The sequence below is a fragment of the Chenopodium album genome, chromosome 26 (genome assembly GCF_948465745.1).
Source record: "Chenopodium album chromosome 26, dcCheAlbu1.1, whole genome shotgun sequence".
NCBI lineage: Eukaryota > Viridiplantae > Streptophyta > Magnoliopsida > Caryophyllales > Amaranthaceae > Chenopodium > Chenopodium album.
Window position 1 is genome coordinate 16,034,322 of NC_137859.1, and position 72,089 is coordinate 16,106,410.

Sequence of the window (72,089 nt, forward strand, 5' to 3'; positions counted from 1 at the left end):
GAGATTCAGTATCATGAAGGGAAAGCGAATGTTGTAGCTGATGCATTAAGTAGGAAGTCAAGTCATGCAGTTAATGCGATGATTTTACCAGATCAATTGTGTGTGGATTTCCAAAAGATGAATTTGGAGGTATTAGAACAAGGAGAAGTTAAGAAGATTTTGAGTGCCTTGTTGAGCAGACCGTCAATCTATGATGAGATTCGGGAAAGTCAACCTGGAGATGAAAAGTTGAGCATGATTAAAGAAAAGATCGAAGAAGGGCAAGTATTGGACTTTTCAGTAGCCGATGATGGAAGCATGAGATTTAAAGGGAGATGGTGTGTTCCTCAGAATCGAAGTGATCTTAAGCAAAAGTTGATGGAGGAAGCTCATAGTTCTCCTTATTCAATGCATCCCGGAGGGGATAAGTTGTATAAGGACATGAAAAAGACATTCTGGTGGCCGAATATGAAAAGGGAAGTGGCAGAATTTGTGGCTAGATGTTTAACTTGTCAAAAGGTCAAAATCGAGCATAAGAGACCCCAAGGAACAGTTCAATCCTTGGAGGTGCCTAGTTGGAAGTGGGATTCGATCTCTATGGATTTCGTGGGAGCCTTACCCAAGACTCGAGCAGGGAATGATACAATTTGGGTCATAGTGGATCGATTAACGAGGTGTGCAACGTTCATACCCATGAGGAGTACATGGTCAATGGATCAATTGGGAAGAGCGTATGTGAAGTTTGTGGTGAAATACCATGGTTTGCCGAAGGACATAATCTCGGATAGAGACTCAAGGTTCTTATCCAACTTCTGGCAGAGTTTACAAAAGGCTATGGGGACTAAGTTGTTGATGAGCACTGCATTCCACCCCGCAACCGATGGTCAAACAGAGAGAACAATACAGACATTAGAGGATATGTTGAGATCATGTGTTATGGAGTACCAGGGTTCGTGGGAAAATCATTTGGACTTGATAGAATTTTCCTACAACAACAGTTATCATGCAAGTATTGGGATGGCGCCATTCGAGGCTTTGTATGGGCGGAAGTGTAGAAGCCCAATATGTTGGAACGACATAAGTGAGACAGTTACACTCGGGCCAGAGATGATCGAGGAGACAGTGAAACAAGTAAAGATGATTCAAGAGAAAATTAAAGCCGCACAAGATCGTCAAAAGAGCTATGCAGATTTGAAAAGGAGGGATGAGGAATACGAAGTAGGTGAGAAAGTTTTATTAAAAATATCCCCAATGAAGGGAGTGATGAGGTTCGGGAAAAGAGGAAAGTTAAGCCCAAAATACATTGGACCCTACGAGATCATCCAAAAGGTGGGAAAGGTAGCATACAAGTTGGATTTGCCTAACGAGCTAGAAAAAGTTCACAATGTGTTCCATGTGAGCCAAATTCGGAAGTACATACCAGATGTTTCCCATGTTTTACAGCCTGAAACCATCGAGATGGACGAAAACTTGACTTATGAGGAAAGACCTGTGAAGATTCTGGATAGTAAAGTGAGAAGCACTAGGAACAAGGATGTTAAGATAGTCAAGGTTCTATGGTCAAACCATAAAACCGAGGAAGCTACTTGGGAAGCCGAAGCAGATATGAGGAAAAGGTATCCAGAGTTGTTTTCTGAGGTTAGTAGTCGAGTTACGGGGGCGTAACTCCTTTTTAAGGGGGGTAGAATGCGATAGAGTTTCGCGCTTTTGCCCTTTTTGGTTAGTTTCGAGTCATTCTGAGTCGCTATGTGTTGCGTCTGAGTCGTAGTTTAAGTCATCTCGAGTCATTATAAGTTGTGCATGAGTCAATTTATATTAACTTGGATTATTTAACCAACTTTTTACTCAAGTTTCGAGGTCGAAACTTCTTTTAAGGGGGGTAGACTGTAATACCCCGTATTTTAAGTCAATTAACAATTTTTAAATATGGATTTTCCAATATATTTTATCATACAAAATATTTATATAATAATTTTTTTTTACCTATATTTTATGATAATTTTAATTATACGAGCCAAGTCAAAAATTTGTCGTACCCAAATCAAATTTTTAACCGTTAATAAATTGTACCCGATTCAGACGACAAAGTACAAAATTCGCTATTTATATACGAGTTCAATTTATATGTGTAGTACACTAATACTACACAAAAATATCTACTTCAATATATATATATATAATAATAATAAAATAAAAAAAAATGAAACTATGTCGGCAAGGGGGAACTACCACCCACTTGCCTCCTTCATTAATGGTGAAATGTGGAATAGTGCCAAGAATTATCTATAAATAGCCATGCATATCAAGCTAGTTACTCCACTCCACTCCCTTCTTCAAGTTCTTCTTCATACCTTTCCTCACTAGCCTCAAATCTTTCCTCCAAAACCACTACCACCATCGCTGCCCTCATCTGTGCCTCGGCTGCCGACCACCGCAGCCCCTCCTTTCCCTTCTCTTTCCGCGGCCTAGCCACAGTCGGAGCCGTCGCAGCGTACGGTTGCTGCTGTTGCTTTTCCTTCCTTGTTTGCGTTGTTCAGAGTAAAATTCTTTCCTCCCTATTTTTGTTTGTTATTTTGTACTACATTAAACTTATGCTTGGATATATATGAGAACTCACGTTTTTAGCATTTTCGTCATCATTTTCGTTATCTTATTACTACTATGTTGATGAGTGTCATTTATGGCACTCATTAGGTAGTCTTTTAGGTTATTTCTTTCCCTTTTTGTTGCTTTCTTCTTTTAGTTTTGGCCCTTTTTCCTTTAGTTTCTCCTTTTTCCTCTTTCTTCATGTTTCTCGTGTTTTTATCGTGTTTTTCCTTTATTTTGCTCTTTTTTCCCTTTTATTTCCTTCCTTTGTTTACTTGTGTAGGTATTGTGAGATCTACCTTGGCAAAGGATGCAATTCGGGACCTCAATGATCAAGCAAGGAAGGAGCATTTGGCTAGAGAGGGCTTAGAGAGACCTTGGAGAGACCTCGGAGAGGTCTCCATGGTTTTCCTCCAGGCCGCGGGCGCGGGACTTCAAGCCGCGGGCGCGGGCTCTTTTGTTCAAAAATGCCAAAAAGTTGGCAGGAACTAGCCGCGGTTGCCTCGCGGTCTCTCCGCGGGCGCGGGCAATTTGGAGAGGTCTCTCCACTCAGAGAGACCGCGGCTCCCCTGATCAGCCTTTGGGAGCAGGGGACTTCGCCGCGGGCGCGGGTCATCAAGCCGCGGGCGCGGGCCTTTGAGGCCGCGGGCGCGAGTGCTGCCCAGGCAGCCCGCGGAGGGTTCCGTACCCATTTTTCCGCGGGAGCTGCCGTTTTCTTCTTTGCCTATAAATAGAATTGTATTTCCTTTTGGAATCCAACTTTTTGATAATTTTCATTAGCTTAGTTTTAGAGAGAGAAGTTAGAGAGAAGTTAGAGAGAAGTTCTTGGTTTTGGATTTGTAACTCAACATTTGATCAATCAAGTTTGGATTTCTTCATTTTCAATCATCAATTTTAGTGAGATTCTCTTCTTTCTTTCATCTTTTACTTACTTGTTATTTGATTATTTTGCTTGATGTTTGTTTTTCTTGGATTTGAGTTTGATAATATTGAATACTTTGATTTCTATTAGATTTTGATATAGAATGATGATCAATGCAATTTCTAGTTATTTGTTCTTCAATTTCACCATGATTAGTGAGTGGATTAGTTGCTAGGGAAAGGGGGAAGCATGTTTGATTAATGGAAATGCTAGTTGATGCTCTTTGATTGGTTGATTTGTTGCAATTAAATTGGTTGACATAGTTTTGCATGAGATTGATTAGATTAGGATTGATCACCCTATAAGATTAATCTAGATTGCATTGCAACTCTTAATGACATGACCAATTGATTTAAAGGTTGCTCTAATTGATTGAGTTTGCTTATGATTCTTCTTGGTTTTCCTTTCATAGTGACCACTAGATTAGCCTATAGGAGATAGTATTTGAACTCTCTTGATTGCTACTATTGTTTGTCCATTGCAATACTTGAATTAATTGATTGAGCTTTAATCTAGCATTATCATTGATTTTCCATGTGGAACCCATATCCCTAGTGTTTAGACCTTTGATTATTTGTTGAATTTAATCTAGTTCATTTTAGTACCAACCAATATCTCATTTTCGACTCCGAGGTAGCTTGACTTAGACTTTAGTTTTCATCATTGCATTCCCTTGGGACCGACCCTTAACTTACCCTATATTCACATAAGGTTGGTTAGGTGTTTACAAATTTAGTTTGGCTTGGGGAAAGGGTAGAAAACGACATGCATTTTCCTCTTGTCATATGTACATTACTGTCAAATTGTAGCTACTATATTTTATTACTATTATTATTATTATTATTATTATTATTATTATTATTATTGTTGTTGTTGTTGTTGTTGTTGTTGTTGTTATTATGACTACTACTACCTACGTATAACAACTACTACTACTACTATATACTACTCATATTAAAGCCACTACAACTATTATCATTATAACCTTGATGGATTATTAAAGACTAATTTATAAAAAGTAACTATTAAATTAAAAAGGGGTTAAATTAACCAATTGTTCATGCACAACTAGTAAAGTCGATATTTTAAGTCGTGTCTATGGGTTGAAAAATATTTGATTAGGATTATTGGATCGTTATAGGAGGAATTTCGTGTTCGGAATTAGGAGCTCCGTAATTGTGTTCAAAGATCAAGGTACGTACACGTGGCTAGATCTTTTATAAAGTGGCTTTTATATGCAACGTGATTTACATGTTAAGTGATTTCGAACCATGTTTAAATAATTGTGAAATATATTTTGGTGAAGCATGTTTTAATCGTTTAATCTCAAATGTTTAAATATTTTATATGGTTGATTATAAACTTGTATTGATATTCAAGATGTTTTAAAAGGAAGTTTTATCATCCCGAGTATGGGATATTGGAAAGTTTATTTATCAGGATTTATTCCTTGGATCTTTGGATTTTTTTTAACTCCCACTACGCGGAGTAAGTTGAAGACTATGGGCTTTGTATGACCTAGTCTTTCCCCTTGATAGCACTATGTAAAGGAGTTACTAGCTTGGGGGGTGTGCACACTTAGGTGGTAAAATGATTTACGAAAATGAGGATTGATCCATCCTATTCGGAATTATCTTTGGAAAGTTGTTTATTTCGGAAATTGGTTCTTTGACAAGTTTTTATATATGAATTTCTATTCATCAATGGTTTGGATAAAGTATGATTTATTAAAGTTGAATCTCTTCGAAAGCATGTTTAATTCATTAAATTAATTTTACATGACTAGCATTTGTATGTACTTAGCATTTTGGCTAATACGTATTTGTTTTGTTTTGGCTTGGTCCTACTTATCATTTTGATGAGTAGATAGGTGATGGCGGTCGGACAACGTGAACTATGTGCTGCATTGGGAACGATGGGCGGTGATCACCTAGTTTAACTTAATAAACATAGCATTAGTAGTATGGTTACTTTGAAAGTGTATCAAACTATTATTACTACTATTATTATCATTAATGAAAGTTAAGTACTATTTCCGCTGCAAAACTCTGTTAAGCCTTACGTAATCACGTGGCGGTAATACTCCCATGTTACTCCCTAAAGTTGTATTACTATTGTTAATATTAGAGAGTAATTTGGGGGTGTTACAAACTTGGAGTACTTAGGCATTTCGGGAATTGGCTCGGTAGAGGGTGTGGAAACATGAACTTCCTTAAGAACTTCAAGGAACTTCCCAAATTGCTCATCCATTTTGAATCTCAAGAATTTTTGGGGGTATCACTAGTAGAAAAATTGAAAAATACAACGCTCATTGGCCACCGGTTTTTGAAAACCTGTGGCAAAAATTAGTGGCGGGATGAGGCAAAGAGTTATTGCCACCGGTTCAACCAAACCCGTGGCAAAAATGTGAAAGGCCACCGGTTTTGAACCGGTGGCAATAACTAAGTATATTAAAAAAAAAAAAAAACCGGCCCTTTATATACCCAAACCCTACCATTTTGTTCTCCCAGCCGTTTCCTCCATCCTCTCTCCTCTCTCCATCCTCTCTCCTCAACCAAACATCCACCTCTGATCTCCTCCTTCTCTTTCGACCTCAACTCCTCTTCTCCTTCATCCTCTCCTCCTTCTCTTTCTCTCTCATCTCTTCCCTCTCCTCCTTCTCTGTTCCCTCTCGTCCTCTCTGTTCCCTCTCGTCCTCTCTCTGTTCCCTCTCGTCCTCTCTGTTCCCTCTCGTCCTCTCTCCTCCGTTCTCCTCCTTCGCCGCCATCAATCCACGAAATCACCACCACGCCACCACCACACCAGCAACACCAACATCAACAACACCGACAGATCTACATCATCAACACCACTTTTCGCCTTGATTTGTGCATGTTTATGGATCTACAGGTAAATGCCTTGATTTTTATGGATTTGATTGTTGTAATATTGTTAAATTGATTTCGAAATTTCTGGGTTTAATTGATTTTCGAAATTTCTGGGTTTAATTGATTTTCGAAATTTCTGGGTTTAATTGATTTTCGAAAGTTTTGGGGTTAATTGATTTGCCGGGTTTGATTGATTTGCGTTTAATTGTGATTGATTTTCGACAGTTTATAGGTACATGCATTATTTTTGGGTTTTTTTTTCGCAATTTTTTTTTTAGTTTTAATAATTTATGATTTCTGTGTTTTTTAGGATATTTATCGTTTTTTTTTTTTTGGATTTTTTTCTAGGTTTTAAAAAACTGATTAGTGTTCTTTCTTTTTTTTTTTTTTTAATTCCGAGATTAGTGTTTGTTTTTTTTTTCATCAGCTTAATTTAAACTGATTAGTGTTCTGTTTTTTTTTTTTAATTCCGAGATTAGTGTTCTTTTTTTTTTATTATTATTATCCAATTTATATTTTTGTTTTAATTGATGCAGGTATATTGATTTGGATGTGAAAGTGAAGAATCAAGATTTTGATTTAGATGTTGTATGGGGTTTTTGTGATTTTGATGTTGTAATTTTTTATGATTTATATTGTAATTTTTTACTGATTTATTTGATGTAATAATTGTTGGATTATATTGGAATTTTTTTTTTAAATTAAATGTTGTAATTTTTCGATTAAATTGAATGATATTGTTCGATTTATATTTAGATGCTGTCAATTTTTTTTTTTTTTTATTTGATTGTTCAGTTATATTTCAAGTAAAAAAACAAAAAAAAAAAAAATATATATATATATATATATATATTTGTTCATTGCCACCGGTTAACCGGTGGCAATAGTTGTTAAAACAAAAAAAAAATATTGCGGGAACGACTATTGCCACCGGTTAACCGGTGGCAATACTTAATTTTGCCACCGGTTTTGAACCGGTGGCCTTTTGTCCTAGGTTTTGCCACCCCCCCCCCCCACTGGCCACCGGTTCAAAACCGGTGGCAAAAGGGGGTTTTGAACCGGTGGCCAACCCCTTTTTTCGCCTAGTGTATGGTAGATCGGGAAATCTCTCTTCCTCACACATCTTTTCAACAAAACTTTCTTCTTTTTCATCATCCTCACAATAGACTTCCTTGGACTCAACCCTCTCAACTTCATTCTCCAAAGCACCACTCTCATTTTCTCCCTCCATTGAACAAGAAACTCCCTCACTAAGGTCACTCCCACCACTAGTGGCAATAGAATACACGGGTTTCTTTGGTTCAACACCTTGGGAAGGTAAAGAAGAAGGACTAGCATAATCCTTGAGAGTGTTTGCTAGTTGGGTTATTTGAGTCTCAAGCATCTTATTGTGAGTCATCATTTCATTGAACTTCTTATCACTAACCGCCATATAGGTGTTAATGATCTTGGTTTGATTATCAATCAATTCTTCCAAATTAGTCCTAGGAGAAGAGGGTTGTGAATAGGAATTTTCACCTTGAGTCTTTGGAACAAATACGGGTGGGGGACCTCTTTGAGCATTGTTTTGAAAATTGCCCCTTCCTTGGTTGTTCCAAGTACCCCTATTTTGATCATAACCTTGATTATGGTTACCACCACCTTGATTATGGTTACCATTACCTTGTAATGGTTATGATTTCCATAACCTTGGTTTTGATTACCATAGCCTTGGTTTTGATTACCATAATTTTGGCTTTGATTTTGGCCACTATAACCTTGGTTATTATGGTTACCACGAGAACCTTGATTCCCTTGGTTCCTATAACCGCCACCATGATTATAGTTATCAAAATTGTCTTGGTTTTTGTAATTCCTATTCCATTGGCCTCTTTGATTATCAAACCTTTGAACATTGTTGTTTGACACAAAGTTCACATGCTCACACTCATTGTTATCAAACTCATCAACACATTCATTATTGCAATTGCTAGAGTCATGATCATATGATCCACATGCATCACAAAACAAACATCCCATAGGCATATTATGTGAAGTGGGAGGGGTTTGAGAGTTAGAAGAAGTACCTCTCCCCTTAAATTGGGAGGGAAGATTTGAAGCTTGAGAAGAGGAAGAAACACTCTCTAACTTGGCTTTGATTGCGGTCACCTCCTTTCCCAAGTTTGTCATTTGAGAGGAAAGATTGTTGATGGCATTGAGATGGTCCACCGAATACAACGAAGATTGCTTGCTTGAAGAATCTCTTTCCCCATCTTGCCAATATCTATATTAAGTCACCACATCCTCTATTATGTCCACAAATTCTTCTTCGGTCTTGTTCATGATAGGACCACCGGCCCCTCCATCAAGGCATGACTTGCCTTGAGGACTCAAACCACCATAGAAGATTTGGATCACTTGGTATGTTGGAATTCCGTGGTGAGGACATTCTCTTTGATACTCCTTGAATCTTTCCCATGCTTCATAGAGACTCTCATTTGGCTTTTGCTTGAACCCTTGAATTAAAGCCCTTGCCTCCGCCGTCTTCTTTTGAGAATAGAAACGGGACAAGAAAGCTTTAGTGACATCATCCCACGTTCTCAATGAATTGGGCTACACCTATTTGTCTAGCCATTCCAAAGATCTTCCTATGAGAGAAAAAAGGGAACAACTTAAGGCGGATAAACTCTTGAGACACTCCATTGACCTTGATTGTGTTGCAATATTTTTCAAACTCCTTAAGATGGTTCAATGGGCTCTCATTCTTAGCCCCACTATATTGTCTCCTCTCAGTTAGGGTGATCATTGCCGGCCGAATTTCAAAATCATTTGCCGGTGTTGTAGGTGGAGCTATGCCGCTCTCGAACCTATATGCACCAGGCACTCCCAATTCCTTCAAGGCAACTCTTGGATGTTCTCCCATGACTTTCTCTTGTTCAATCTCTTCTTCGCTTGAAGAACTATAATCCAATGTCTTGTTTGCTACTCTCCTCCTTGAGAGAGTTCTTTCAATCTCCGGATCAAAGGGAACAATTGAACAATCTCGGAACCTATGCATACAAAACTCAAAGAAAATATTAGTAGCACGGCTACAAGTGTAGCCTAAAGTGTAAAATATTTTTGTATTTTGAAAATAAAGTGGAATAGACTCAACAATAATATGCACTCAAAGCACCATTCCCTGGCAACGGCGCCATTTTGATGGGAGGAGGAACGGTAGGTCGTTGGGCTACCACCCCACCCAATCAAACAATATTTATAACTCAACAAACCCCTATGGAAGTGTAGTGGTAAGTCAAGGTTGAACCCAGAGGAATGGAAGTTGAATGTATATTGCCTAAGTCAAGCTACTCCGAAGTCAAATGCGGGGTTTATGGTAGAAACTAGAGCTAGAGCTAAACGATGCAATGAACTTGTATAAAATCAATATAAAAGACACTAGGGGAATGGATCCACATGTAATTGTAATGGAGAATGGTAATTTGGGAGGTCAAACCAACTAAGTCAAGTGATATGAAGGAAGATCAATCATGTATCCAAAAGAGCATACCAAGGTATTTCTCCTAGAGGTCTAACTAGCGCCAACTACGCTAAACACTAACTAGGAAACGTCACAAGGCACCTCAATCGAGAAGTTGCAAGTTACTAATCAATGGTCCGTATCATAGCAAGCTTACAATGCAATCTAGTGCAACAATTAAAGATGGCCAAGCTTCAATCAATTACACACATGCACATGAATTATCAACCAAGTTTAATCATATCATCAACTCCATTAATTATCCCCAAATTACTCTAATCCATCACTCAAACATGCTTCACCATTTCCCTAGCTAGAAAACTACTCACTAGCCATGGAAATTAAGATCAAAACTACACTAATCATCAATTTCATCATCAACATATTTGAAATCAAAGATCAAATCAACAATCAATCAAACTTCAATTAAACTCCAATCAAACATCAAACAAACTTCAATCAATCAACAATAATATGAAAAACAAATGAAATCAACTAAAATCAAACTTGTATTGAAATCAAAGATGAAGATCCTTACAAACTTTGATCTAAAGATCAATTACAATGAAGAATTCTTGAACAATCAACCAAAAACCATGAGTTTCTCTCTCTTCAATCCTTGAGTTTCTCTCTCTAAAATTCTAATAAAAAACTAACAAAATGAATTCTAATGTAAAAACTTTTCCAAAAATAGAAGAAAATAACTATATATACAAAGAGGAGGTCGATATTGACGCCCAAAAATAGACCCACGCCGGTGGTCGTACATAGGAGAGAGAGTGGCGCGCACGGGAAACACACCCAGAAAGGTGCGCCCGCACGCACCAGGTGTGCGGCAGCACTCGACATATGTGCGGCCGCACACTCCCCGAGTGCGCCCTCACCAAACTGGGTATAGCTCCTCTCTTCTCTTCGTCCTAGCTCATGAGGTGCACACATCCTAGATGATGGTGATGGAGGACAAGGTAGGCAGCAACTTCCTTGGAATTCTTGAAGAATAAAAGCCATGAAAAGAGCATAGACAAGGCCTTGAAGCATGCTCCTTGGATCCCCCTTTGACTTGAAACTCTTTGCACAAACATTAGGCATGAAAAGCAATGAAAAACCATGGAGAAGAAGCTTGGGAATTCTTGGACAATCAATCACAACCTACAAACAAAGGATAAAAAGCAAATAAAAGGGAAAAATAGCAAGTAAACTAGAAAATGCACAAAATAGAGAAACTAACTAAGAAAAGCATAAAATGAAGAAAATAAGAATAAAACTAAGGAAAACTAAAGAAAAGAGTAATAAAATGAAATGGAATTCATCCAAAAAGAGATCAAATGAGTGCCATAAATGTCACTCATCACATACAATGGTCCTACAAAAGATATGTTAGTGAGGAACTTGAAAGAAAAAGAATTTCCAGTAGAAGATGCTTCTAGTATGGAGGAGAATGTTGAGCAGAGAGTGTTGGTGAACTGCTCAAAACTCAGAGAGCTTTGCAAGCTATCCTGATTATAAAGGAGCAAAGGGATCAAATTTAATAGTCAAGGTGTAGGATTGGGATGTAAGAATTGCAGTTTAATTGTTGATGATGCAAGTTGAGCCAATGCAGCTTCCACTGCCTTATTTGACTATATACAGTCACCTAATCGGCTACTCAACCCCAACCATATACTATAGTCTCTGCTTTGTTTGAGTGAGATAAAAAAGCATGAAATGAAAGCAAAAAAAATGGGCATCCTGACTTAATTACTATTATAAAGGGCATAACTTCACTTTATCTCTTATTATTATGCCGCAACAACAATGATATACAAAACTATTATTCCTATTTTTCTGTTTTTCATGTACCCACTTTCCATAGAGGGGGAATTTTGTTCCACACTTTTTCTATCTACTTCTACTTCATTATACATTTGGCAAACAAAATCTACATTCTTACTCCTATTTCCTAAAAAGTTTACACCTTCCAACTATCTCTCCTACTTCTTATACCCTTTTCTTACACTCACCCACCATTTTACTACATCCACAAACTTCTCTTACAAACAAGAGTTTACAGTAAATGGATCCATGAAAAAAATTGGAGTGTAAGCAATCAGGTTTACAAAATTATTATAAGGAGTTACTAGTTTATATGCAGCACAAAACGAATCCTTACTGTTGTGATGTTGATGTTGTTGTCAACAACAAAAGCAGACAGGAAAAGATAAATTTTGCAGCCGATTTGTGCCTTAACTCTTGTGCAAATGTGCAGCAATAAATGTCATATTTTCTCTAATTATTCTTCGTACGTAATCCTAGTGGAACACTGGAAGTCTGGAACTATGGAATAAAGGATCTCAGGTCACTTGCTCACGTCTTCTTTCACAAAAAGTTTGTTTTAAAATTTTAACAGTTCAAAAATTGCATTTAGAGAAAAAGGGCAAATTTTCCTATAATCAGGTATTTACTATAAAAATTAAGCCAGTTTCTTTGCATATCCCCAGTCGAAGAGCCCTTAAATGCCCAAGAAGTCTTATCCCTCAATGATGCTAGATAAGTTTCTTTGTCCCTGACCAAATCTAGTAAATTAGGAAGAGCAAAAAAAACAGGAATTTTACTCCAACCAAATACACCACAAAACAGCCATACTGCATTGCACATTTGCACCACATCAACTTCCCATTGTCCTTACCAAACCCCACAAAACGAATTTCCACCACCATCTGCTTTTGATACAAGGAAATCAACCTCCCAAAGAGGTACAAATTGTTATATTGGATTTTCGAATTCCAAACCTAACCTATTTGCATCATTGGATAAACTTATCAGAGTTAATGTTTGATTTAACCAGTTTATCACTTCATCAGTGCCGAGTGAGATACTTCAATTTGCTTTAAATCAGTGTAATAGCTTAATAAAGTCTAATAGCAGTGGAGTAAGCATGTTAAAGGGAAGAAATTAATAATTGGATAATGCTAGCTATAGTTTAAAAGTTGTTTTACATTAAGTTGACTTTTTATTTAAGCTGGTCTCTTATTATTTTTAATGTTAATTTACTAAATATTTCCTATGTCCCAAATTGTTTGCCAGTTGCTAGCTCTAGTTTATGACTTGCAATAAAAATGAATATTTCACTAAAAAAAAAGAAGGTATAGCAAGGGTAATCAGCAGAGCAAAATAACAAACTCTTAGTATCAGAACTGTGAAAATTGACAAGTTTGTATAAACATCTCAAGTTCAAGACTATCACTTAAAAAAGTACCTAAAGCACAAAATAAACCAGCCCATTTTAAGCTTCAGCTCACAAGTTTTTATAAGCCTAATCAACTGACTTAACATTCAGTGAAAGACTGAAAGTGAGTAGCATAACAGAGATGTCTACACTTCCATATCTTTACTTAAATTGCAATGGGAATATGCATAACAGAGATGAAAGTAAGTAGCATCGTTCTGGGACTGAATGAGTAATCTCATACACATGAATCTTATAGAAAAACAATGTACCTCACCTTTCGATCCCTAGGAGTGACAAATGTATCATCTATGCCTTTGTCTCTACACAAATTAAAAAATTAATCATAGCTACAACCTAAAAACAGAAATTAACATGGAGATCGAACTAAACCAGAAGAGCTTGCTCACATGGGATCTTTAGGGGCACTATTTTCAGGAGCAGTGTAGGAAAATGAACCATCCTAAACAAAAGAAGATTTTAATAAGAAAAAAAGAAAAAAAAAAGTCAAATTTAGAAGGAAAAAAAAATCAAATGCTGAATACAATATAAACAACCAAATACCCACCTCTTAGTTAGCAAGTGTTTAAAGAGAGGACAAAATGCAATTACAAAAAATAATTTATAATAAACAACCAAGTAACCACCTCTTAGTTCACAAGCTTTAAAGAGGCCACAAGTATATTATTACACAAAGCACATTTATCACACAAACAACCAGATAACCACCTCTCAGTTGGCAAGCTTAAGAAACCACAAGTATGAAATTATGCGGAGCGTGTTAATCGTAAGCAATCAAGTATAAACCTCTCCATTGACATGTTTGTTCCAAAAATTGAAAAAAAGATGGTGAAAAAGGTTGGGCGCGAGTGAACTAGTGAAGCTCATCAGTCCTCAATAAGCAATATATTGCACAACTGCAAAGTTTCCAAATAAATCTTAACCATCCTATGCCAAGCAAAACCTACCTGAGATATTTTAGTGCAATTGCGTGTAGCTTACTTAGTTATAACATAGCATAACAATTTATCCTGTTAATTCTGAACATAGCATTGTACTCCATACACATAAATTGCTTGAATCTCCTACATTATGCTCAATGAATCAGTGAAAGCTAACTATGAAATGATTGATGTCATGAACGATGTTAAGATTTTTTTTTGAAAAATTTGCAAATTGCAGCCTAATAAGTTTGTATTTTGCAAATTATAGCCATTCAAAAACAAAATTGCAAATTGCAGCCCAAAAGTTCGTATAAATTGTAAATTGCAGCCCAATTCAACTTTTTCATCGGTTTACATGTCGAAAAATCTTTAGTTGAGGTTTTAGGGATTATTTTAGCCCTTGGGGTCCGAATTGAGCTCGGAATTAGCAAAAAAATAACGTAAATGTCTCATTTTTACAGTTTATCACAAATCGATGCATTTTTGGTATGCAAAACGAGGCACTTACGTCATTTTTTTGCTAATTCTAAGCTCAATTCGGATCCTTAAGGGCTAAAATGGACCTTAAAACCTCAACCGAAGATTTTTTGACATGTAAACCGATGAAAAAGTTGAATCGGGTTGCAATTTACAATTTATACGAACTTTTGGGCTGCAATTTGCAATTTTGTTTTAAATGGCTGCAATTTGCAAACTACAAACTTTAAATGGCTGCAATTTGCAAATTTTCCATTTTTTTTTAAAAAAAAAATATTTAAATTTCCCTAGAAAATTTTGTACCAATGTCACATGGAAAGGAACCTAATGTAGAGAAGAAGCTGATTCCCAACCACTAAACAAAGATAATGAACCACCCACTTTTGCGACTAAACCAAACCGGTCAGGATTGGTGAAGTATAGGCTCAATGAAACATATAACAATGTACTACCCACCAAATCTAACCAGGTAAGATACACATTCCACCCAAATAACAGGTGTAGACACCCATTTGTGTCTCCCCAAAACCAAACCCAGTGATGAATGCCTTTCGCGTCGAACCATAATCGATTAAGGTGAAAGTGTGGAAAAGTCAAGTGTTGCGGTTTAGTTTTATTTAAAATTATCTTCTCTCTGTTTTCGAAAATAACTCTGTTTATTTAAAAATATCCAAACCAGTTTAGTTTGGCCCATAATTAAGGTCCGATAATAGAGTAGTTGGATAGGGCTCGAAGAGACTTTTCCAACGATATATTATAAGCCCAATTCCGATGAATATTGAGGAAGTTATGGCCAAAATACTAAACTAGGCCCGGTTAATTATTTACATACGGCCCAATGATCTAGAGGAGGGCCCAATGTTAATTATTATTCCTAAAATTATTAGGATTAATTAAAACTTTCTAGAAGTTTCTAGAAGGTTCCTTTTAATTCTAATATTATTAGATTTAATAATTATTTATTTTAAGGTGGACTTTTATTTGGAATAAAATATTATATTATTATTATTATTTGTTTTAATATCATTATTATTATTATTATTATTATCTTTGAAAACACGTTTTTATCTTCTGTACGGATTTCGTAGATCAAGTTGATTAAAGATCGGATTTCGCGTGGAAAACGCGTCTAAGTCAGGCTGTCGCCAAACGACAAGGTTGTCGCCTCGCGACAGACCTTGTCGCCTCACGACAGACCTTGTCGCATCGCGACAGAGTGAATTCCTGGCGACAGCGTGTAGTTTTATTCCTTATCAAATTCCATACTTTTTCGGATTATTTCCTTATAAATAGGGTCTCAAACCTCCGTTTTTATTCATCAACTCTCATCAAGAATTACTTAATTCTTACTCTCTCTCTCTCTTTCTAAACCAACCTTTTTACAAACAATATTCCGCATTCACAAGACTTAGAATCACTTAGCCGAGTTCGAAGTTGCCTTCGCCCTAGACGTGCAAGGTTTAATATTTTCTGAGGGTTTGGTCCCAAATCCAGTCTAAACTTTATAACTCTTTCTCTCAATTATTTAATTTAGTTCTTTGATTTATTATTTTCATTGAAGTTTACTAACTTGTGTATTTTGTTATTAAAAAGAGGTACGAGGCATCAAAGTATGTAATCTTATTTCTCTCTTTCAATGTCGAAAGCATGCTTATATTATTTTAATTCCTAGTATCATGTTAGGATGTTATTTTATGTTTTCTAGTATCATGTTTAGGGTGCCTTTACTCTTTCTAATATCATGTTAGTACCATGTTAGGTTTAAAGCTTTGATCTTTATTGTTTAGTGACATGCTAGGATTTGTTATTAATCTTGTTAGTATCATGCCTAGGGTCTTGCTATTATTATCAAGCTTTATTATGCCTTCACATGATTTATTATTGCTTCGTTATTATGTTGCTTGATATTTATTATATTATTATTTCTTGATCACACCTTTTATGCATGTTAAAGGGAATTCGTACATCAAATCACGCTTAATAAGATAATTAATAATTTGGTTTAAGCTAATGTGATTTTAACTCAAGTGATCGCCAATAATAGTTTTATTTGTGCATTAATATTCAACCAACATAGATATAAAGGTTAGGTCTAATATAATGTTTGTATGTTATTCGAAAAGCGCACATGAATACGAGCAGAATAAAGTAGAGGCCTATTTCATAGGGCGGGTCCTTTCTTTTGTAGATTGGATTCGTACCCTCATCCCCGAACCCTGTTTGGTTCAAGACCTTATGGAGTTGATGGTCCTTTTGGATTGTCTTTTGGGTTTACAAGTTCCTTAAACTTGTTGGCGACTCTTTTGCTCTCTTTTCTTTCCCTTTGGAACGCCACCGTACTTAAGTGTATGATCACAGTGGGGTTCGAGCTTGGGATCATAATACTTGAAATATTCCCTACAGTTTTTGGCGACTCCACTGGGGAGGATTTTTATTTATATTCCTGAAATTTGTTTTGGCAATTATTTAGAATGAGCGGATGAGACTCGAAAAATTCTAAGTATTTCATGTGCATAATTTGATTAGCATTATTGTCATATGCATTAAAAGGTTCTCATTGGGGGAGACCAATGAGTCAAAACATAGGATTTTTACACGTAGGAAATTTGAGAAATATCTTTCACGACTAGAATCGAAATAACGCTGCGAAATATGGAAAATTCTAAGAACACAGATACTTGCCAAGGCATGTAGGAACTAGCGTCTAGAAAACAGGGCTTGTCTCCTGTAAAGAGCTTCTGTCGCCTGGCGACAATTCTGTCGCTTGGCGACAGGGGTTCTTTTGCGGCGACAGTCCCTGTAGTCTGGCGCCAAGTTCTTCCAATACCGAGCCAGGTATCTGCCTTCTTGTTTTGACCATTTCTAGTACTGTTGACTCGATTTTACTTATTGATTGAGTTCTTTTCTCACTTTTCTGAACCCATATGTGTTCTACATATGGACATAACCCTCTGGGGGTTCACGCTTCATCTGCCCAATTGAATCCACTATATGTGCAACAACGGGTACATGCAAGTTTGTGAATCCACCAAACCATGGAGTCGAGTTCGATTTCATCACGAACTCACGGGGTCCTATCCATTCGCGCCAACCCTTCACGGTTAGGCTTGTGCGCAATGCATCCGGACTCATAACCATGGACCCTTTTTGACTTAACCCATATCCTTAAACTTTAGAGAACTAGAGACATGGTTAGGTTGCAAACTCATTGCATCATTTTGTGACTATATGAACTACTTGTGCATCCTTGTTTGTGCATACTATATATGTGTTAACCGTTTGTTTGACTTGTGGTTAAGACTAAATAAATTGACTAATGACTAAAAGGACTTTGTCTAATTAATCAATTAATTAATTTTGAATTAATTAAAGACTAATAAATTAATCAACTTGACTTAGTACGACTTTAGGCATGTCCACTTAGAGTAAAATTACTGGAAACAGTCCGGATTGATGTTCCAGCAATGGCACAGAAATTTGGGCTGTGGCGCCTCTGTTTAGTGTCTGTCGCCTGGCGACAGTTCTGTCGTCTGGCGACAGGTTTTAAACAGTGGCGACAGTTCTGTCGTTTTAGCGACAGTCCAGTTTTTTGCTTGAGTCATCACGACGAGTCTAATTAAACAGTCTACTAATCAGTTTACCGATTTATTAATGGTTCAAACCACGTCCAAGTCTTTAATTGAGTCTAGGCACTTAAAGTCCAATGGTCATACACTAGAGTCAAAGCATGTCACTCACACGCATTCATAAAGCACACACATAACATGTTTGTCGCACCATGACCATGTCTAGAGAGTCTTGTATGCGTGTTTTCCGTCATTTTTTTAGGGGGGGTAAGTCGGATATTAATCCTCCAATTAAAAAAATTCATTAAACCTTCCCCTAAAATATATACCCTATTTTTGCTTTTTCTTTTTAATTTTTAAACCATAAAGTCAAGTCAATTAGAGTCGAGTATTAAAACAAATATGGTTTAACTTACAGCGCGTGGACAAGAAAGGAAGGGCGTTTAATCAAGGACAACACTTTTGTTCAAATCTTACTTTTTGACAAACCGGTTAGTAGGAAAAGGAAAGCTAAGAAGATAATGGCTAGTCAAGAAGAGCTTAATGAAGTCAAGGGAGAGGTAGCCAACTTGGCTGAGATATTGAAAAACTTAACTCTGCAAATGAATGACCCTGCGAGACAACAACAAATGAACTTAATCCAGGAAAGCTTGGGCAAGCTGTCCAACGACTTTAGATTCCAAGGGATTAGCTCACAAGGGGTCTCGGTGGATAAGGACCTTCTCCCGCAGAAGTTCAATCCCAACGACATCCCTAAATTTAAGGCTATGGATAACCCTTACTTTCATTTAAGAGCATTTGAAACTATAATGAATATTAATGGGATAGACAAGAAAGCTTTTCATTCTGTATTTTCTTTGTCTTTAGAAGCTGTATGTCAACAGTGGTACTTTTCGCTTGATAAAGAAAAGGCCTCTAGTTGGGAGTCTATTGTAAGTGTTTTCATTGAAAGATATAAATGCAATATTCAAATTGAAACCGATCATAGAGAGCTTGAAATTCTAAAGCAAAAAGAAAATGAAGGCTTCACTTCCTTCTTTAATAAATGGAGGGAAACCACTGCAAAAATGGTTGAAGTACCTAGTGAAAAAGAGTCTGTCAGGATGTTCATTAAGAACCTCCAAGAAATACTCCAAGAATCTTAGGTACCAAAGCAATCTGCACACCTTTAAGGCCGTCTATGATATTGGTATTAATATTGAAGATGACCTAGCCAAACAAAAAGCTGCTAACAATAATTCCAACAGTGGCTGTAAGGGTAAGAAGAACGACAATCCTTCTTCTTCTAAATCCACCCACTCAAATAACGTTAGCACCTTTAATTTGAATGAAGTCCTAGCTATGAACAATAATCAAGGACAGAAGAAACCATTTAGGAAGAACTATACTCCTATTGGTATGAGTTATGACACCGCGTTTGACCGTTTACACGCAAAAGGTCTTATAACTCCTATTGGACCATTTGGGGACCCACCTGTCGAAAGGAGAACGGCTAGCTGGAACCCAAATGCACACTGTAAATATCATTAAGGCAGGGGCCATCTTACGGAAAATTGTTGGAGGCTAAAGGAAGCCATTCAAGATTTGATTGATAGTAACAAACTTCCATTGCCCCCTGCAAGTAAGAAGCCAAGCATCAACACCACACCACTGTCGGATTCCTTGGCCATTTCTGACGAAGAAAATCAAGTGGACCCATCTAATCTCATAGAACCCATTGAGACCATTGAAGAAGAGATCTTCGAAGATGCCGTGGATTCTCATGACCAAGAACCTGCGACTAAGCAGGACGTTTATGCATTAACACTAGTATTGGCGGAAGTGCACAGATTATTGTTCCAAACCTATGAGATTTTAAAGGAGAAAAACGAGTTGCTCAAGAATAGACCTCCACCCAAGGAGAAGAAACCCTTTTCTCTCCAAGTAATTGACACTCCCAAGAAGAATAACAAACTTTATACTCCAATTGGGACGTCATATGCTAACATGTTCAAAATGCTCTCCGAGAATGGTAAGATCCAACCTCTCGAACCGAGATCATTTAAGTCACTAATGGAGTGTGGGACAGTGATGATGAGGATGTCTATCTCAAAGATATCGAAGAGACTCCTCTATGAACAGTATACCCAGTAAGTGACATTTGGGACGAAGAAGATTCGCCTATAGATGTCCTCACCAGGTCCGGGAGAATGCAACCTCCCATTTCAACCCAACCTATGCCCACCATCCAACAAGTTCCCATACCAATCATAGAAGACAACGATGTTGTCAAACAACTAAAAAAGACTAAGGTCGAAATGAATGTATGGAAACTCTAGGCCACATCCCGAGAGCATAGAGTTGCAGTCATGGATGCCTTGGCTAAAGTAGGCATAGATTCGGACACCACTCCTGAGGGACTAGCTAACTTTCTCACGAGTGATCTTCCAAGTCCAATCAACTTGGTTACTTTTTCGGATAAAGATTTACCACCGGAAGGTGACAAGCACAACAAGGCTCTAAATCTCACAGTAATATGTAAGAGGATGAATGTTCCTATGACCCTTGTGGATAATGGTTCGGCAATTAATGTTTGCCCACTTAGGACCGCAAGAATGTTAGGAATAAGAGATGAGGATTTGTCCCCATCAACTCAAGGAATAAGGGCTTATGATAACTCACGCCGTCAAGCATTAGGAACAATCACTATGAACATAACGGCGGGGGCAATTGAACATGCCACTACGTTCCAAGTAGTGGACATTAAAGCATCCTTCAACTTGTTATTGGGACGCCCTTGGCTTCATGATCTAAAGGCCGTCCCTTCATCTCTTCACCAACAAGTGAAAGCCATAGTTGGAGGAATACCAATTACCATCGATACTTCATCTATGAGGATCAAAACAGTGGAAAACCCACTAATCAATGTAGAACATGATGAAAATGATGAAGATTTGTGGGGCTTTAACGAGGAGGTCTCCTTAATAGAGGAAGATGAAAGGATCCCTCTTCATTACGACCTCCACTCAAACATGGTAACTAATGCTATTCTAAGAAAACAAGGACACTTTCCTGGAATGACTCTAGGAAAGAAGAAAGGAATAGCTAAGCACATGGAATTACCTGGCCTCCCTAAATTGGATACTTTCGGACTTGGTTTTGAACCAACTCACGAAGATCTTAAGCGGGCCCAGGAAAAGTCGAAAGCACGAAGGAAGGCTCGTACACAAAAGAGGGAAATACCCATGGATCAATATCCTCTCACTCTAAATGGACAGTTTATAAGAGAAGGAGAGGATTACCCCTGTCATGAGTTTCCCGAACCTTTCGTTGTAAATGGCATAAGACAACCAGGGTTCGAGATCTTTTTGGATTGTTACTTCCTAGACGAGATCTTTAGTTGTAGCACCCCCACCTTCTATTTCTACTCCTAGGATAGTTAGCAATCAAGTCCCAACGGACATTTCGTTATTCGATGTAATGATTTCTGAGTTTAATAATATGTCTTCTTCCCCTTATTCCTCTTGTTTTCTTTATCTAAAGATGACGAGCATTGCTTAACTAATGATGAAAATGACAAAGAAATAATTAAAGCAATGGAAACACTTGAACACAAAACGCCTATAATTGAGGATACAGAAACGGTTAACATCTCGAAAGATCCAACCATTAAAAGAGAAGTTAAAATCGGACTAACACTAAGTAAAGATGAAAGAACCGATTTAATTAATCTAGTCAAAGAATTTATTGATGTATTCGCTTGGTCATACGAAGATATGCCAGGCATTAATAGAGAGATAGCTCAACACACAATACCATTAATTTCAGGAATGAAACCTGTAAAACAAAAGTTACGTCGAATGAAACCTGACGTAGCTCTTAAAATAAAAGAAGAAGTACAAAAACAAATAACTGCAGGTTTTATTAGGGTATCTAAATACCCAGAATGGGTCGCCAATGTCGTCCCAGTTCCGAAAAAAGATGGTAGAGTTCGAATGTGTGTCGACTATCGAGATCTAAATAAGGCAAGTCCAAAGGACGACTTCCCTTTACCACACATCGATATTTTGGTAGATAATACAGCAAATCATGCGCTTCTCTCATTTATGGATGGATACGCAAGATACAACCAAATTCTTATAGCTGAAGAAGACATGGAAAAGACAACATTCATAACACCTTGGGGTACTTACTGTTACACGGTGATGCCATTCAGGTTGAAAAACGCGGGTGCCACTTACCAACGAGCAGCAACTACCCTACTCCATGACATGATGCATAAAGAAGTGGAGGTTTATGTAGATGATATGATTGTAAAATCTAAAGACCGTCCAGGACACCCAATAGCATTAAAAAAGTTCTTTGAAAGGCTAAGGAAATATAACATGAGGTTAAACCCTTCTAAATGTGCTTTCGGAGTAACCTTAGGAAAGCTCTTGGGATATGTCATAAGCTCTAGAGGAATAGAGATAGACCCCACCAAAATTAAGGCAATCATGTCCATGCCACCGCCCAAAACCGAAAAAAAAATTCGGGGATTTATTGGCCGGTTGCAATACATAAGTAGGTTCATATCCAAGCTAACCACAATATGTGAACCAATATTCAAGAAGCTTAAGAAGAACGTGCCAGTTATATGGGATGACGAGTGTCAAAAAGCCTTTGAAAAGATCAAAGCATATCTCTCGAATCCCCCTGTATTAGCTCCAGCACTCCCAGGAATACCCCTAAGGTTATACTTAACCGTTACAAAAGAAACAATGGGAACCATGCTCGCGCAAGAGGTAGAAAATAAAGAAAATGCCATTTACTACCTAAGTAAGAAAATGCTCGAGTACGAGACACGCTATACACCACTAGAAAAGTTGTGCCTCGCATTGGTGTGGGCCACAACTAAGCTGAGACATTACATGCTCGTACATACCATTTATGTAGTATCACGAATGGATCCCCTCAAATATCTATTTGAAAGATCTACACTTAACGGGCGTATCTCAAGGTGGATAGTTAACTTAGCCCAATTTGACATAAGATTCATGCCCCAAAAGGCAATCAAAGGATCAGTGGTATCGGATTTTCTAGCAGATTTCCCAATAGAAGATTCGACACCATTAGAAGAGAATGAATTTCCTGATGAAGATTTAATGATGACAGAAGATGATACATGGACTTTATACTTTGATGGAGCCTAAATCCAAAAGGGATGTGGCGTAGGAGTCTTATTAGTATCACCTAAAGAGGAACACGTTCCTATATCCATAAAGTTAGATTTCGACGTTACCAACAACGCAGCCGAATATGAAGCATGCGTGGTAGGCCTCGAAACTGCTTTAGCCTTAGGAGTAAAGAAACTCCGGATATTCGGAGATTCCTCGTTAATCATTAATCAAATTTCAAAGAGATGGAAGGTTAGGAGTGAAAGCTTAGCTCCCTACCAAACATATTTGGAAACCCTCACTGATCAGTTGGAAAAAGTGGAATACACTTATCTATCTAGAGAGGAAAATCAATTCGCCGATGCCTTGGCAAGACTGGCCTCAATGGTTAGGATTCCTAAGGAAATTGAGCAAATGCCTTTGACCATAGAAAAAAGGCATAAACCAGCATACATTCAAGCCATAGAAGACGATGAAGTGAGTCAAGAGGAAGAACAAGAAGAAGAACCATGGTTTACAGACATACTAAATTATGTCACCAAAGGAGAATATCCTCCTCATGCTGACAAAAGGGCAAAAAGAGCACTAAGGCTTTTGGCTTCCCAGTTTGTACTCATAGGAGATGAGTTACACAAAAGGGTACCTAAAGGTCGAGCCTTATTATGTGTAGATAAGAAAGATGCTCAAAAAGCCATGAGAGTAGTCCACGAAGGAATATGTGGAACACATGTTAACGGCAAAATGCTAGTCCAAAAGATAATGCGAGAAGGGTATTATTGGACTACCATGAATAGGGATTGTCATCAATATGTAAAAAGATGCCCCAAATGCCAAATTTATGCAAATTTACAACATGTTCCACCATCTCTCCTCTACACATACACTTCACCATGGCCTTTCTCTACATGGGGAATAGACATAATTGGAAAAATCACACCTTCCGGAACAGGAGGTCATGAATACATCCTAGTCGCAATAGATTACTTCACAAAGTGGGTAGAAGCACAATCATATGCTAAACTCACCGCAAAACATGTAGCACTCTTTATCGAAAGAAACATAATTTGTCGATATGGAGTCCCGCATGAAATGATAAGTGACAATGGAACTCACTTTCAAGCTGAATGTGAAGAATTGCTACAAAAGTATGGTATTCAACATCACCATTCTTCCCCCTATAGACCTCAAGCAAATGGAGCAGTTGAGGCCGCTAATAAAAACTTAAAGACTATTATCGAAAAAATGACTGAAAATTATAAGGATTGGCCTGACAAGCTTCACATCGCACTGTGGGGCTATCGCACGTCAATCCGAACATCAACAGGAAATGCGCCATTCAACCTAGTATACGGAATGGATGCCGTACAACCTGTAGAATTAGAAATACCTTCTCTACGCATTGTGTTGGAAAGTAAACTTGATGAAGTCGAATGGACTAGAGCACGGTACGAAGAGCTAATTCTACTCGATGAAAAACGACTAGAAGCTCTACATCATACCCAATGCTATCAAACTCGCATGGCTAGACATTTCAATAAGAAGGTCAAGACTAGAAATATCAAGGTTGGGGACATGGTATTAAAAGCATTAAGGAAAAATGTTTTGGACCCAAGAGGCAAATTTAGACCTAATTGGTCCGGACCATACATTGTCAAAACAATTCTGTCAGGAGGCGCGGCTAAGTTAACTGACATGGATGGCAATGAGTTTTCAAATATGACAAATCTTGACCAACTTAAGAAATACTACCCATAATTACTTGAGTTAAACACTCAAGAGAGCTACGTTTGGCCTGATTCCTTAAACAAAGGATACGTAGGCAACCCCAAAAGGGTGCGGCCACTTTAATTTTTCAAAATCTCGCATCCCAAAGTTAAAAAATTCACATCTGCAAAATTTCAAGACTGGCGCTAGAAAAGGAGTTCTGTCGCCAGACAACAACTTTGTCGCCAGGCGACAAAGTGAAATCGTCAGCGACAGATTTTTAGCCAGTAGCGCTAAGTTTCTGCGAGTGTCTGGAAAGATTTTGTATATTCTGGAAATTTGTTTGACTTCCCGTACTCGAAGAAATTCCCCGAAAAATAAATGTTGTAATTGTTTTCATTGCTTTAAATGTAAAGTTAATTTAAATAAAAGCTAAAATTTTATTAATTAATAAAGAAACTACATTATCGATAAAATGAAGCTTAAAAAATTAACTAAAACAAATTAAAATTGTCTAATAAAAAGCAATGCTCTAATCTTTCTTCTCCTTCTTAATTCTTTTCCAATTCTTGTCCCCATTCTCTTCCTCTTCATCCATAACCTTTGCTAGGAGACATCCACTAGAAGATCTACATTCTATTTTAGTATAGATAGTTTCTCCCTCCGCTAAGACTCCGTGCTTCTTTTCCACCCAAGCCTTCTTTTCTGTAGAGTCAACTTTTCTTTTTCCTTTGTCTTTCTTAGAACTTTTCTTTTTTGGCATAATAGGAGTCTTAAATTCACTTCTTTCTCCTAGGCGTTCTTTAGCAGGAACCTTCTTGTCACCCAGACGATTCTTCACATCGGTCTTCTCAACCTTGACTTGGGATTTCTGAAGTCTTCCATTAAGCCATTGCTTTACACTGTTTGACAAACAAGGTGGAACCCTGTGGGTAATCACCTCCCATAAGGGCCTAACACTCCAATATTTGTCAAAGCGCTCAACTTCTTGCGACACAGGGAATTCATAAGGACGGCGGAGATCTCATGTAGGGATGGTTTGTGCAAGTCCATATTGTCTCTTAACTCTACAAGGGAAATAAAAAGTTAACTTTGATAAGCTAGGGAGACGGCAGTATGCTTGGCTATTATAACCAACCATCCTCTCAATCATCCACCAAGGGATAACCCAGTTCAGAGTGAAATCGCTAGCAGCAAACACCTTACTCCACTCACGGCGACCTATCTTTAAAAATCGCTTCTTTCGCTGAACCACGCAATTGGGAGTGTATTTTTCAATATCATCGGGAGGATTAATAAATTTTAGCCTCTCCATGAGCCATATCTGTAAACATACATTTGATTAGCATCGCAATGTAAAAATATTTTTAATTCCTTGTAATTAAGAATATTATTATTTTATACCTGTAATAAAATTGGAGAACCTCGAAGAGGTGCTTTTGGATTCTTTTTCAATGCATCTAGACACAACATGGTCTCTCCAACAATCAGTGGCATTGGATTTCTCCCAGATTCAATCTGTTCTATAATAGATATGATTATTGCTTGGCCTTCATTATCTCTACCACTAATTAAAAGAAGTTGGTTAAACATGCAAAAGAGGAAAGCTCTTCTTTTATAGACATGAAAAAATCCAGAATTAGTTTTGTCAAAGTAATAACGTGCAAATTCTCTCAAATCAACCACATTGCCATGCACTATATTTCTTAAGTCCATACCCCTTAGATCAAAGAAACGCTCGAAATCTTTGTAATAATATTCACTTACTCTAGGCATTACCGCAAGATCCGTGGAATTAAAGCCTAGAATGGCTCCAAATTCTTCCGGTAAAGGGCAAATTTCATCATGAAAAAATCTAAAACAGTGAGTATTAATATCCCAATATTCTACGGCGGAATAAATAAAGTCTATGTCAAGACTCATCCCCTTTACACCATAAATACCCCCCATATGAAAAAAGTCTAATTCTTTTTTCTCTTTGGAAGTTAAAGAACGACACCACTCATTTGTATATTCGCAAAAAGTTCTTTTAGCCAAAGGCATGATTAATAGTTAATTTACTTAATTAATAAATCTGGTCAAATTATGCAGAAAATGTAAGTTCTGGGGGGTATTTATAAGCTTTTTCACAGCAGAATTCAACTCCTGTGAGAATTAGGATAATCGACTATGTCGCCAAGCGACAAGTCTGTCGCGTGACTACAAAAGCTGTCGCGTGGCGACAGACTCTGTCGCGTGGCGACAGGTGTAATTACGCGACGCCAGTATTTTTTCAGTAGCGACAGTTGTTACGCGTTGAAAACCGTGTTTTACTTACTCGAATCCAACTTTGACTTGACTTATCCTTATTTCACCCACTATTATTTTTCTCTTTTATCCTTACACATTTTTTACCCTTATTATTTTATTTTACTTAAATTAAGCTTAATTAATTTTAGGCTTATTTTTAGTAACTATACCTTTTTTTCCTTCATTTTATTTTTTCATCTTTCTTTTTGGGGGAGAGAGTCGGTACCCTCCACTAATATTAAAAATGACGGAAATTTTGCGCAAAAATTACACTTTCTCACACACTCACACGCACATAAAATAAAATGAAAAAATAAAATAAGAGATAAAATGTTTAATAAATAATAAGTACATATGTACAAAGTGTCTAAAACATGAGTCGTAAATAAAAATAGACAAAGTCCTACAAAGTCAAAATAAATAAAAATACAGGTACAACTATGGTGCAGGAGGTCGCAAATGGTGAGGGACACCAAAAGTATCAAAGAAAGTCCTACTCCGTGGAGTATGTCCATCACCATCCCCCGAACCGCCAGTCGGCGGAAATTGTAACTTAGAGCCAGGCCATCTAATCTCACCCTGGTACCCAACAGAGAGAGGCTGAGGCTGCAAAGGCTGTTGGGACGACGAGCCAACCTCGTACGTCCCACCACCCATCCCACCTCGGCTAGTCGGCCCAGTCGGAGCATCCTCAGGAGATGATGCTAAGTCCTCTACAGCGGCGGCCTCAGAACGACCACCCCGACCACCTGAAGTAGTCCGGCGACGCCTCGAGTCGGACCTAGTAGTCTCTCTCCTAGGCTCGGGTCTCGACCGAGTGCGTGGAGAAGGAATAGGCTGTCCCTGCAAGAGTAAATCAAAGTTAGAAAACACAAGTAAAAGGCAAGATAAAGATGCTAAATGCAAGAAATAATACCTCCTCAGCGTCGTTGCTACGACAGGTAGCACGGTTCCGCAACCTCACGAGCTGGCTACGAAAGGCGTCTATGCACCTTGCCATAGCCGTCACCACCTCGCGAGAAAACTGCCAAAGTAACTAAGTCAGTAACAACTATAAACAAACATGAAAACAACATATGTGAAGTTACTTACCCTAGTCTGGTGACGGGGAATAGAGCGCTCCACGAACTGCTCCCCCTCCGGAGCTGGTGGAATAAGCTCCTCGATCGGCCCGTACATGCCCTGATAGCGTATGTACATCCTCGTGGGAATGAACTCCCTAAGACCGGCCTGGTAAAAACAAAAGGTCAGAAAGTACTTGGGGGCTACCTAATAAAAGACAAGTCAAGTAAATAAAAGCATACCGCTGCCTCCTCCGAAAGGACGGGAGCCGGCACTAGCAATGGTAGTAGATCCTCCTCGTAACTCTGCTCGAGGAGAATATGGGATCTCCAAGGAGTACCCCGCGAGGATCCACTAGCTCGATCCCGCTGCAGTGCATCATGGAACATGTGCCGGGGTGGAGGAGCAGGAACTACGAAAACGTCTAAGGAGTGCTGAATGGCTACCCTCTCCCCTAGGTAGACCACCGCGTCGTATGTCCCTAGAAAATACCGACACTCAACAGTGTACTGCGCCGCCAGCGCAGGAATAGGGAAAATAGCCCAGGGTCGATAGACCGGACTAGGCTTCTGCAAAATCATCATGTAAGGAACTAATACCAAAAAGTGATAAAAGAAAAAGTAATTGTTATAGAAACCTACCGAGAGGATCATCTCTCGAAGGCGTAGCGCCTCTGGTGGACCTCTGCGGCCTCCCCAACTAGCAGCAACGGGGAGCACGCGAGGAGAAGGCCTCGCAGGCGCAAGTGAGGGAAAATACTCGTAAAACCAGATCTATATGAAAAGCAGAAGAGTCAGTAAGGATCATGCATCTAACCTAGAGCTAAATCTCAAAGGGAAAAGAGATATACCTCTACGACCCTCCAGAAGCTGGAAAGTGCCACCTCTCCAGACAAGGCCCTGTGACGGCAAGAACGTCGCAGGCCCAGTAGAAAGTCCGCATAGGCCATACTGGCCCAGTCATATGTCCCGACCAGGTGAAGGTCGCGAACGGCGGACAGGTAGTAAAGAAGTACTCTACTACCTCGATTAGGGGAAAATGTCCCTGACAGCAAAATCTGCACAAAGATGCGCACTCGCTGCTCGCGAGTGGTGGCATCATCCTCGAAAACTGCAACCAATGTGCAGCGACGAATCCATCAGGAACTCATCTGTCCCGACTGAGCCTCAGCTTGGGCCCGAATAGCAATCGGCCCCAATAACTCCTGAACGTCCGGCGAGTAGACTGTGAAGTCGGTGTCGAACGGCAAAGGAGTATACTGGAACTCTAGCCCCGTGATAAGGCTGAAGTCAGCTGGAGTGACCGTCATCTCACCCCAGGGAAAGTGGAAGGTGTTGGTGGTGTCCCAAAAGAACTCCACCAAGATCGAACAATGAGGTTACCCCCGTCGTAGAAGAAGAGAAGTCAACCCACATAACTCCCAAAGCCGACGCAAACCCTCATCTCGGCTGATGAAGGTGTCGTAGAGAGAACCGATGGTGGAATTACCCGAGCCGTGGCTACGGGTCCTCCCACCTGCAAGACCACGCCGGACTCGCTCCGATAGATGGTGAACTGGTGCGTGAAACAGGGTGCGCTCATCCCAATCTGGCATGAGGCCTAGCCTGGATGTAGATGGAACGTCCTCACCCTCGCTAGTAGGCTCGTCCTCTCGGCGCGAGTCTCTTGATCGAGAGCCAGAACCACGTCGTCTAGCCATGCTAAAGTATGTAAAAGTAATTAATTTTAAGGCTCTACAGTATCTAAGGTTCGCCTAAGCCGCACGATACTATGTTCGCAAAACAGAGTACGTAGTACTAAAACAGAGCAAAAATTCAACTAAGCATGATAAGCATTTTTCAAGAAAACAAACAATTTCTTGCAAACATATGATGAATATTGTGACAAATTGTACAAGGAAAAGCAGTAAAAATGCCAAGAACGGGTCACATTGTTCTTCACGACCTTAGGAGGTCCAACAATGGTGAATTATTCGTTTCTTCACCAAATTGAGTCAAACAAGTCTCGAAATACTCCCAAGGTAATATACAAGCATAATTAAACAAGTTCAAGACATAAAATTCAACAAACAAAGCAAATTAAGCAAGAACATTTTCGGATTTTTCGGAAATCCATGAACAAGAATGCGCAATTCATCAAAAACCGAGTAGAGTTTGAGCAAAACTTACATAGATCAGGAAACTAGATGAGAAAAGCTTCGATTTGCAACAAGTTTGAGCGAATTTGGTTGAGAAATGAGCAAGAACGAGCAATTTGAAGTTTTCGTGAAAAACGCACAAGCAGAGCAGCAACAGCGAAATGAGAAAGAAAGAAGACGAGTGTTTTAAAACCCCGATTCTGTCGCCAAACGACAGGATTGTCGCGAGGCGACAGACCCTGTCGCGTCGCGACAGACGCGATTATTGGCGACAGCTGTTTCTGGCTAGCGCTGGAGCGGCGACAGAATGATGGGCCCTACATTATGACTTTGTGGACCTATTGCAGCAGTTTGGGTTCCTTGGTACGCTAGTTAGCCCCTCTAAGCAAAATTGACATGATTTAGTCAGCTTGATTGCGATTGCATTAAGTGATCGACCTGATGAAAGATCGTTTCGCTTAGCTTAAAGCGCCTAAGTATTGGCTCATAACAAGGCACCAAGATAATGGTTTGATAAAAGCACCGATATAATGGTTCACTAAAGTAGAGGCACCGAAGCATTGGAACAAGAAAAAATAACGATACATAGAATAATTCTTCGGCGATATCCCAACATAGAGAGGAGTTGTCTAGTGGCGAAATACAGCCGTGGCGAGGTAATGTCACAAATTTTGAAGATGGCGAAATAAGGTCACCTTCGACGGTCCCTCAAGGTAAAGAAGAGATTGTCTATAGCGGCGATGCACTGCCGTGGCGACATACGGCCACAACCCTGAAGATGACGACATACAGTTATTTTCGACGATGTTCCCGAAATACTGTGGAGGATTGTCACCAAGAGTATTGAAGATGACGACGTATGGTTACCTTCAATGATGGCGTTCACGAGATACTGTGGAGGTTGTCACAAACAACAAAAGCAACAACAAAATGGTTACTTTCAGAGACGTGTGCTCGACGGTGCAAGATACGCGTTTCTTAACTCTTTTATCTGTTTTAATTAATGATTAGTTTGCAGGTATCGGCGTTACAAGAATGATTTGGGATCGCATAACGTTCTGAATCATTCTCCGTCCCTATCGCTACTTTGACTTTTATTTTCGAAACATAAGTTTCTCCAAACTCAGTCAAAGTGGGGGCTTCTGTAGACACCCATTTGTGTCTCCCCAAAACCAAACCCAGTGATGAATGCCTTTTGCGTCGAACCATAATCGAATGAGGTGAAAGTGTGGAAAAGTCAAGTGTTGCGGTTTAGTTTTATTTAAAATTCTCTTCTCTCTGTTTTCGAAAATAACTCTATTTATTTAAAAATAGCCAAACCAGTTTAGTTTGGCCCATAATTAAGGTCCGATAATAGTGTAGTTGGATAGGGCTCGAAGAGACTTTTCCAACGATATATTATAAGCCCAATTCCGATGAATATTGAGGAAGTTATGGCCAAAATACTAAAGTGGGCGCTGTTAATTATTTACATACGGCCCAATGATCTAGAGGAGGGCCCAATGTTAATTATTATTCCTAAAATTATTAGGATTAATTATAACTTTCTAGAAGTTTCTAGAAGGTTCCTTTTAATTCTAATATTATTAGATTTAATAATTATTTATTTTAAGGTGGACTTTTATTTGGAATAAAATATTATATTATTATTATTTGTTTTAATATCATTATTATTATTATTATTATTATTATTATTATTATTATTATTATTATTATCATCTTTGAAAACACGTTTTTATCTTCTGTACGGATTCCGTAGATCAAGTTGATTAAAGATCGGATTCCGCATGGAAAAGCGCATCTAAGTCAGGCTGTCGCCAAACGACAAGGTTGTCGCCTCGCGACAGACCCTGTCGCATCGCGACAGAGTGAATTCCTGGCGACAGCGTGTAGTTTTATTCCTTATCAAATTCCATACTTTTTCGGATTATTTCCTTATAAATAGGGTCTCAAACCTCCGTCTTTATTCATCAACTCTCATCAAGAATTACTTAATTCTAACTCTCTCTCTCTCTTTCTAAACCAACCTTTTTACAAACAATATTCCGCATTCACAAGACTTAGAATCACTTAGCCGAGTTCGAAGTTGCCTTCGCCCTAGACGTGCAAGGTTTAATATTTTCTGAGGGTTTGGTCCCAAATCCAGTCTAAACTTTATAACTCTTTCTCTCAATTATTTAATTTAGTTCTTTGATTTATTATTTTCATTGAAGTTTACTAACTTGTGTATTTTGTTATTAAAAAGAGGTACGAGGCATCAAAGTATGTAATCTTATTTCTCTCTTTCAATGTAGAAAGCATGCTTATATTATTTTAATTCCTAGTATCATGTTAGGATGTTATTTTATGTTTTCTAGTATCATGTTTAGGGTGCCTTTACTCTTTCTAATATCATGTTGGTATCATGCTAGGTTTAAAGCTTTGATCTTTTTTATTTAGTGACATGCTAGGATTTGTTATTAATCTTGTTAGTATCATACCTAGGGTCTTGCTGTTATTATCAAGCTTTATTATGCCTTCACATGATTTATTATTGCTTCGTTATTATGTTGCTTGATATTTATTATATTATTATTGCTTGATCACACCTTTTATGCATGTTAAAGGGAATTTGTACTAGAAATCACGCTTAATAAGATAATTAATAATTTGGTTTAGGCTAATTTAATGTGATTTTAACTCAAGTGATCGCCAATAATAGTTTTATTTGTGCAATAATATTCAACCAACATAGATAAACAGGTTAGGTCTAATATAATGTTTGTATGTTATTCGAAAAGCGCACATGAATACGAGCAGAACAAAATAGAGGCCTATTTCATAGGGCGGGTCCTTTCTTTTGTAGATTGGATTCGTACCCTCATCCCCGAACCCTGTTTGGTTCAAAACCTTATGGAGTTGATGGTCCTTTTAGATTGTCTTTTGGGTTTACAAGTTCCTAAAACTTGTTGGCGACTCTTTTGCTCTATTTTCTTTCCCTTTGGAACGCCACCGTACTTAAGTGTATGATCACAGTGGGGTTCGAGCTTGGGATCATAATGCTTGAAATATTCCCTACAACAGGGATGACTTTAAACAATAAAAATCAAATCAAATTTAACCAAAATTTCACCCAAAACAATAATTAATGTCACATTTGACAAATTTCAGAAGTTTAGGGCTACCAATGATAATCAGGAAAAAAAATTGGCTACCAATAATAAAAGTCGGAAGTAAAAATAAAGAAGAAATGAACCATTGAATGAGGATGATTGTTCAAGGTAACGCCTCTAGCAGTGGTAGGGATTGAAACAGATGGCATATGAGCATGAGAGGGATGCAAAAAAGGGTCGCGTACAAGATGACTTGAGTAAGAAGTGTCTAATGGACCAGACTGTCGAGATTGATGGTACTGCTGTTGATACTGAATCGGAGCACGTGGAGCCCCGTCCCTGAGCCACGGTAAGACGGGTGGCCGCCCAGGACTCACGGAGAAATACTCATTTTTCATAGTTCTGTCCAGGGTTGTACGAACAAAACGCTGTAACACATTAACAACCAAGTGTTACTAATTTAAACCTTCGAGTATTATAACTACTAGTAAAGGGGTTGTATAAACAAAACGATGCAGCACAATAACAACTAACTATTACTAATAATTCCTTTGAGTATTATAACTAGTAAAAGGGTGGTGTATAAACAAAATGCTGCAACACATTAGCAACCAACTATGGCTTAATAAGTCCTTCGAGACAATAACTAGAAAAAGGGTCGTATAAGCAAAACGATGCAACACATTAACAACTAACTATTACTTAAGAAGTCCTTCGAGTATTATAACTAGTATCACTAAGCGAAAAAAGCATTTGGCCACCGGTTCATAACCCCCCTATGCCACCGGTTTTGAACCGGTGGTCATTTGGGGGGTGGCAATACTCGTATAAAAAGCCACCGGTTCAAAACCGGTGGCAAAAATAAGTAATGCCACCGGTTAACCGGTGGCAATAGCCCTTCCCGCTTTTTTTTAAGGGGCTATTGGCACCGGTTCCAGTTCAAAACCGGTGCCAATAATGGGCAAAAAATTTTTTTTTTTTTTTTTTTTTTTTTTGCATTTTTTCCCCTTAAATTGATATATAAACACTAATATATATATAAACTTACATATTTTCATAAAAAAATGTTGTAATATTACAATTTTTGTCTAAAAAATCAAAATAAAATAAAGGTTACAAACATATGCGAGACTTGTCATAAGGAGCAGCACAGAAGCAGAATACCAGCATAACAGCAGCACATAAGGAGCAGCACAGAAGCAGAACACCAGATAAGGAGCAGTGATAAGTGACTTTTATGTCACTTTTAGGGTATTTATCGAGTCGTTTTCCGGCTTATTTTCCAATAATTTCACCCTTTTTTATCCTTTATTTCTATTATTTTATTATTCTCGTCTTTTATATTTATTTTGAGTATTTTTGGAGCGTTTTAGTTTATTTTCTATATTTTATTAGTTTTAGTCTATTTTCGTATTTTATTTTATTTTATTTTCTTGCGTAGTTTTAATTATTTTTTTTAGTTTAGCTTTATGTCCCTTATTTTCTATTTTATTTATTTTATTTTATTTGTCTTGGTTTTATTTTATTTCGTCCTTTTTTATTTTCATTTATTTATTTCTATTTTATTTATTTTATTTTATGTCCCGATCCTCTCCTCGGTTTTCTTTGGGTGTGTAGGTTCGAGTTCGGGGTTCGGGGTTCGAGGTTCGAGGAAAATGCACATTGTCCCTGCTCTTCCCCTGCTGCCACGTTATCCGTCACCACCCCACACCTTAACCTCCACCACACCTCACGCACCCATCTCCCCTGCTCCCTGCTCTCCCTCACGCAAAACAGCCTCACACCATCACCACCAACACCAGCAGTTACAACCACCAACACCAGCCATCACAACCCGCAACACCTGCCAGACCCCCAACATCTCCAATTCACACACCCACGCAATTCCCCTGCTCCAAGACACCACAACTCAACCTCCATCTCTCACCACCCCTGCTCCAACCTCACGCAAGCCACAATAAATCAACAACAAACAACACACACCAACAGCAACAGCAAACCAACACGCAAATGCCCCTGCTCTCTCCCCTCACGCACATCAAGAAGCAACCACCAGCTCCACCATTGCTGCCCCCCCTTCACCACACAAATTATCAACACCCCGCAACACCAACAACACACCACACCAGCCATCACAACCACCAATTCGCACTCCCCTGCTTCACCCCGCAACACCACCAGCCGCGTTAGACCCCCCCTTTCAATTCCACCACCGCAACAACAACAAAACAACGAACACCTCCACCAAACCGCAATCAACTGCTCCGAATTCGAAATTGCAGCAACCCTGACCTCCGCGGCCGCGCAACTCTGTCAGAAGGCGCACCAATTGGACTCCAAAATCAGAGTCGAGGCAGAAGGTTTGCGCGACTTCTGTGCGATGTCTGTGCGGGCGCGCAATTATGGGTTCAATCACGAGCTTTTCACGTGATTTTTAATGAGAATTGGACGGCCACGATTTTGGATGCTGATGAACGGTGGTGATTGAATGATAATTGCTGATGAACGGAGTTGATGATGCGTAAATGGGTGATGGAAGTTCAAGAGCAGCCAAATTCGAAGAGGAGAAGATGGGGGGTCTGATGTATTTCGTGGGTTTGGTGGGAATTTTGGGGGTTTTGGTGTTATATTTTCTATTTTCTATTTTCTTTTATTTTCATTTTATTTTAGTTTTGTTTTTTTGGATTTAGTTTCATTTAGTTTTATTTATTTTATTTTTATTTTATTTTATTTTAGCCTTGTATTATAAATACCTCTTTGGGGTTATTTTCTCACAAAAAAAAAAAAACACTTAACATAATCTTACCCTAGATTAGATTAGAGTAGTTTAGTTCCTTTATTTTCTCTCTCTTAGGGTTAGATTAGGATTTTCTCTCTCTAGTTTAGGAGTAGTTTAGAGAGAGAAAGCTTGGATTTTTCATGGAGTTTTGAGAGGTTGAAGAAGCATTTTTGGTGGATTTTTCTTCTCATTTATTCAATGAGTCTTCCTAACTTTCTCTCACCTTTATTGCTTTCATTTATTGTTGTTTTTGCTTATTTATTTGTTATTTTGAGTAGATTAATTAGTTTATTTGTTTAATCTTGTTTTTATTGTTATTTTATCTTGTTTTCCATGTCTTTCTTCATTATGTTAGCTTAGATTTTGTTCTAGGGAAATGGATGAAGGTTATGTTAATTAATTGAATGATTGATTGTGATTAGTATGGAATTATTTCTTGATTATTGTGTATGGATGATGCTTTTATGGATTAGAATCTTTCTAGATAATTGATTCTATGTTCTTAATTGTATTTTCAATCAATTGCGCGAGAGTGAGTTGGTTGAGAGCCCTAAATTCTTCCATACCTTTGCTAGGCTAGTTGCACAAGAGTGAATTAGTTTAGTAGGATAATTAACATGCTTAATTGTGCGAGAGTGAGTTAAATGTGTTGATTGTTCCTAATCGAGTGCATTTTTATCTAATTGTATGATTTTGTTGAAAGCATTGATGTAATTGGATTCCACCTTCCCTAGTTTTAGTTATTTGTCCTTAGTTGTGTTTAGTTGAATCTCTTTCTATCTCACAAGCTTTCCTAGTAGTCTAATTAGCACAAATTGATACACTTAGTCCTTTTGGGTTCGACCCTTTACTTACCCCTATACTCGTATTAGGGTAGTTTAGGTTGTATAAATTTCTAATTTGATTAGGGTTAGTAGACCAACGACACTACTTAATCCCGCGATCAAATTTTGGCGCCGTTGCCGGGGACTAAGGCGTTCATTAGTTTGTGTTGATTAGATTATCTAGGTTCTTGTATATTATTTGATTTTTGTTTGCTTTTCTTTGTTTTTTTTGTATATAAAAATGGCATGCTTATTTTTTCCTCAATTTGATGATGAACCCTTTTATGCTTACTTTGAAAGACTAGATGGTTTCCTTTGTTTCCATGGATGTTCTCTTAGTGATGCTTGTGGTATAGCTTATTAGGGCATGAATGAGTATACTAGGGGTATGGTTGAGAATATGCACAATGGTATATTCCGTCATTTGTCTATGCATGATGCTTGGAATTTCTTCACTTGGCTTGCTAGAGATTCTTATGATAGAGAAAGTCATGTGTTCTTGTTTTGATTCTCAATGTCAAGATTCTTCTAATTTTTGCATGAATTCTCTTGATACTTCTAATGTGCCTTGTGATGATCCAAATATGCATGTTGACCCCCTCCCCTCTTATGCTCATTGTGATGAGGTTTGTGCTAATTTTGATGATGTGCAATTTGATTTTGATCATGAACCTCAACCCGATAACATTACTCCCCAAATTCTTTCTCAAATGCAATATCTCACCCAACAACTCCAAGAGCTTCAAGAGGAACAAAAGTTGAGAGAAGTGAGGCTTGCCTAAGTGATGAGTGCTATGGTTAATGTAAATGGACGTGAGGCACCTCATTTGGAGTGTGAGAGTGTTTTTTAGGATGATGTGGGCCAAGGGTGTGAAGGCGAGAAGAGATTTTCTTGTGATGAGAGGATTTTTGAGGACTTTGATCCTTTTCATTCCCCTTTTGAGCTTGAGTGTCATCCTTCCCCTTATCTACCCCCTTTGAGAGCTTCCCTTGGTGAGGATGTGAGTGAGCCATCTTCCATTTTGAATGAGGGAGTTCATGAGGATGATGATGATGAGTTTGAGCAATCAAGAGAGATTGGGAGTCCCTTGAGTGGTGGTGGAAGAGTTGAGAATGAAAAAAATGTCGATTTTGAGGATTCTAACCCACTTCCCCATCTTGATGAGTCTACTTTGCATGTTTGTGACCCTTCTATCCATGAGTCTTTGGATTCTTTTGAGGTTATGGCTAGTATGTTTGTTGAAGGTGTAACAAAGCATTATAGCCTTTTGAGAGAGTTCATTGGCAATGCTTCATGGGAAAGGGATGAGTTTGAGAGAAACCTATATCCTTTCATGCATGGTTTAGAGACTCTAGGCTTTGAAGATCTTGAGGGAGTTGTTGTGCATCGTTGTGATAGAGAGGACGATGAGGTTGTTTTTCTGGAGAGTTTTTGTTTGAGGGAGATGTGAGTCATGAGTGTTCTTTTGAGGATTCTATGATTGATTTTCATGCCCTCATTGGTGATGTGAGGCTTTGTGAGACCATTATTTCTCCTCCCCTTCCTCATGTCCCTTTCTCAAGGAAATTCGACCATATCCCCTACTATCCTATGTTACTCCCCTCTTTTGTCAAAGAGCCTATTGAGGACCCTCTCTTCTTTGATGAGACTCTTCCTTTTCATCCTCCCATTATTGAGGAAATGGGTGATTATGCCGCCCAAAAAGATTTTGAGGAGAGTTTGCCTTATTTTTCTTCTTCTTTCTCTTCTTATTTTCTTGATTTTTCTTTTGATTTTTCTTCTTTCTTTTGGCATCTCTCTCCTCACTTACGTGCAATAATCTTGTTGCACGTCCTCCTTCCATCTTTTGCCTACTATTTATCTTATGAAATGTGTAGTAGTGCATTTGATAAGCTCTTGCGTTCGTTGCAATATTATTTACTAGAGCGGTCTCGCTTGGACGTTAAACAAGCCTTTCTCGGGAAGTAACCCGAAGTTTTTATTGCTTTCATTTTCCTTTCTTTTTAGATTAGATTTACTCTCATGGAAATGTTTGTGTGCCTTTTTCTAGGTACATGACTTGATATACAATTATGCATTGGTTTGGATCAAGAAATAAGGAAGTTTAATGCCTATTTTTGCCAGCATATGGAAATTGAGGTTCAATTCAAGAGGAAATCGGCTTTGAAAGGTTAAATTGGTTCATTTGCGGGTATTTACACCCACCAATATCCGGTAATATCTTTCTTAGCTCTTTCTCTAATGGTTGGTGACTCGTTGGACATGTGTTGGTTTGTTGGGTTGATTTCTTTCTTTTCCCCTCCCATGGATTATTTGGTTTATGTTTGAGTATATTGTCTCATTCAAGGTTGGGGGAGGGTATTCTATCATGCTTTGGTGGGATGTTGATTCATTTATGCCATGCACTTGAGTATATGTATTTCCATGTCTTTTCTTTTATTTTGAAAAGTCCAAAAAGATTTTTGTTTACTTTCAAGGTAATTTTGGCAAGTTGTGTTTTGTTTGTTCTTATTTTGGACATTTTGTTTTAAGACTTGTATTCTTGAATGTTTTTCTTCCTAAGTGGTAAATGTATGCACGGTTTGAGAGTGTCATTGGTTGACTCTAGGATACTATATGCTAAGGTAGTCGGGTTAAGAACTTTTAGGGGTCCATGAAGCCTTAGTTCACGGGAATGTGGTAAGATGGAGTTGCTCTCTATAGTGGATTTGAAACCCTTGGTTGGTATTTGTTTGGTTATAATCCCTTGTGAGCTTCATTTGTTCTAGCCTTCATCACCTTGTTGAGCGCCAATTTAGGATCCTTGACTATGCATGTCTTAATCCTTGTTTTGACCTCTAGCTCCCAAGATCGTGACCGAGCCACTCTAGGGGAGGAAAAGGGCACATTTTTCTCATTTTTATTTATCTTCTTTTTATTTTGTTACAAATTTGGTTTTCTATTTTGCATCAACCTTCTTAATAACCAATTTGAGCCTAATGTTTCCCGCTCTTGTTTAAACCACGTTACAGACCCAATGGCCTATGTTTACCAACCCTTTTAGTTAGTGAAGCATTGGCATGTGAGGTTTGAGTTTTTGATAGTGTTGAATTTGAGCAAGAAAATTTTGTGAATTGGTTTAAGTAAGGTCTTGAAAATTGAGCTTGAATAGAATATGTGAAAAAGTTTGAAAAGAAAAATGCAATTCAAGAAAATCAAATGAAGTTTCAAGAAAAAGCCGTCCATGGTTAGAAAAAGGCAAGGACACAAAAAAAAAAAAAAAAAAAAAAAAAAAAAAAAAATGAATAAGAAACAAGAACACAATATATTTTAGTTTGGTTTCGTTTTCTTCCCTTGTTTAAGCATTGGGGACAATGCTTCATTCAAGCTTGGGGGGAGCGTTCCTTCATTTTTTTTGTATATATTGTGTGTTAGTGTTGAGTAAGCTTGGGGGAGATGGCATCATTGGTATTTTTGTTTGATATTTTGTGACTTCTTGAGTTTGTTTTTGAGAGTAGGCCACTCTTTTGCTTCACTTAGGAAATATCACCAAAAATTTTCAAATTTTTACCCCGCCTTAACCCTTAGCCTTACGTTACAACCCAATAAAAGACCCTTAGACTTTAGTGGGGTTAGGTCAAAGAACGGTGGAGGAAGATAGACTTCAAACCAATGGAGAGAGTATGCATAGTTGAGATGTCGGGATTACCTTCTCAAAGTTTTTCATTTCTTTATCTTTTTTCCGGTTCCTTCGTGGAATCATGAGAAGCTAGCTTAAAGGTTGATTTGAAGCTAGTGGAGAGAACGCGGCCCGATTGGTTGGGGCTAGGGTGGATTGAGTCCTCATTAGTTCTCTATGCTTAGCATATGTTATGTTTCAATCAACCATTGACATCTTAGAACGTGCATACATTTGTCTATTTAGAAAGGTTTGCATTCATTGGTGCTTGTTCCCATCTCTTGTCCAATTATGAACTTGTGTTTTTCTTTCTCTTTTTATGTTTCTTTTTCTTTTCTTTTTATTGCCTTGCCTTGGTTTTTGTCTAGAGTTGTAGGTTAAACTCTTAGGACACCCTCACGAGAGCACACTCGTCCTCTAGGGCGATCTAGGGATTTATTATTGTTTTTACTTATTTATTTGTTGATTTGAGTAGATTAATTAGTTTAGTTGTTGATTCTTGCTTTTATTATTATTTTACCTTGTTTTCCATGTTTTTGTTCATCATGTTAGTTTAGATTTTGTTCTAGGGAAATGGATGAAGGTTATGTTAATAAATTGAATGATTGATTGTGATTAGTATGAAATTGTTTCTTGATTATTGTGTATGGATGATGCTTAAATGGATTAGAATCTTTCTAGCTAATTGATTATATGCTTTTAATTGTGTTTTCAATCAATTGTGCGAAAGTGAGTTATTTGAGAGCCCTAAATTCCTCCTTACCTTTGCTAGGTTAGTTGCACGAGAGTGAATTAGTTTAGTAGGATAATTAACATGCTTAATTGTGTGAGAGTGAGTTAAATGTGTTGATTGTTCCTAATCGAGGTCATTTTCATCTAATTGTTTGATGTTGTTGAATGCATTGATGTAATTGGATTCCACTTTCCCTAGTTTTAGTTATTTGCTCTTAGTAGTGTTTAGTTGAACCTCTCTCTATCTCACAAGCTTTCCTAGTAGTCTAATTAGCACAAATTGATACACTTAGTCCTTTTGGGTTCGACCCTTTACTTACCCCTATACTTGTATTAGGTTGGTTTAGGTTATAAATAATTAATTTGATTAGGGTTAGTAGACCAACGACCTACGTACTTTCACCCTCGATCATCGGCCAAACGATCTAGACACCTGCAAAACAACTAATATCCCATTTACCGGAATATTCGCCTCCGACGATCAAGTTAATGATTGGAAACGAAAAATCTAGAGAGAGAAAGTAGAGAGAATTTTGAGTCCTTAATGCTCTTTTTAATGTTATGTCACAATCCACCCCTCCCATCATAAATGATTGGAGTATTTATAGGGGTAGGAAAGTATGCCCCTTTAGGGTTAATACCCTAGACATTTGTGCTCTGATTGGCGGCGTAATCACGTGATGGCACGTGTCTAGATGGGGGCGCCGTTTTGCGGCTTTCTCGGGATTTAGGCCTCCTGATGTAAAAAGGCTATTTACTCGCTTTTAGGTGCTCTTTAGGGTTTTACACGTGTCATCTTCCTATAGGGACACATGTCGCCCTTTGATTGAACCTAGGTGAGCCAGGTGTTGCTATGGGATTGATCCACGTGTTGGAGTAATCTATTAACTATTACTAAAACAAAACTTGCTGACATCATAAAGGGACACATGTCACTTTTTTATTAAAAATTTTCCCGCCTAAACTATTTTTGACATCATCCTTTTTTTTTATTACCTCATATATTCCTTTTTTTTTTAAATCTCATATATATATATTTTTTTAGGACTATTCCAAACTACATAAATATAATACTTCTTTCAAAATTAATTAATGAGATTATGATTACACTTTTTTTGAATATAAAATTGGACAATTATTTAAACAAATAATAGCTACTTAATCCGGACAATGGACGGGGACTAAACTAGCTTTTACCCTAAACAAGAGGTTTCGGAATCGTTGGAACAATTATTCTTAAATGTAGTATTTAAAAAAAGAACCGAATGATTAATGATACAACTACAACCCAAACTAAATTTATTTAATTATATATGACATGCTGCCCCCTTGACTTGTACTCTTCAAGAAAGAGAATTTAAAAAGTCGTTTTTGTATAAATAAGCAATTACGTGAAAGAGAAGATGACCCAAAGGCATAAATGATGCCGTAATTAGTCAATGAGAGACACAATTAAAATTAATTATAATTGTGCTTAATAAGTTAAGGCAAAAGGTAATGAGCGTCCCCGGGGCGTTATATAAGAGAATTAAAAGTGGAAATATTAGAGTAAAACTAACATAATTACACCGAACGACACATGATTTTGTCATGCATTCCTAACTTAAGGCCCTGTTTGATTCACCTTAATTTTGCTGAACTGAAATTATTTTTACTGAACTGAACTTATTTTTACTGAACTAAACTTAATTTTACTGAACTGAAATTATTTTTACTGAAATTAAATTATTTTTACTGAACTGAAATTATTTTTACTGATTTTCTATTATAATTCTTCTTTAAGAAAACTGAATTTTACTGAACTGAACTTATTTTTACTGAACTGAAATTATTTTTACTGAACTTAAATTAATTTTACTGAACTGAACTTATTTTTACTGAACTGAAATTATTTTTACTTAATATTATTTTTTTAAGGTGAAAAGAACAGGGCCTAATACTCTTTTAACCAATAAAATTATTCCTTAACTAACGCCCTGAGGTGCTCGTTAACAAGATCCATAACTTAATAGTTGTATTATAGGTGACAATGATAGAGCCAGAGTGTCCTATATATATGGACTAATGGACTGATGGACACATTGATCAATCATTGGTAGTTTTGCAAAGTCATATGTAGAAACTTCGAATGTTTGTTTAATGTTACTAACCTCTCTCAAAAGTATTTGCTAATTGTGATACATTGTCTATTAGCCACGATCATGCATGTTATTTACAATCTTCCTTGCCATGTGATCTTAACATTTCTAAGTACTTCATTGATTATTATAAGCTAATGCTTTCATTATATTGTCATTTGCCCATTTATACATATTAATATATTATATCTCATATATTATGTGTTCAATGATAAGATGAATACTAATGTCTCATGTATAAGCAAATGTTTTCATTCTAATGTCATTTTTATATACTAAGATATGACGAATATTCAATCAACCGTTATATTCCAATCTGTTAGTATTAGATAAATTATTATAGAAATCTATATTTTTTATTAAAAAAGTAGGATGAATGTAAGTGCTTACAATTCAACTTAATACTCTACCCTCATTACACCATGTCAACATTTACTTCATACAACTCAAAAGGCAATCAAGTTTATTATTCTATATATTTAAGTAACACATTAATTAATTCCATCCATTATCAATCAATAACAATAATATACTAAAAGACACATCAGCAATAACACATGCCAGTTTCTAGTGTGTCCTTAGTATTTTTTTTTTTTTAAATAATTTTATAGAAAATATAATAGCTTAATGCATATAAAAACTATAAGTACTAAAAGATTAAAAAAATGAAATTGACCAATATAATATTATAAATGTAAATTAAAAATCCAACCTTTTAATGATCTTCCCTAAAAAAATCCAACCTTTTGATTATTCCATAAAAATTCAACTTTTACTTCCTAATCTTCATCTAAATTAAAGATCCATTTGACCTATAACCTGTTAAGCATGTTAAATTTATTTAATTTTTTTTTTTCTAAATCTCTTTCCTCTTACCATGGCCACTCCCTTCCGTGGCTACCTACCACCATAGCCCACCCACTGCTGCCTATGATGTAACCACAACCCCACTCATTGCCACCCTAAAACTCCCTAAACACCTCGAAACCCTGGCCACCACCCAAAACACCAACCACCAAATCACGGTACCATCTACCACATTACAGGGATGTTGTTCCCCCACTCAACCAACAACACTCGCAATCCTCTACTCAGTTCATTTATTACCGCCACTTCCTAACCACCAAAGCATACCCTTGCTCCACCTCTAGCCACCGAGACACCATACAACAAATTACTCTAACCATGTCATCGATACACCACTCTCACACCGCAAAAACAGCTGCTCAACCTCCATCAAATTCCAACCACCGAGACACCACTCTCGCATTACAAAAAAAACCTCTCAACCTCCGATCCATTAAATTTCAGCCACCGCCTCCATCACTGCAATGTCACAACTAAAGCAGCAGCGACCAATCAGCGATTACATCGGCAACAAATCAACCCTCCTACAACACCGCAACTTCCGCCACGACCAACACCAGCCACTAATTTGTGGGATTTTGTAGGTTTTTGTGGCGAGTGCGGCGGTGGTAATGGTGGGGGTTTGTGAGTTCACGTGGGTGTTGTGGGTTTGTAGGTGGTGGGTTTTGTGGTATTACTTGGGTTTTTGTGGCGAGTACGCGCGGCGGTGGTGATGGTGGGTTGGGTTGCCGGGGATGGGGAGGGTAAGGAGGTGGGTTTTTCCGATCGGGATGGTGGCACAGAGTGGTCATTTAGGTTGTAAAAGGGGGGCTGGGGGGCTTTTTTATTTTCTTTTAATTATTTTATTTTTTAATTATTAAAATATAATAGACCTATTAAAAGCTAACACGTGACATATAACTTACAAAAACCGGTCACCTAGATTATGGACCTTTAGATGAAGATAAGGGGTAAAGGTTGGATTTTAAGGAATAATGAAATGGTTGGATTTTTATAGAGAAGACCGCAGAAAGGTTGGATTTTTAATATCCATTTTTCCTATTACAAATTGTATCATACAATATCATTGTTTTTAAACTTTTACATATATAACCGGGAACTCGAAACCAGAACCAGTCATTGGCATTTCCAAGTACAATTCCAAAATTTTGAATTGGGTGGTATTGTTCCGATTTTAGTTCCAATATTGTAGGACTCGACTCATTGTTCATTGTTTTTAAGAAAGTTACGCTTGCATTCTTCAGCCCAAAGGGTTGCGATGTAATTGAAGACACCACTGTCAGTTATAAAGGCGGTTTTCTAACTGTTTGGCTAGTGTAGCTTAGGATGATATGGTGATACCTTGAGATGGCATCCATGAAGCTTAGCAGTGCGTGGTCACTGGTTGAGTCTACTAGCTGGTCAATTCTAGGTAGTGGATAACAGTCTTTGGGGCATACTTTGTCAAGTTTTATGAAATCAACGCACATTCTCCATTGGCCATTGACTTTTTTCACCATGACAACATTTGCTAGCCATTCCAGGTAATCACATGGCTCAATAAATTTTGCATCCAACATCTTGTTAATTTCTTCTTGTATTGCTTTGTTCTTCTCAGCTGAAAGACTTCTTTTCTTTTGCTTCATCGGTGTCACGTTAGGGATGGCAGTGGATCAGGTTAAATGGGAGACTCGCCCCATCCCCGCCCCACTGGGAAGTTTGGCAGTTGATGGGGCGGGGATGGGATAAAATATGTACCCGCCACGATCGAGTGATGGGGCGGGTATGGATCTTAGAGTAGACCCGCCCTACCTCGTACCCGCTAATACCCGCGCGCCCCATATTTCCTTTAGAGGAGTTTAAAATTTTATGAAACTTAATACCCCCTAGGCCCAATTCCCCCAAACAGTTCGAGTCCCAAATTTTTTTACTTAATTTGATGTAATTGTCACTAATGTCATACAATACTACAATACAACATTATGGCAGTGGGTATTGATATCCAAGTGGGTGGTGGGGTAGGGATGGATCCTATCTTGTACCCGGCGGGGCGGGTATGGATGTGGATATTGTACCCGCCACGGGCGGCGGGTGGGGTGAGGATGGGGTATAAGATTTTTAAACGGGTATAGGTATGGAGGTACCATCATCCGCGTCTGACCTGCTCTATTGCCATCCCTAAGCCACGTTCTCATCTCTGTCTTTGTCTTTCCGTTATTAATGGCTAAGGTTTCGAGCCTTAAGGTCCTTCACCTTTTTTCTGTGCTGGATCAGCTCTTGTTGTTCTGGGGTGAGGACTAGCACAATTGGCTTCTTAGTTGACTACGCAGCCGCCACAACTGATGAGGTGATTGGCTCGTTATTCGGGCCGGCCTGTTGCCGACATTCTATATTGGGAAGAAAATTCAGATCCTCTCGGATTCCCCTAACCTACCACCAACGTTGTCATGACATCCAGGTAGGGATCTAATAGGATTCAACTTCTAGGTGATGGTTGATTTTGGTTTTTCGCCGGATCTCTATAGATACGCAACTTTCGACATTGATTGGTTGTTTTCAATTACTTTAAAGGTTGGGGTTTGTAGTCTTGTACTTCTTCCTCGTCCGTTATGGTGGAAGATCAACCAGCCCCTGCTCAAATGGCAAACTTAGTACAGGTGATTATGGCCCCTCCCTTTTAGCGTCTATTGTTCCAAGTGTTGTACTAGTGGTTCGAGCTGGGGATTGGCTAAGTTCGACTAAAATTCCTACACAAGCAACACACGTCACTTCGTCGGAGGTGGCTCGAGCAACCCCTGCTGAAGCTTAAGTTAGCTAGTGTTCAGAGAGAGAAATCAAGTACTTTTTAGAGAGAGTAAGTGATAAACTCAAAGTGTTTAACCCCCTCTCGTTATACTCGGCGTACTATTTATAAGTGTTCTAACTCCTCTGAGCCAAAACCGTACTAGCCAGCCTGTGGCACCAACCTTAATGAGCTATTGAGTTCTTGTTGTGTTTTGATGGTTGTCAGCACGCACCTCCCAGGTGGAGCTAGGAGTGGGAATAGCTCAACATGAGTATCCCATACACTAACTTTTGTATATATAAAGGTAGTTTTAAATACTTTTAGGGTAACATACTAACATTAATCCGTTTCACAATAACTTAATAAAAGTCCACCTTAATCAAGAATGTGGAGACAATTGTTTCAAAAAAAAAAAAAAAAGAATGTGGAGACAAGAAAAACAATTAGAAAAAAATTATTTCCAAAACTTATAAAATTGTACAAAATTGATTATAGAAAATCTAGAAATCTAAAAAGATATCCTAATATATCAAACACGATTTTTTTTTTTTTTTTGAAGGAATATTAAACACGATTCATTTGTCCTTGGACATATATTTTATATCAAAAAAGATTATTATTAACATTTTTTTTGACAAGAGATTATTATGAATATGATTATTGTAGGAAACTTCATTTCATTTTATTATTAATCATGTCATAATCAGCCGTAATAATATTAAATTATTTTCTTCATCTCTTCCCTACTTCCAAGCTGTCCCCACTTCCCAAACTTCTCTCACCGTCAAGACCACGACTTCTATTTTTTTATTTTAATTAAATCAATTAATTAAATAATTAATCCTTCTTTCATCACATTATATTCATCACTTCGGTAATGCTTTGAATGCATTGCCTCCTCTTTTCTCTCTCCTCAAAACTTTTGGACTCTTGTCCATTTTATCATTACTTCTTTTAACACCCATTTTGTCTGCTTTAATTTTTGCTTCGTTGGAGCATTTAATAACTTACAAAAAGCTTCAATTTTCACTTTTTAAACACCCATTTTAATAAATTTTATACCTATTATAAAAATTTTATTTTTTTAACTGAAAATTAGTCATGGATTCAAAAATTTGAAATTTTCTACGATATTTTAGTGATACCCAATATTGGTATAATATACCCTTTACAAAAATTTGCAAGTTTTTGTTTTTTATACTCATAATTTTGCACAAAAATTAAGGAAGAGCTATGAATCAGCTTGATTTCTTCAAGAAATTTAACAGGTTAAACCCACTAGAACTTTCATTAACAATTCTGGGGTTTTTGGTGTTAACTTTGTGTTTATTTTGTTCAATGTTTTACTTTGATAATAGTATTGGAAATGGTGGAAATGGGCTTAGATCACGTGCTGCAGTCACGTGGTGGTATGGGTATAATCTCAGTAGTAATGGGGATTTTGGATTTGTTGAGAAAAGTAGTGATAAAGATTGTGATTATTTTGATGGAAAATGGGTTTGGGATGAGAGTTATCCTCTTTACAATTCCACAGATTGTTTGTTTGTTGATGGAGGTTTTAAGTGTTCTGAAAATGGCAGACCTGATAATTTCTATACTAAATGGAGATGGCAACCCAACAAATGCAATATGCCCAGGTAAATTTTTTTGTTATGATTTCACATATTTTCTTTATATTATGCAATTCGATGTCAGTTAGTTTAGTTGTTAAAGTCTCGGGATCGAATCCCGTCTGAATTACTGGTATTGTGGCTCTCTAACTTTCTTTGTATGTAAATAATCATACATCAGTGTTTTATGTTTATTATATTAATGTAATAATGTGCATTGTTCTTCATAGCTGGCATTATTATTACTTATTGGTAAAATTCCATATTTGCTAAAAATGGCAAGGGTTGTGTTATTATATAGTTCATTTTGCCAAACTTCCATTTTTTTGTTTTTATGAATTTGTTCTTAGTGATCATATTGTATAATGGGGTGTATCAGTTTATGGCCTTGATGGTTGTTATGTTGGCATGATTATAATTTGATGTTGAAGACTTGAATATACTACTAAGTACAGAGGGTCAACTCTTTGCAGGATGTACAGAATAATAGAATATGCTTCAAATCTGTCGGTTGTGTCCTATGTGCTTCCCTTTGAGATTAAAATAATAATGAAGAGTAATTAGGGTGTTTTTCTTCCGTATTTGTAGGTGTTATTTGGTACTTCGTATTTGTTTATATTGATAACATAAATGATCAAGAAGTATATTATAAGGACTGAAGTTTCTAGCTATCTGCCTGCTGTTGTATTATGAATGCTGTTGAATGTATAATAATTTTGACATGTCATGCCTTTTGTTGGTTGGTGCATTACAGATTTGATGCGAAATTGATGTTAGAAAAACTTAGGAACAAGAGGCTTGCATTTGTTGGTGACTCAATCGGAAGAAATCAATGGGAATCTCTCATGTGTATGCTCTCTTCTGTAGTAGCTAATAAGTCTTCAATCTATGAAATACATGGAAACCCAATAACGAAGCACATGGGAGCTTTGGTATTTATGTTTCGGGATTATAATTGCACTATTGAATACTATAGAGCTCCATTCTTAGTCGTGCAAGGCAGGCCTCCAGCTGGTTCACCACCTAATGTGAAGTACACTTTGAAAGTGGATAAGCTGGACTGGAGCTCTGGCAAATGGAAAGATGCTGATGTGTTGATTTTAAATGCTGGACATTGGTGGACTTATGACAAAACGATTAGGAGGTAATTACATCTGTTTCCTTGTTTGACTGAGTCAATGCTAGTGATCTCTCTTTCAAATAGCTCATAGGGAGCAACTAAAGATTTCAGACTGACTTGGGATAGCGTATTGGATTTTTTAATGAATTGCTATTTGTATTCTGTTACTATCAATTTGCTACTTATGAAAAGAACAAACGATAACTCTCATGACTCAGCCCTTAATGAGTTATTTCACTATTAAAATCCTACTTGATGTTGGATATTTAGGTTGTCTCATCCATGCAATTTTCTTAGGTAATTACTTTGGTTTAATTGCCAGACTGTTTTTGCTCTTGTAAGTTTGGTTACTAGGCAGTTGTTTAATCTCTTGATTGTGTACCCTGGATGTTGAGCGGTTTTAGCATCCATGAGACCATGACTTTCATAGGTCTGAGTAGGTCTGATGAATGAGTGTGTGAAGATGTAGTAGGTTTTGGTTCCTCCCTCGCCTCAAAGCAACCTGTGTAAATATCTAGTCTGACAGATTTGTGATTAATTTGTAATTTTGTACCATTTAAAATTTGAGTTTTAACATTATTGTTTCGCAGGTTTATGAAATCTAATATATTGACATTATTGTTATTCCAGTGTTTTGATCCATGCAAAGCAACTGATTGTATATTTGTATTTTAACAAAATTCATGCCCTTAGATTTCTTCTTTTCTCCCTGCCTTGACCCCTTACAATTGGCCACATCTCCTTTCCCAGGCCCTATATTACTTTTGGAGGGATTTGAGTTCTTAGGATTAGGTTCTTTTGTTATCCTTGTTTGTGACTGTTATTATCTTATTTAGATGCTTTCTATGTGTACTGTTCTGCTGTTCGCTTTATAACCTGCTAAAATCTGTTTCATTACTCTTCAGCGGTTGTTACTTCGAAGAAGGAAATACTGTAAAGATGAATATGACTGTTGAAACTGCTTTTAGACGGTCAGTAGACACTCTTTTTGGATGGATAGATAGTCAAGTAGACATTAACAAGACAAGTGTCTTCTTTCGATCCTATGCTCCCGTGCACTTCAGGTTTGATATTGCTTATATCTTGTTCCTTTTCACTTCATTTTAAATAATTAATGTGATGTTTTGGAGAGGTTGATGTCGAATAACTTATATCATGTTTAGGAGTAATTAATATATTTGTTTAATTTTGGGAGGGATTGATAGATTTGTCAAACTGCAGCTTCTCTTGGGGTACATGTTTAAAACAGTTTTGTATTAATCACTGTAGACAATGTGAGCTAGTAAGTGAAAACATGGAGAAACAATAATGTGTGTGAATTTACTTGTCTTTAGGGGCCAAAGAAGTTTAAACATTAAATTACCCCTGGTCCCTAACCTTACCCAAGCCTAGAATCTCTTTAGAAGCATCAGGGTATGTTACGTTCCTTATTTTTAACTTTCTTGCCATTGGGTCGCATCTTTTAATATATTATGAACTTCTGTTTTCATCTCTTCATTCATATTATACAAATTTTTTATCGTCATAGTAGAGTATGTAAATTTTGTCAAATTATATGGATGGCATCTAACCACTATATCTCTGATCTTTTTGTGTATTTGGGAAAGCTTTGTAAGTTGGATTCCAGCTTGAGCTAGCCTTTAAATACAATAAGCATGCTTAGGACATTAATAATATGCCAAGAATGAAAGGATATATAATTAGATAAAAATATTATCATGCTGGAGAAGAGATGCATTGCTTTTATGGACTATACTATTCTGAATTCTTCTTGCAATAATATAGGTTTTTGTCAATTTTATTTTCAAAAAAGCGAAATTAAAAGTTCAGTTCAGAAATAGGTCAACGAGTACAAATTAGTTCTGATAATGGCTGACAAAATAATACTCCATGGAAGCTCAGGGTTTCATGGTCAACCTAATATAGCTGGTATGTCAGTTTTATAAAGATGGATACCAGAAATTAAATGCTAACTATTGCAGACCAACCTATCCCTCTGCAATTTCTGGCATCATATATGATCTCATGTGAGACATGCTCCTCCAAATTTTAGCTGTGAAATACTCGAATCCCAGACTTTTGTAGTATATCTATAGAGATATTTATATTGGGGTGGAATTTAGGGAAGTTTCTCTGTATTTGTGTGGGAAATTATATCTCTGGAGAAAAAGAAAGTGAGGGAGCAGGGGAAAGAGCAAAAGGGGTAGGAATGGTAGTTGCTGTGTATTAGAATACTTCTCATCGATCTCTGCTTTAACTAATGTTCTAAAAAGAGGCTTTGTTGGTTGACTAAAAATAGAAAGGTGTTATTCATATTAATTGCTAACTATTAGAAGAGAGGTTGTTAATATTAGTTTTATTTTTTTAAGAAAAAAAAATATTAATTTCGAGTTAAAATAAAAAGAGGCCAAGTTGTCCTCTAAACAGAAATAAAATTTATCAATTTATCATAGCCTCATAAGTGTAGCCAAATGGAATTTCTACTTTTTTTAAAAAAAAAATTTTTTTTGGAGCTCGCAACGGGTTAGATTTTATGAATGTTGCATGATTAGCATGTCAATTACCAATTATTGTTATTAAAAGAAGTCAGCAAAGAGGCCGTAGACTAAGGACTTGGTTGAAGTGAGTAAAAGAATAGATGAAAGAATTGAATCCTTCCAATCAAATTGCATTGCAAAGTAGTGTGTAGAGGTGATCAAATCAAATAGGAATAAATATTTTCCTTTTTCACTCTGTGCATTGTAGTAATCATTGAAACACTTTGAGAGGGGTTTGAGAGGTTCAAATGTTTGCTTCCTTGCCCTAAATAGTTATAGGATATCAGTTAAGCCAAAGTATTCAGACATAGAATAAGAGTCAATTCGGACTCTTCATTTTACCTCAAGTACTCGTGTTGGACCCTCGACACTCGGACATGGGAAGGACACTTAAGCGCTTTATATCAGTTCAAAATTATGTATATTTTAAAAAAAAAATCTGAGTCGGACACTTAGACACATACCCATGTCCAAGTAACGTAGGTAGTGACACCCTCAATCCTCATGTAAAAGCTGCATTTGCTTATTGCACATGTTTTCAGAAGGTGAATAAAAAAAGAAAAAAATCAGTTTAATGATCCCAACTTTGGTCAATTTACTTCAATAATCTCATCTAAAGGGTGCAGTTTCTTTCTTCAGTCTCTAAAACCGGGAACCTGATGAAAGGGTTAATTTTTTATTTTATTTTATTTTATTTATTTATTTATTTATTTTAAATATGTGTTTGTCACGCTTCAACATGTGATTGGTCCCCAAAAAAAAAAAACCACCAACCACCAATGCTAGTGGCCTCCCCTTCACCGCCGCAGCCCCTAACCATCGGAAACGACCCCCTCCTTTCCCCAACCCCGAAAACATGTGATTGTAGTCATTTTTTTTTAATTTTTTGGACCAATCACGTGTTGACATGCGTGTCCAGGTAACATGTTAATGACTTGGGATTATTCTAGTAATCCAGAATAATCGAAAGATGAGATTATTCAAAGTAAATTAACCAAAGTTGGGATTATTAAAATAAAATTTTCCTAAAAAAATAGCGGAATTTGGTTGATTAAAGGTGAATATAAACATAAGATAGTGGGGTTTGGTTGATTAAAGATTTTTTTTAAAAAAATTAGTGATGTTTGATTGGTTAAAAGTGAATAGAGAAATAAATAAAAGTGAAATAAGGCACAGGGAGCATTAGTCGATTAGAAACTCTATTTTTTAATCCTGTAATTTAGTGACAGAATACACATGCATAAGGGGGTAAGTGGACACTTACTGCAATGAAGCCTAGTTTACAAACAACATAAGATGACTATTATGTGCTTAGATTGATTAAATGTCATTGTCAAGGGCCATGTCCTGGAAAAGCTCCTTACTGATCAAGTTTAGCCTAGCTTCTCTGAGATACTTGATAAAACCTTAAAATTTTCTAGATTACTCATTGTTTTTTCTTATTTGTATGTTTGTGTATATGTGAGATTGGCTATTTCTTATAGTAGTGTAAATTGTTTTTTATTTAATTTTAATCATTTATATCTTAGCTAGTGATAGCAGAGTCACCTTCTTAGGCGACAAGGAAACTAGTAATCACTTGCATCATTACCTGCACTTTCATTAAGTACCTGTACAAGCGCTTATATAATTTGCTCATATATTGCATTTGAATGTGGTTTCCTTGATTCTTATGTCATACCATGAGTCAATTAGTACCTTCCAGTTTGGCATTATAGCGTTTTACTTCCTTTCTCCAAACCTAGAAATAAATTTTGATATTTAAAACCAAGTTCTATGGTTTACGTTGCTGTATATTTGATCCTTGTAAACCTAGCACTTGAATTTTAGTTTCATTTATTTCTTCTGCTTCATGTTGCTTGTGTATTTGTTGGGCCCTAATTTGTCATTATCCTGGTATTAATTCTATGTTAAGCGTTGCATTTAAAAGTTCTCTTACTCATTCATTTTGTTATTTTCTGTTAAATTGAGTTTGGTGATACTTTGTAGTAAATTTCTTGTCAAAACTATAGTCTTAAAGTATACTTTAGAGTGTATTGTATGTAAAAGCTTTTTACAACCAATAAAGAATGATACTAATGAGACAAATCTCTTACAGTGGCGGGGACTGGAAAACTGGTGGTACTTGTCATTTGGAAACAATGCCCGACTTGACAGCTCCTTACAAGCCTCAATATTGGGGCCATTATAATATTTTTAATGATGCACTGTCAGATTATGTAAACAGATCTCATGCGACCAAAGTAAAGTTGTTGAATGTGACTTACATGACGTTACAGAGAAGAGATGGCCATTCATCACTTTACTATCTGGGGCCAAAACCAGCTCCCATTCATCGGCAAGATTGTAGTCATTGGTGCTTGCCTGGTGTTCCGGATACATGGAATGAACTTCTGTATGCAGTATTTCTCAAGCAGCAATTACTTCGCTCTAAGAATTCCGCAGTAGAAGCTGAGGCTTCGTAGGTGAATGCCTCCCTGATTTAAGCATGGTTGAGGAATTAATGTTCAGATTTCAGACTCTTGGAATCTTGAATATCTTATATTTACCTGGCAAATACACACATTATTTTGTAAAGAAGTCTTCCCTACTTCATACTAACTGGAATGCTGTTGGCCTGTTGCATATGCGGTCGAGTGATGCATCTCTTATCATCCCTACTTTTGGCTGTTTGATACTTCTTCAGCTGGAGGTTTACTTTGTTTTGGGGTCTGTCATAAACTTGCTGGTGCTGTCGGGTGATTTGTTTAGGTGGTTTGTAAATTTATACAGTTTGGGATGACCATCAAAAGCCAGACCTCTGCTGATCAAGAGTTCACGATTCAGTTACATCTGTGATATGCCTGTGCGTGTAGATGGGGTTGACAAGTTCTATACTTCATGTGAAAACCAGGAATAGAACATTATTATGCATTTATGCGTAACAGAAGCGAAGAAATGCTGGAGCGGGTATCATATTTAGCATGGAGTTTAGAAGGGAAGTACATAAGAAGTCATAATACAGGTAGCTTGTAATTCTTTTGACAGCATATTGAATTGTAATAATTTTTTTTTTTTTTATATTGATAGAAAGCATATTGAATTACCTTGGATTTGCTGTATTCTAAAATACATGAAAAGCAGCTGATAGTGGTCTATTGAAATTTTTGAGATGTGTGAACAACACGGCTGAATCTGTTGATATACCAATTTTTTTCACTCTTCTAAGCTGAATGGTGTCCTCTGGTTGATTAAGTTGGGCAGAAAACTGTTATCTACTCTCCATACCTGAAAGTCATTTCCACTTGAAATCCAGACAATTTACAATCTAAGAGAATCTTTATTAATTATGTAAAGAGCACTAACACTAGTGAGGAGAATTATTTCTCCTCATTCTCACTCCTCCCACCCATTTCTCGAGTAGTGATAGACCACTACTAGGTATGGGCTCGTTGGGCCTATACTCGGGGCAAAAATGTAATTTCACGTATTACCCATGTTGTAAAAATATAGTCTCTCTCCACTCAATAACAGTATATAAATTAAGAATAACAGTATACAAACTAAGAATAACAGTATACAGACTAATAATAACTGTATAGAAATTATTAATAATTGAGCACCGACAAACATTCACCGTCGTCAAATTTGACCGAAATCAACGATCTCCAGCATCGAACACATCGTTTTTAATGGCTAGAGCCATAAGTTTGTGTCTCTCGTTTTTGGGTTATGTTTACTTGGGTGATTACCAGTGATTTTTAACGACGGTAGTTGCGTGTTTTTGGATTTCGAAAAAGGTAGTAGCTAGTGGGGTGGGTTTCTTGCTGTCGGAGGTGAAGGTGTGGTGGCCGGAGTTTTGGCCGGCAATGGGAGCAATCCATGGAGGTGGGGAAGGGTTTAAAGGGGGAAAAAGATGAAGAGGAAAGGAAAAAAAAGGGAAAAGAAAAAAAAAAGTTTATATTGTGGTATTGGGTAGTATTTGTAATACCCGAATATTTCATTATTTTATTTAATATATTTTATAGCTAAACTAAGTTTTGCTTAGATAAAATTTATATTACGAGTATAATAGCTCTAACTATGCTTAAATAGGACTTTATCTATTTTGTCCTATATAAACTATCTTAAAACCCTAATTATATATTTTATAATGGCCGTTCGTGCGCCTGTTTGTGGCTCTTTGTTTGCTTTTGATCAATTTTCACCTACCCTTGATACTTACATCATCAACCAATTTATAGCTTTGATCTTATTTCCACCCATTGACTATATTATCCGTATGCAATTGTGAACCAAATTTCAAAAGACCAATCTCATTAAAGCCTTTCACGCATATGCTATGAATGTAATACCGTCGTCTTGCTTTCTATTTGGTTTGATGAGCAGCATGTGGCTTATTGCTATTTTTCTATCATGAAATTTGGTTTATCGTCTCCCTAGGTAATCACTATATCAATTCTTTGGAGTCGTATGCTTAATTTATATACTTTTGTCTCGTAATCACACGAATCTTATTTCTTGATTTTGTTTGATTATAAATTGTTAGTATTGATTGTACTTCGTATTGTTATATGTAAATTTTATTATTTGTGAATTATATATGATCATGATTTATATGTATATGGTTAGTGTGTGGTATTGCATGATTTAAATGTCACATTGATTGATTGTGTTATTTCTAGGGTTTTAATATTGTCGTTTTAAGTAGTATTGTTCTTGAGGTTTTAGGGTTACTAATATTATATTGGGTTAAAATTTGATTATATTTGGGTTATTAGTATTTTTTTTAGAATTGAGATATTGCGATCGAATTGTCATGTAATTTGGGAACTCGTGCCATTATTGAGATACTATTTATTATCAAGTTTATGATTATTTGATCGATGTATGAGATCAAAAAGGTTGAGATGATTATTTTGTTCTTGGTTTGAGGCTCGGCGTTATAGACCTAGTCCTTGGTATGTTGGTAATGAGATAATGATCATGAGTTAAGAATGAGGTACAATCTTTATTTATTTTTCTATGGTCCCCTACAGTGGGAATTGGCCCGTATGTGGTCTGGTTCAAGGTGTTTTCTAATTATTGGGAGTATTCAAGTTTTTATACTTGTTGGTTTTATTCGAATTACCCATGTCCAAGGCTAGGTATAGAACAAAGAGCATGGCACACTATTGGTTATAAGTTGAGTAAAGGATTATTATTATTCGAGGTTGAGTTGATAAAGGTTATTTTCAGAGTACAATGTGTGATGTAGTTTCGAACTACATTATTTAATTGAGCTAGTAATATAGATTATTCAATTATTCTTTGTATTCTGATATGTGGTGATTACTCAGTTTTTTGCTGACGTGTGTGTGTTGTTTTGTTGTGCTACTTTTGTCTTTGCGGCCATGTCTTTTTCTTATGGTGGCCCTGCGACGATCTATTTTGGAATTTGTCCTTAATGGTGAGCAGACAAGATTGTTTTAGCAGGTTGATCAGGTGATCGTAGCTAAAGGAGCTCAAGTGTTTCGATTAGTTTGTTATAACAAGTTTGTAAAGGTGTATAAATAGCTCACCTAGATGTATTGGGTTGTAATTATTGGGATTTTGTAAGCCTTAACACTTGACAGGTTGTCAAGTGTGGCGATAATACCTCCGATTTAGGTGTATGCTTCCGCAATTTTATTTTAAAGGTTGTTTATTTTTCCTTTAATTCATGTTTATTATTAGCTAGTAAATTGGGGGTGTTACAGTATTACCCAAACCTGGTAGTGGGTAATGCTTACTCACCATTTCTCCTCAAGAGTAATATTTTTTACCACATCAATGCTTATAAAAAAAACTCCTCACCACTATCTCTCATACTATTTCTTATACCCCACCACAATACACATCACCTTTTTTATTTTCAATGATCCTTTTTTTTTATTTTTATTTATTTTTATGATTGTTTAAAATAGTAGGATACATTCATGAATAAAATTAACGTTAATAATTTTTTTTTTATTTTTTATTTTTTATTTTTTTTATATATTAAAACCAAAAATGTTTACTATCAAACAACGTTTTTTTGAACTTAATTATATAATTAATCTTAATTATATTACATTAATATAAAAATACAATGGAATTTAAAATAACGATAGTACAAATACTTTGGACCTAGAAGATTATTATAAATTAACCTTACTTTAACATAGATCGGAGTAATTAATGACACAATACAATAATTTATTCGGCATTATTAGGACCATATTTTTGCCAAATATGCTCTACCAAATCTTGTTTGAGAGATAAATGGGTCTCTCTATCACGAAGGGCTATCCATCTCTGAACATACGTGTCAAATTCAATGTTGGGTGGACGTCTGACATTGTATTCGAAAGGCTCGTCATTGTTCACCATGGCACTTGTACTTGGTCTCGACCTTACTGTTGTACGTTGTGGACAATCTTCTTCATTGTACCGTCTCAAAACTTCTGCACGCGTGTAGTTTTGTCGTTCATCCTCTACAATCATGTTGTGCATAATGATACAAGCTTTCATTATATCACACAAAATGTCTTCATCGAAAGCTAGTGACGGTTGTCGCAGTATAGAAAACCTAGCTTGTAAAACTCCGAAGGCCCGTTCAACGTCTTTCCGAGCTGCTACTTGTCTATCAGCGAATGACTTGTCTTTTTGAAGCTGAGGATGTGTTATACCTTGTATAAAAGTTTGCCATCTCGGGCAAATTCCATCGGCTAAGTAGTAGCCCAAGTTAGACTGATGACCGTTGACTGAAAAATTTATTGGTGGTGAACGACCTTGTAGTACATCATCAAACACCGAAGATCAGTAAAGAACATTAAGATCGTTACATGATCCAGACAATCCAAAGAATGCATGCCAAATTCGTAAATCTTGATCAGCAACGGCTTTTAGAATGAGGGTTGAATTCTTGCTACGGCCAAGCCATAGGACAATTCTTCCACTCCCAATGCATGCAGTCTATACTACCAATCATCCCAAGAAAACCACGCCTATCATTTTGGTAAAGGATTCTCCTTATATCTTCATATGTAGGACTTTGTAGGTGTAGGGAATATTTCAAGCACTATAACCCTAAGCTTGAACCCCACTGTGATCATACACTTAAGTATGGTGACGTCCAAAGGGTAAGAAAAGGAGCAAAAGAGTCGCCAACAAGTTTTAGGAACTTGCAAACCGTTCACGAGGTGAAGATTACACCCCTTAACGATCCATGAGATCGTCAACTCCAAAAGGTCTTGAACCAAATAGGGTTCGGGGATGAGGGTATAAATCCAATCTACAAAAGAAAGGACCCGCCCTATAAAATAGGCTTCTACTTTATTCTACTCGTATTCATGTGCGCTTTTTGACTAACATGCAAACATTAGGTTAATCCTAAACCTGTTTAATCTATGTTGGTTGAATATTAATGCACAAATAAAGCTATTATTGGTGATCACTTGAATTAAAATCTCATTAGCCTAAACCAAATTATTAATTATCTTATTAAGCGTGATTCAAATACAAATTCCCTTTAACATGCATAAAAGGCGTGATCAAGCAATAACAATGAAATAAATCAAGCAACATAATAATAATTATAATAAAGCTTAAATATAATGGCAAGATCCTAGGCATGATACTAAAAAGATTAATAACAAATCCTAGCATGTCACTAAGTAATAAAGATTAAAGCCTTAAACCTAACATGATACTAACATGATATTAGAAAGAATAAAAAGCACCCTAAACATGATTCTAGAAAGCAATAAAAAACATCCTAACGTGATACTAGGAATTAAAAAAATTTAAGCATGCTTTCTACATTGAAATAAAATAGGGAGTAAGCTAGTAATTTACTTACTTCGAAGCCTCGTACCTCTTTCTAATAACAAAATACAAGCGTTAATAAACTTCAATGAAAATAATAAATCAAAGAATTCAATTAAATAATTGAAAGAAAGAATTAAAAAGTTTAGACTGGATTTGGGACCAAATCCTCAGAAAATTATAAACCTTTCATGTCTAAGGCGAAGGCAACTTCAAACGTGGCTAGGTGTTTCAAGATCTCGTGAGTGCGGAATTGTGTTTGTAAAAAAGCTAATTTAGAAAGAGAGACTAGAGGGAAAGAATAAGCTATACTGCGTAGAGAGAGAATAGAGAGAATTGATGATTGTTGATGATTAAAAACGGAGGTTCAGGACCCTATTTATGAGAAAAATAGTCCGGAAATAGGTAGAATTTGATCAGGAATAAAACTCCACGTTGTCGCCGCAAAACAACCTTGTCGCGTGGCGACAAGCCTGTTGTTTGGCGACAGCTTGGATTTTCACGAGCTTTCAACCGGAGTTCACTCGTCAATCAAATTTGATCCGTAGAGTCCGTACAAAAACTAAAATCGTATTTTTACATAAATAATATTTTATTCCAAATAAAACTTATCAATCCACAATTATCAATCCTAATTCCATTAGAATTTAAGAGAACCTTCCTGAGAATTCTAGAAGACTAAAATTAATCCTAATAGCTTTAGGAATAATAATTAACATTGGGCCCTCCTCTAGATCATTGGGCCGTATGTAAGGATCAAACCGGACCCAGTTTAATATTTTAGCCACAACTTCCTCATTATTCATCGGAATTGGGCTTATAATATATCGTCAGAAAGCTCTTTGCATGCCCCATCCAAATACACAATTATTGGACCTTTATCATGGACCAAACTAAACTAGATTGGCTATTTTCATAAAATAGAGTTGGTTTTCGAATACAGAAAGAAAGATTTTTAATAAAAACTAACCGCAACACTTGACCTTTCACACTTTAACTTCATTCGATTATGGTTCGACGCCAAAGGTATTCATCATTGGGTTTGGTTTTGGGGAGACACAAATGGGTGTCTACAGTAGGTAATCACATTCAAACTGTTTAATAACCCCCTGACAAAAATGTTACAACGCCTTCCTAGAGGTTGTTTGGCCAATATGCAAATATTCATCCACGACATCGGGAGCAAGACCGTAAGCTAACATTCTTTTTGTTGCAGTGTATTTTTGCAACAGTGATAAACCTAGCCTTCCTGCTGAATTCCATCGTTGTTGGGGATCCCGTTCAACCACCTTGTTCATAATATGACAAAATAAAGGTCGTTGCATTTGAAATCTACGACGAAATTAGTTTTCGTTGTAAGCTGGATTATTTGCAAAGTAATCGTTAAATAACTGCAAATGCCCTTTTTCTCTTTCCCTATCCCCTCTTGGAATTAGTACACAATGAATATTGTTTATAGGTTAGGTTTCTTGTGGTGGGTTTTGTGGAATTAATATAAGTGGTAGGTGGTTTGTGACAAAATCATCAACAAGGAGATCGAAGTCTTCATTTTGATTAGAATCTGAAGAACTTGAGCTTGAGGTGATGGAAAACATCTTTTTGGCAGATGATATGACTCTGAATCATAAAACTATTTCAATGCATATGACTAGCATTTTCAGTTGATAAGATGTATCACTACAAACCACAGAACATTGAATACTTACTTGAATATGTACAAGAATGCATCAATGCAAACCAGCACTAATTGTATTTGATTATTGACTCGGATTTGACAATTCAGGAAAATTTTGAATGTATAAAACAAAACGTACCATAGAAAAAAAATTAAATAAGCTAAAGGAATTTAATTCCTCTATTCTTGTTATGATTCCAAAAGTTGAGTGCTCGGAATTACCGACACAGTTTAGACCTATTAGTTTATGCAATACTATCTACAAATGCATAGCTAAATGTCTGGTTAATAGAATGAAGTATCTATTACCAAACCTTATTTCGGAGTTTCAACATGCTTTTATGCCGGGAAGATATGTTGAGGATAATGTGATGCTTAGCCATGAGTTGCTTCATTTGGTTAATACTAGTAATGGTGAGTCAACAAAGGGGGTGATTAAGTTGGATATGTCCAAGGCCTATGATCGGGTACACTGGCTTTTCCTGTTGAGGGTTCTTAAGGCTTATGGTTTTCCAGAAAAATGGATACAGTGGATTTCACAGTGTATCTCGACCGTCTCCTATAAGACTCTCATCAATGGTCAAATTTCAGAGATGTTTAAGCTGGATTGTGGCATAAGGCAGGGTGACCCACTCTCACCCTACCTTTTCCTGTTTTGTATGGATATCTTATCTCGTATGCTTACCATGGCGGGAAACATCAAGATAATCAAGGGGCTAAGGGTCACGAGGCGCTCACCCTCGATATCGCTTCTTTTTTTCTTAGATGATGCAATGTTATTCCTTCATGCAACACCTACCTCTTGCCAACATGTGGTAGATATACTTTCTAAGTTTGGTGAGATCTCAGGGCAACAGCTGAACTTGAACAAATCTTTTGTAAAGTTTAGTAAACACGCTCAGCTGGAAGAAGTCAATGCTCAGGGGATTTTGAAGGTTGGTCAGGTTTCTGTAATGGTAAAACACTTGGGCGCTCCGATTGATTTCACGGTCAGGAAGTTGGATGCTTTCAAGTATTTGATTGATAAGGTGGCTACTAGAACCCTTTCTTGGGCAGCTCTGAATTTATCACAATCGGCAAAACTAATTTTGGTCAACACTGTGCTGATCAGTATTTCATCACATGTGATGAAGTGCTTTAAGTTACCAACTTCGATTACCAATAGGATAGATTCTCTAATTGCTCGGTTTTGGTGGGGAAATAGGGGAGAAAAGGGTATGCATTGGGTAAAGAGGGAGATTGTTCAAAGGTCGAAGGGTATGGGAGGCCTAGGTATTAGATCTATGGCCTGCTTGAATGATTCTCTATTGTTCAAACAGGTGACGCGTATACATTGTAACCCCCAGTTATTAGTGGCTAGATCTTTAGAGCCCATTCACAATTGCTCCCTGTGTATGGGGGTTGTAAGAACTGATCTCAGGGGTAATGCTTCGTGGGGTAGACATGGTTTGTTTAATGTGGCGAATAAAATGGTGAAAGGTTATAATTGGAAGATCGGGAATGGAGAAAGGGTGAAAGTTGCAAATATGAGATGGGTGCAAGGTTCAGCTCCAGTTTTCAAGTCTGACCAACCCCTTAGGGGGGTGGGAACGGGGAGAGTGAAAGGTTTGATTTCCCAAGAAATTAGATCTTGGAATGTGGCATTAATTAGAGAGAAGTTTGAATGGAGCACATCGCAGAAGATTTTGGAGATGGAACTTCCCTCAACTGAGGAAAAGGATAGATTATATTGGGGTTACCATGCCTTAGGGATGTATACGGTTAAGACAGGATATGCTTTTCTAATGAATTTATCACTGCAACAAGATGATTGTTCGGGGTATACCTTCTACAGTCTGATCTGGAAGCTTAACATCCCGCCGAAATGGAGTTTGTTCCTGTGCAAGCTTGTGATGAATGGCTTGGCGATTAAGTCAAATTTAGCCCGGCGGGGAATTGATATAGATGACTACTATGATTCTTGTGGAATGGAAAATGAGGACCTTCAACATCTTTTAAGGATGTGCTCTTTTGCGAAGTACGCTTGGCATAATTGCCCTCTGCGTACTTCCACTGAAATCGATGAATCTACTCCTCTGAGACACTGGATTCAGCACTATATCCTGCTTTTTCATAGCGAGGATGGAAAGAAGAGTGAACGTATAACTACGTTTATTGGAGTACTTTGGAGCCTCTGGTTAACAAGAAATGGGAGAGTCTTTAGTAACGAAGGAGGGTATCTGGCAGATTTGTTCAGGTATTAAAATTTGGCAATGAGAGATTTAGCTGTCTGGCACAAAGTGGATGGGGGAGATGTTCTTAGAGGGAAGGGCAATTTGGTACATGGACCACCCCCGGGGTTTGAGAGAATCCATATAGGATGCGACATGGATGATATTACTGATCCAACGAACTCTAGGATAGAAGTGATTATCATGGTGGATGGATCCTGGAACAAGAGGAATGGGAATGCAGGTGCGGGTTGGGCTTATTCAATGGATAACCAAACTTTTATGGTTGGTGGTGGGAATTATGGGAGGGTGCTCTCTCCTCTTCACGCCGAACTATTAGCTTGTGTGGCAGCCCTAAGATGGGCCGAATGAAAGGTAACCGAAGAATTGTTTTGTTCACTGACTCACTTGCCATTGTTCAACTAATCCAACAGCCGAAAAGGAGGGAAGTACGTTTGCTATGGACAATACAAGACTTATTGTAGGAAGGAGAACTGTTTCAAACATGTCTAGTCTGGAAAGTTAGCAGGGACCAGGTTTTTCAGGCACATGACATTGCTACTAGATGCAGAGTATTTAATTAGTTTTACTACTTAGTGTGTTTCTTTAGTTTGTGGTTGTCAAAAAAAAAAAAAATAATAATAATAATAATTTCATTTTTCATTATGTTGAACATAATCTTAAACATAGGCTAAAATAAACTTAAACTTAAATTTAAATTGGATATTAAACTACAACATAAACTCAACATAGGCTAAAATAAACTTTAACAAAAATTAAAATTCGAACTTAACCTACAACATAAACACGCCAATAAGTAGACATAAATTCATAAAAAAGTTACATTGTCCTTTTACCATAGACTAATTTAATTAATTCATCCTCTTCCACGCCTCTTTAGTAGGTGTTACCGGTGTAGTCTTTGCCAATAGAGCTTGTAGCATATCAAAATTCATCTTCCTCTCTTGTAATTCAACCTGCTTTTGTTTTCTCATCTCCCTTTTCTCGTCCAAATCCAACTCCTTTTGACGTAGAATAGCCTCTCTTTCTCTGTTTTCATTATTTGCCTTCATTTGCTCACAAATGCTTAAAACTGCACTTTCAGAAGCCACCTGCTTCCGCTTATTACACTTGGCTTTTGCTTTTTTTAACACTATCAGGTCGAGGTAGACCTCCAGACGAGAAACCAGTAGAAGGACCATCACCTTCAACTTCAGTTCTAGATCTCTTCCCACTACCACTGCTATCATCTTCGACATCATTACCACAAGCTTGTGTTTCCTCTTTTGACAATCCCCATCTCAGTTTAGTCCTAAATTTTGGGTCATTTTTAATCATTTCCCACCCATGGTGAATTGGTGACAAGTGAAATTATGTGGAGGCTTGGCCGAAATATAGAATAACATGGATGCGTTACTAATTCGGTCAACTTCATTTTAACCACTCCCTATAGCTCTACCCGCTTCATCATGGCAAGTGCTCCATTGTAGCAAATCTGTTGCCAAACTTCTCCAATGGCTTTCTAAACTCCTCACAGGTCTGAGTGGTAGAATGTGGGGATTCTCAGCTTGCGCTTTATCTATCATACGCCGCAGACACTTTGCGCCAAAGCACATTTGCTTTTGATTTAAACCTGAAATCGCATCTTCACTAAATTTCATGTACAAACCAATAAGAGCTTCATCCTCTGCAACCGACCAAATACGACTCGCTCTAGCGAGTTGTTGGGGTTGATTGGCCGGCAATCTTGGAGGTGTTTCTGGAACATCTTCTTCAACCTCCTCCTTGTATTGAGAGTTACTCCCTTGATACGTAGGAGGTGATTGTGGTTCATAGTTAGTGTTTTCAACAGGAATTTGAGGAGGTGTTTGTTGTGAATATTTTGCAGAGATGTGTTTCCTAATCTTTGTAGGAAAAGTTGAAATTGAGGATTGGTAAGGAAATCTTCCCCTAAATCAGCTAAATGAGCAAAAATTGAGAGTAGTTGGGGTTGTTGGGATCCATTAGATGATTAAATTTATAAAAAATAAAAAAATGCTATCAATATTTGATGAGATATAGAGTTAAATACTAAACAACAATTAGTAGTAGTAGTAGTAGTAGTAGTAGTAGTAGTAGTAATAATAATAATAATAATAATAATAATAATAATAATAATAATAATAATAATTTTTGAGAAGATTTCAAATATGTATTACAAAGTGAGAGATAAGTGAATATAGGGATTTTTTTTGTGATTTTTGAGTATGAGAAAATATATGAAAATGAATGTTTATTTATAGTGAAAAAAAATATATGAACGTTGGTGTATTTTTTTTTATACGTAAATATGATTTATAACGGTTACAAAAATGTTACCATTGGTTTAAATCAGGAATTTTTTGATTGGTTGGGATAGGCTGATGCGTCAGCGTGCCATTGGGCAGCGTGACGCGCCCTGTCAGCAGCTGCAATTAAATATTTTTTTTTTTGCTTCCTTCCACCAAAACGCCACAAGTCCCAAAACACGTCGTTTTGGTGTGGGGCCCATCGTACCACTGTTCACCCTTATTTCTCCTCATCGTATGCACTGATTTCATTCTCCCTTTGAGGAGATTATTTTCATCTCATTAGTGTAGGCTATTTGTATTTTTTTCACTTTTATTTCTTCTCATGTACATTTTTTACCTCATTGGTGTGAATGCTCTAAGAGAAAAATAAATAAGTGGAGTTTTGTTTGATTTGTCTCAAGTATTTTTAAAATATTAAATTTTTACAATTTTAACAAATAAAAAGTTAGGGCTAAATTTCATGTGTTGCACAAAAACCAAGTCAAAATTACTAAAGCTTAATCGTGGCGAAGGCTACACATTCAATTTGACATAGCGGCCTTTAAATGGGCCCCAAACTCCAATACTTTTGAAATTCAAATGAAATTTCTAGTTAACCTATTATTTGAATTTCAAATTTTGTGTCATTTCCAATGCAATATTTAATTACTTAAAAACTTATTTCCAAAAAAAAAAAAAATCTTGTTCGTTTCTTCAATGCTATGAACAACAATTATTCCAAAGAAACAGCGGTCATGAAAGACAAAAAGAAAATATGAATTTTGTTTTAGTTAATTTATATTGGTCATCCTCTTCTCATTGGTTTGTTCAGCCATTTTACCATGGAAGGATTTTCTTGGTCTTTCGCTTGAATTAAAAGCATATACAAGGCTTAGATTTTTCGATTTTTTGGAGTTCAAATAGATTATATTATTATATTTCAATAAAATAATTAATTGATGTGTAATTATTTGTAGAGGATATTGTGAAATATAGCTTGTGGTTTAATTGAGTTAATCATCATCATTTAATTGTCCACAACAATTGAAAAAGTCTTCCTCCCCTTTTCTATTGAAATATTTTCTTTTTGGTACTACTACGAGGAGTTCCCACCACATTCGGCGAGTGGACTTTTCTATTGAAATATTGAATGGGTCACCATCTTCTTCTTCTTTTCGTTTTTTTATTGAATTTTGAATTTGTGTATAAATACATTAATTAATAAAGTCACGATAGTTGTCAAACCCGTTTTCGTCATTAAACAAATTGGAGAGTTGAAGCTAAGGACCTATGTAATAGCTGAATAGGTTTAATGTCAGCGAAAATGGCAGAAAACCCCCAATAATATTAAACAATATAATTTGCAAATTATTTAGCAACACAAGGAAATCATTTAGTAGCACAAGCAGCTTTGTTTGGTAACCACATAACTTAAACCGACATAGCAATACTTAATGTGAACAATATTTTCTACAAATGTTGACATGGTGAAAGAAAAAGAAAAACCTAACAGCCACCGCCCCCTCATTGTGAAACCCAAGGCAAAACCCCTAAGCCCTAGCCCATCGGAAAACGGCCGACCACCTCCCGTAGCACCCGAAAACAGCCGACTGACCCCTATTAACCCCCAAAACTACCCTAATCAACGAGTAGGGGTTACTTATAGGCCTTGTCGATGTGTTGAGTAGCTAATTGGTGTTTGTTTTCTACAGAAATTTAGGTTGGTGGCGAAATTAGAGGTTATTGCGGTTGGTGATGTTGAGGGGTTGTGTGGGTTGGTGTGGTGAGTGAGGTTAGGGCGGCAGGGAGTTGATGTTATTGGGTGAAGTGCGTTGCAGGGTGCTAAACTGTTGTTAGCGGAATTGGTGGTTGCGAGATACGCTGATGTTTGGAGCGCTAGGGTGTGTTAAGTTTGCAGCTTGTGGTGTGAGGGTAGTCGAGTTGCTGGTATCAATAGTTGCGATAGTGGAGAGACGGTGCGTGGCTGGCTGTGTGTTGTTGTTGGTGGAGTTGCGGTGTAGTTTAGGGGTTGATATGGTGTAAGATACTAATTTAGGTGGTGGGGTGTGGTGTGGTACAGTGGATCGTGGCTGGTGGATTAAGGGGTTGGAAGGGCCGGCCGGTCGTTTTTGGTTGGTTAGGGAGGTGGCCGCCTGGTTTTTGGTAGGCTCGGGGTTTTGTCTTGGGTTTCACAGTGAGGGGGCTGGGTGGTGGCGTTGCTGTTAGGTTTTTGATTATTTTTTTTCAAAAATTTTAGACTAATCACATGTTGACACGTGACTTTTTTTAAAAAAAAATATTTATCCGTTCAGCAAGTTACCAGTCATTGGGAACATTGAAGGCAAAGTCATAGCATAGTTGGGATTATGAGATAAAAAACATTAGTTGAGATTATAAGAGGTAAATCACCAATAGTGGATTATTAAAGTATATATTTCCTATTTTATAATACACTTTTGTAGTAACAAGAAATAAAACCTAAAAAAAATTATAAACATCTAATTTTTAATAATAAATTCTCAATTACTTTTTCAACGTATTTGTCAAACGTTGAATTTAATACGTTATTATAACTAGGGCTGGCAAATTGATCAGGTCGGGTCGGGTTCGTGTTCGGGTCAGCTACCCCCCAAACCGAACCTGATCCATTTAACTTTTCGGGTTGAATATCCCAACCTGAACCTGATTTTTTCGGGTTCGTGTCAACCTGAAATTGACCTTATTTGGCCTTTTTTTTTGGGTTTAAATCAGGTTATTTAAACTGAAATTGACCTGAAATTAACCTTTTTTTTTTTCAAATTACTTGATATTATCAAACCTTTTGATATTTTCAAACACTCAAGTTCATAGGCTCCGTGCTTCGATTAAAACCAAAATAAAGAGCATAATCTATTAAAACAAAATTAACCAAATGAAATGTGTTTGTGCTTAATGAGAAAGTAAATAAAAAATAATAATACATTACAAGGTATATAAGAAAAACATGAAAAAAGAAAATATCACCGGATTCATCATGCATACTAGCTCGTAATCAATGGGTACAAAACTAAAAACTTAGTCTAGCTAGCTTTATTGACTAATATAAACAATGGGGCCGGGTTTTGTAAAGAACAAGGTAGTGCCATAGCATTATTGCTAGGTGTGTATACGGCTAGCCCTTGCAATCATCGGTAGTATCGCCGACACCGCTTCGAGATTGATGAAGTTTGAACTCTTGCAAGTTGTTGAATGACTTGAATCGTGATGTCCGTGAGGGAGAGGAAGGCATGGAGATGCAAAGGATTTTAGATTTTAGATTTTAGATTCTTAGGGTTTGAATTACTAAGAGTTTGTAATATAAAAAATTGAGATGAAAAATTAAATACTCTGAGAGAAAAAGCTTCTAACGGCTGAGAGGAGTGAGAATGTAAGAGGGATTTTAGCTTTTATAAGGACCTAAATATGGGCTTAGGCTGGTTTCAGTAAGTTTCCTCCGTTTTGTTTATCTATTATTTTTTTTTTTTTGGGTTAGATGGGTCATTTTCGGGTTGGAATTTTCAACCTTAACCTAACCCATTTAATTTCAGGTCGGGTTCGTGTTGACCCATTTAAGTTTTTGGGTCGAAAATCTCAACTCTAACCCGATATTTTCTGGTCGGATTCGGGTCGTGTTTTCGGGTCGGGTCAACTTTTTCCACCCCTAATTATAACTATCAAAATAATCAATTTACCCTTTATAATTTGAAATGATAAAACACATACATCGACCGTTAGGAAATAAAGTGACGACATTGATCATGTGTAATGGTTTTGGTTTGAATTAGTTTCATGTGCGAGAGAAATAGGCCAGGTGACAACCGACAAGTGTTTAGAGTTATAGTGATGATGTGAAATAAACACAGTTACTACTTATTTGTTGGTAATTTAGATTATAATATTTATTCAGGATTTGAAGAACACTATTTTCCTGTGGATTCAATTCAACCCTAAGCTATTTCCCTAAATTTTCGTTAGTGGTTTTAGCAATTTTTTATTACTCTCTCCGTCCCATAATATAGTTCTTGTTTTCCTATTTTGGAGAGCCAAAATGTTGTTCCTATTTCTATGTTTGGATAAAATGTAAAGATCATTATACCCTCACTTTTTTAACTTTATTCATTGTACTCCTACATTACCCTTGAATTTTGCACATGTCTTGTACTTTTTTCCACTTTCTTTCTCTAACTTTTGTGTATAATTGTACTTTTTACTTTTATTAATGTACTTCATCCATTTTTTTCTCCTATATCTAAAATACCGTGAAAAAACATAAACAAGAACTATATTATGGGACGGAAGGAGTCGGTGATACGACTTTAGCCTATCAGGTATTGTTCGTCTGGTGAGGATGGAAAATCTAGAGTTTCATAATCTCCATATTTAGAGGACCATATAGTCCACATTGGTATTTTCATTCAAACGACTAGTAGCCAAGCGATAATTAAGGGTTTACTAGCATGGTTTGAAAATCGTTCAATCATTCCAATTGTAAGAACATGGAGGTAATCTTCTCGTCTTGTAATACAATTGTAGCCTTAACTTTACCCTTCATTTAATGGAAAGTATATTTGTATCCTTTATCTATGTTTATCTGTTTGTTTTTTTTTTTTTTTGGTTGATTATTGTTGTTACGGTAGCAAAGTTCTCAAAGTATAATCAGTAACATTAGGGGTGTAGGGAATATTTCAAGCATTATGATAACCCCAAACTTGAACCCCACTGTGATCATACACTAAAGTACGGTGGCGTTCCAAAGGGAAAGACAAAGAGCAAAAAGAGTCGCCAACAAGTTTTAGGAACTTGTAAACCCAAAAGACAATCCAAAGGACCATCAACTACTCCATAAGGTCTTGAACCAAACAGGGTCCGGGGATGAAGGTACGAATCCAATCTACAAAAGAAAGGACCCGCCCTATAAAATAGGCCTCTACTTTGTTCTACTCGTATTCATGTGCGCTTTTCGAATAACATACAAACATTATATTAAACCTACCCTGTTTATCTATGTTGGTTGAATATTAATGCACAAACAAAACTATTATTGGCGTTCTCTTGAGTTAAAATCACATTAGCCTAAACCAAATTATTAATTATCTTATTAAGCGTGATTTCAAGTACAAATTCCCTTTAACATGCATAAAAGGTGTGATCAAGCAATAACAATATAATAAATCAAGCAACATAAGCATAAAGAATAATATATAACAACGATGATAATAACATGATGTAATAAAGCTTAAATATAATAGCAAGATCCTAGGCATGATACTAACAAGATTAATAACAAATCCTAGCATGTCACTAAGCAATAAAGATCAAAGCTTTAAACCTAACATGGTACTAACATGATAACATGATATTAGAAATAATAAGAGGCAACCTAAACATGATACTAGAAAGCATAAAATAACAATAAACAAATCTAAACATGCTTTCTACATTGAAAGAGAGTAATAAGATTACATACTTTGAAGCCTCGTACCTCTTTCTAATAACAAAATACACAAGTTAGTAACTTCAATGAAAATAATAAAGAACAATTAAAGAATTAAATTGAAATCAAATTAAATAAAGTTT

General features: G+C 36.9%; 1 protein-coding gene and 1 non-coding gene across 2 annotated transcripts; both read left to right on the forward strand.

Moving 5' to 3' along the window:
- The first annotated feature begins 8,764 nt into the window (after positions 1–8,764).
- On the forward strand, positions 8,765–8,870 carry LOC145618800 (small nucleolar RNA R71). The gene has a single exon (XR_014108045.1). It is a non-coding gene; the product is annotated as a small nucleolar RNA R71 (small nucleolar RNA).
- A 39,243-nt stretch (positions 8,871–48,113) lies between these two features.
- LOC145617606 (protein trichome birefringence-like 10) lies at positions 48,114–55,862 on the forward strand. The gene is made up of 4 exons (XM_081672324.1): positions 48,114–48,864; positions 49,592–49,981; positions 50,863–51,021; positions 54,593–55,862. The coding sequence occupies exons 1-4, from the start codon at positions 48,461–48,463 to the stop codon at positions 54,957–54,959; spliced, it is 1,320 nt and encodes a 439-aa protein (XP_081528450.1). The 5' UTR covers positions 48,114–48,460; the 3' UTR covers positions 54,960–55,862.
- Positions 55,863–72,089: the final 16,227 nt, after the last annotated feature.

Coding starts and splice junctions, on each gene's coding strand:
- LOC145617606 (XM_081672324.1), top strand. CDS start 48,461: ATGAATCAGCTTGATTTCTTCAAGAAATTTAACAGGTTAAACCCACTA. Junction 48,865..49,591: donor AACAAATGCAATATGCCCAG/GTAAATTTTTTT, acceptor GGTGCATTACAG/ATTTGATGCGAAATTGATGT. Junction 49,982..50,862: donor TATGACAAAACGATTAGGAG/GTAATTACATCT, acceptor ATTACTCTTCAG/CGGTTGTTACTTCGAAGAAG.